General features: G+C 40.0%; 2 protein-coding genes across 3 annotated transcripts in view; one reads left to right on the top strand and one right to left on the bottom strand.

Moving 5' to 3' along the window:
* Nucleotides 1-14,810, top strand: part of nek10 (NIMA-related kinase 10) — a 15,456-nt gene extending 646 nt beyond the window's left edge. Inside the window, exons 2-36 of one of the 2 annotated variants that reach the window (XM_084027102.1) lie at nucleotides 787-900; nucleotides 1,006-1,066; nucleotides 1,194-1,318; nucleotides 2,324-2,419; nucleotides 2,494-2,578; nucleotides 2,682-2,723; nucleotides 2,812-2,890; nucleotides 2,980-3,047; nucleotides 3,739-3,818; nucleotides 3,899-3,985; nucleotides 4,506-4,730; nucleotides 4,984-5,099; nucleotides 5,481-5,542; nucleotides 5,630-5,701; nucleotides 5,786-5,850; nucleotides 5,978-6,080; nucleotides 6,214-6,342; nucleotides 6,420-6,557; nucleotides 6,639-6,684; nucleotides 6,769-6,890; nucleotides 7,640-7,742; nucleotides 7,838-7,913; nucleotides 8,598-8,727; nucleotides 8,841-8,911; nucleotides 9,262-9,469; nucleotides 9,870-9,930; nucleotides 10,034-10,096; nucleotides 10,271-10,316; nucleotides 10,663-10,700; nucleotides 10,810-10,910; nucleotides 11,015-11,125; nucleotides 11,653-11,761; nucleotides 11,942-11,985; nucleotides 12,111-12,166; nucleotides 12,712-14,810. In XM_084027102.1, the coding sequence (XP_083883228.1) occupies nucleotides 830-900; nucleotides 1,006-1,066; nucleotides 1,194-1,318; nucleotides 2,324-2,419; nucleotides 2,494-2,578; nucleotides 2,682-2,723; nucleotides 2,812-2,890; nucleotides 2,980-3,047; nucleotides 3,739-3,818; nucleotides 3,899-3,985; nucleotides 4,506-4,730; nucleotides 4,984-5,099; nucleotides 5,481-5,542; nucleotides 5,630-5,701; nucleotides 5,786-5,850; nucleotides 5,978-6,080; nucleotides 6,214-6,342; nucleotides 6,420-6,557; nucleotides 6,639-6,684; nucleotides 6,769-6,890; nucleotides 7,640-7,742; nucleotides 7,838-7,913; nucleotides 8,598-8,727; nucleotides 8,841-8,911; nucleotides 9,262-9,469; nucleotides 9,870-9,930; nucleotides 10,034-10,096; nucleotides 10,271-10,316; nucleotides 10,663-10,700; nucleotides 10,810-10,910; nucleotides 11,015-11,125; nucleotides 11,653-11,761; nucleotides 11,942-11,985; nucleotides 12,111-12,166; nucleotides 12,712-12,751 (3,129 nt within the window). In that variant the 5' untranslated portion in view covers nucleotides 787-829 and the 3' untranslated portion in view covers nucleotides 12,752-14,810. Of the gene's footprint in view, nucleotides 1-786; nucleotides 901-1,005; nucleotides 1,067-1,193; nucleotides 1,319-2,323; nucleotides 2,420-2,493; nucleotides 2,579-2,681; nucleotides 2,724-2,811; nucleotides 2,891-2,979; nucleotides 3,048-3,738; nucleotides 3,819-3,898; nucleotides 3,986-4,505; nucleotides 4,740-4,983; nucleotides 5,100-5,480; nucleotides 5,543-5,629; nucleotides 5,702-5,785; nucleotides 5,851-5,977; nucleotides 6,081-6,213; nucleotides 6,343-6,419; nucleotides 6,558-6,638; nucleotides 6,685-6,768; nucleotides 6,891-7,639; nucleotides 7,743-7,837; nucleotides 7,914-8,597; nucleotides 8,728-8,840; nucleotides 8,912-9,261; nucleotides 9,470-9,869; nucleotides 9,931-10,033; nucleotides 10,097-10,270; nucleotides 10,317-10,662; nucleotides 10,701-10,809; nucleotides 10,911-11,014; nucleotides 11,126-11,652; nucleotides 11,762-11,941; nucleotides 11,986-12,110; nucleotides 12,167-12,711 lie in introns of both variants that reach the window. The other variant, XM_084027101.1, reaches the window with a different exon arrangement.
* A 2,069-nt stretch (nucleotides 14,811-16,879) lies between these two features.
* LOC311023914 (retinoic acid receptor gamma-A-like) lies at nucleotides 16,880-29,760 on the bottom strand. The gene is made up of 8 exons (XM_084026030.1): nucleotides 29,447-29,760; nucleotides 25,232-25,386; nucleotides 24,478-24,619; nucleotides 21,052-21,218; nucleotides 19,277-19,453; nucleotides 18,228-18,432; nucleotides 17,984-18,142; nucleotides 16,880-17,569 (listed from the first exon to the last, which is right to left on the bottom strand). Exons 1-8 carry the CDS (start codon nucleotides 29,616-29,618, stop codon nucleotides 17,361-17,363), a joined length of 1,386 nt encoding a protein of 461 aa, XP_083882156.1. The 5' UTR covers nucleotides 29,619-29,760; the 3' UTR covers nucleotides 16,880-17,360.
* Nucleotides 29,761-72,089: the final 42,329 nt, after the last annotated feature.

Below are 72,089 nucleotides of genomic sequence, written 5' to 3'. Positions count from 1 at the left end.
TAGATTAGCTAGCCTTCTAGTATAGTCAAGTTAGCCTTCTAGTATAGATTAGCTAGCCTTCTAGTATAGATTAGCTAGCCTTCTAGTATAGTCAAGTTAGCCTTCTAGTATAGATTAGCTAGCCTTCTAGTATAGTCAAGTTAGCCTTCTAGTACAGTCAAGTTAGCCTTCTAGTATAGATTAGCTAGCCTTCTAGTATAGTCAAGTTAGCCTTCTAGTATAGATTAGCTAGCCTTCTAGTATAGTCAAGTTAGCCTTCTAGTATAGATTAGCTAGCCTTCTAGTATAGATTAGCTAGCCTTCTAGTATAGTCAAGTTAGCCTTCTAGTATAGATTAGCTAGCCTTCTAGTATAGATTAGCTAGCCTTCTAGTATAGTCAAGTTAGCCTTCTAGTATAGATTAGCTAGCCTTCTAGTATAGATTAGCTAGCCTTCTAGTATAGTCAAGTTAGCCTTCTAGTATAGTCAAGTTAGCCTTCTAGTATAGTCTTGCTAGCTATTGTTATTGTATTATAATTAGTCATTACTGTCTTCATTCACTCATTTGAATTAATGTATATACTGCAGGGTAGCTTTACCTATATTATTATAAGGTAACTGTATTAATTTATTTGTATTTTGTATTAATGATCTAAATCTGTCAAGATGGTGTTGAAGATAAATGACATGCATTTGAAAATATAAGTTCCTCATAATTTTACTTCAGTAGTGGATTTGGGTAAATGTACTTAGTTACTTGCCACCTCTGTCTAAATGTTACTCTGTGCACCTGAAAAATGCCTGAAGTTGAACCGCAGGTGACTCCTGGAAACAGAGGGAATCGTTGAAAATGTCCAATCCAGTTAAAAAAGTGAGACCAGGAGAAAAATTGCCCCTGAAATCCAGAGGATTCCAGAGCAAGTAAGCAGAGCTATCCTCACAGTCATCTGAAGTCAGTTGCATAATTCACAATTAATTCCCCCCCATATGACCAGAACAAATCACATGATAAAGCCTGTTTTCTAGGGCATCTCATGATCTCAGGACGCTTCAGTCCCTGCTTGCCAAAAGCATTCCCAGACAAGAGGTGAGCAACAACAAGCGACGCCACGCTGAGGCTAGTGTGTCTAGACGCTTTTGATAACGTTTACACACCGGCTCATATTTCTTCATGTCTGTGTGTATATTGTAGTATGAGACTGTCTGTGTTGCAGGTGGCAGCGTTGAGTCACAGCAAAGCGTGCAGCAGATCTCAAGGCCCGCATCCTCCAAAAGACATCAACAGACAGACCAGTGAGAGTGACATCACCAGTGAAGCCTCTCAACTGGAAAAATTCAGGTTTTAATTCAATTTCCTTTCATTTTTTTTTACCCACATAATCCTAAACCACAAAACATGCAGCAAATAAGCCATCGTTCCCTTTCGTAAGGGGGGATTTTGGGGGAATTTTCATACACTGGTCTATTTTGCTTCCATAATAACGACGAGTGGGAAGAAAACATATTTAAACATAACATTTCAGAAAACATGTTACACAAAAAATAATTATCTTAATGAAGTAATAAATGGGAAGTTTCATGCTGATATCTATGACTTTTTTCTTTTATTACCATATTCACCTTTCTGTAATTTTACACTTCACTATTTTCTCTAAATGAGACAGAAATTTAGTAGCACTTACATCCACCAGACTTTCCAGTTTCATTTCTATCTATATTCTGAAGATGTATACAACATTTAATTAATACAACATGAAAATAATTCTGGAAATGTATGTAACAATTGTTAAAACTATCAATAGAAGACAAAAGTTAAATGTTGTATAAACACAAGCAGAACTTTACCTGAGTAAAAGGAAATTTGGCAACATTTAAATTCAAATAAGTGAACTCAATGAATAAGATTATGAATCTGGATGAACATATAATTCCAGCTTTCTGTTCTTGATTCAGACACATTCTGACAGAATCCAGTCACAAACTTTACCCACAATGCAACCTGAATTATACTTAATACTTTTTGAAGATGTTTAGAGGAGCCTGTCACACTCAATAGTCTTGATCAACAGAAGTAGGGAAATTTGTTATTGTTAAATGAGATTCCTTTCAAGAAGCAAATATAATCTGTAATTATATATAATCTCTTTTAAATCACTTCTTTAAACCTATTTTTACTTTTTTTTAAACTTTTTTTTTTACCATAGTGTCTTGCTTTATTTTGGCCTTCTGTTATAATATTACTTTTCTTTTTTTGCTTTGTATTCTTTTGTCTGTCAAAGCACGTTGCAGCTCTGTTTTTAAAGGTGCTATATAAATAAAATTATTATAATGTACATTTTTTCAGCATCACATACAAAGACCAAAGATGTTTCAGCGGCCACCCGCTACACAAACTCTTCTCGGACATTCTTGCATCGTTGGTTAAGAACAGACTCTGCAGGTAAAATATAATATAAATAAAATACTGCAGCGTTTCTTCTCTTTCTTTACTGACCATGTTTCCTCCCTCGACAGTGAATGGATTGATCACGCACTGCCCGAGTCTGTCCTCAGAGTTCTGATCTGCATACGATTATTGATCAGAGATCCTCATCATCAGGTACAACCTGAAAAACAAATCATTTTAAGCATTCATTTTGATTTGTATGAATATCTTCATTGTATAAAAACATTAATGCCCCTTTGTCACTGTTTTCTGTTAGAAAATCCTCCATCAGCTCCGAGGCATCCATTCACTTTCCAGGGTAAACGCTCCCCAAGATGTTTCTCACACGCCTAAAAAACAGGCTGCGTTTTCTGATCCATCCTCCATATTTCCATTTTCTCTTTCAGTACATGGAGCATGTCACTTCCACGTACATAACTTGTGGAGAACAGGCGTTTTCTGTGCAGAAGCTGGTCACGATGACCTGTGAGTATATCTGGAGGCAACTTGAGTCACTGATGATATGAGTCTTGTGTTTGTCCTCATCAAAGCCACCGCTGCCGATTCTTCTGCAGACATGTTTCAGAAGCTGTCTGCCCTCGAGGATCAAAGGTTCTGGGTCATCGAGAGCGGCGCTCACAGGGTGAGTGATAAGATAACATGACGTTTGTGATATATTCATGACCGAGATAAACTTCTGCCGGAGCAGAACGTTATTTTCTGTAGGTGCACTGGAACTCACTACATGTTTTATGTTAAATGAGTTGGCTCTACAGGGCCTTCATTTATATTTTTATTCTAATTTAATTGGGATTGAAGAAGGCTTTTGCTTTTCACTGTCTAGTTATGACATTTTTGTTATTATTTTCTTCGGCACTGCGACTTAAAGTTGAGTAGAATCTATCCTCCATATGGTGACATATTTCCCAGTGAAACAGGAGGCGGGAGGAATTTGATTTGATGGTTGAAAAGATTACTTCACCACCTTCTTTCTCTAGCTCTGATCCATGGATGGATGTCATGACATTATTGGTTGATGTTGATGTATTGTATTGTATTATTAATACCGGATAGTGAGTGTGATAGATAGACATTGCAGCTTCCAGGGTGCAAATATTTACACTCGGATGTCAAATGGAGCATCGAAAACCCTCATGAAGAGTGACTGCACATATTTTACACTCTCTATGTGAAACATTTGACCATATTAAGTCATGCTTTTCTTTGGTGGTCAGCGAGTGTCTCTGCTCTCAGTTTATCATCTCAAATTCTTCCACGTTGAAATGTGCTGCGTTGGAAAAAGTTAAGTCTTTCATGAAGTTAACCCTCTCTAGACCCTGGTGAGGCTCCTCTCCTCAACAGACAGCAGTGTGTTGCTGGGAGCCCTGCTGGCACTCACCACCTTGGCTGAGAGGTAAGGAAATAATACATTAAAAGCACTAAATACATTTATGATTTCATTTGTTTTGAGACCCCCCCCCCCCCCTCCTGCAGCCCAGAATGCAAGCAGGAGATTGGCGAGCTACCCATAGTGGAGAAACTGCTGGTGATATTGCAGGAATATGACCTACTGTCAAAGAGGTTAGGAATCACTTCTTTGTTGGATGTTTCTGTAACCATCAGATGAAACAGTGTCTACATTGTTAGTCCTGATAAATGCCAAAAGGAAGTTGATGTGTATCTCTTCAGACGGCAGCGGGGTGAACAGGCTGTTTCTGGGTGGGTTTGTCTTACTTTAATATCCTTTAGGCTCTGCGCAGGCACCTCCTGTCACCAATATCACTGACGCTTGGTAGATTGGTTCCAATGGTGATCTTGGGGGTTGGGTTGTTGAGTCCTCCTGTCCTGGACTGTACACATCCCATGCCAGTTTATAAATGTTTCCAGTCTTGATGCCTTCTGTTACTCTGTAAAAGTTAACAAGAACTTCTCGAGTTTCCTTAAGTAATACAGCGATTTATAAGCTTCTTTCACCAGGATGGACGTGTGTTAATGTGTTATTATGACCATGTAAGGTGTGTTGGTGATGCTGATTCCCAGGAACTTCAAACTGTTCACTAAAACATGCAAAGCTAGACTACACCGTGCTTGTTTCATCCAGGATGAGTGCGGAGCTGCTGAGGCTCCTGTCCCCCGTGTCCCAGGTCAGGGACCAGGTGAGGGATCTGGAGGGTCTGCCGGTGCTGCTGAGCCTGCTGCACGGCCAGCACCCGAAGCTGCTGTGGAGCCTCGCCTGGGTCCTAGTCCAGCTCTGCGAGGATCCCGACACCAGGATGGAGATCCGGAGCTGGGGCGGTGTGCAGCAGCTTCTCCGGCTGCTCAACAGGTTTGTTGAGTGACTGAGCGATTAAAGCATGTTTGATATTACATCATATGTGTTTTTAGAAACAGTTAAAACAGCTTTTCTGTTTACCGACTTTAAATATGTTTCAACCAAAACATTTTGCTTTTGTTAACGTTTACCCATCTGAACGTTTCTTTCCCTGAAAAGAGTAACCAACGTCACACGGTTATAAAGCTGTTTTTAGGCAAAAACGAAATCACAATCGCTGTTATTTATACTCTGTTAACTGTCACAGCGACAGGCAGTACGTCTCTGAGCGCTCGTCCATGGAGACGATCTCCAGCGCCGGACGCATTCAGACGGAGCACCTCAGGGAGGAGGAGGTGGACGCCGCTGTGGCCCTGCAGTCAGGTCAGGGAGGAGACAAACTACAAGTGTTTTCTCGAGAGTTAGAAGTGAGATTCTGTTGCTGTAAATAAAGTAGAAAAGCCTGTGTGGAGTCTTTTCCGTTGCTCAGAATGTAAACAGCTTCCAGAATCCAGACCTAGTGAGACTCGACCTTACAATGTTTATGATTTTGGAAGAAATGGTTGGAACAATTTTTCTCATTTGGTAAAAACGGCCCATAAGAATCTGCAGAGAAACATTGAATTTTACAGTCTAAAGGGATTCGGTCTTTGTTCTTGCTGGGGTTTGGGGGGCGAGTTACGTTCACAGCAGTTCATTGGATTTCTGTATGTATGAGCATTTAATCTTAAATTAAGTGATTTCCTCCTTTAATCCCTTTTCCAGCCTGCTGCACCGTTCTGACTGAACTTAGTCTGGATGACACGTCTGCTCACCACATTGTGCAGGTAAGGAAGAGGAAGGAATAAGTCCACATTTATACCAATATGTGAACTCTTCTATAACACTCTGTCAATTCATTCTGACACTCTTAGGAAAATGGGATCTATATAATCGCAAAGTTGATTTTACCACAAAACTCTGGGGCAAAGGTCACATCGTTACAGGTACACGGCTTCATATATATCTATTAAACCACACTGTGATGTAAACACTGGAATTAAAAGTGTATTTGTACATCTCTCCGGCAGCGCTATGTGTTTCGGACCCTCCGGTTTCTCTTCAGCGTGGAAAGAAACAGACCTCTGTTTAAGAGGTGATGCTGCGACAGATTTATTTCAGAGGGAAAATAACCAAAGTTTATTTCATGTGTAAATAGTTTTGGCTACTGTTGGAATAAAAATGTTCTCTCCATCTCAAATGTGATCTCTTATCCTTTTCAGACTCTTTCCCACAGACCTCTTTGAGTTGTTTATTGACGTTGGACATTATGTGCGGGACCTGGCGGCCTACGAGGGACTGCAAACCAAAGTTTCACTCTACGCCGTAAGGGATCGGCTTGGAGATGGATTCATGCCGTTTGTTCAGCTGGTTTTTGGTTTTTGTGAAGTAAAAAAAAAAAAAGGAGAATTCTTCATCTTGCAAATGCAATGGGAGTCGTGTGTGTTTTGTAACGCAGGAGGAGGAACTGGACAGTCTGAGGGAGAGCATCGAGGACGCGGACCAGAACCGGCCTCCCCTTAAAGTCATCAACGGTTACGCCATACTGAGCCACCTGGGCACCGGCGCCTTTGGAAGCGTCTTTAAGGTATGACAAACACTGCTGGTTTGGATTTTGCTTCTATGTGACAAAGTGTGTTTTGCTTAAAATCATTTTACTCACAGGTCCGAAAGCAGAGCGGCCAGAACCTCCTGGCTCTGAAGGAGGTGAACCTCCACAACCCGGCGTTCGGCAAAGACAAGAAGTCCAGAGACAGCAACGTGGAGAAAATCATCTCGGAGCTCACCATCATCAAAGAACAGGCAAAAAAAAGGTTTTACATTTACATCATTAAGAATCAATCTAACAACACGCCGTCTGAACCCCAAAGTGTTCTCTTCTAGATGACTCACCCCAACATTGTTAAATACATCAAGACGTTTTTGGAAGGTGAGGGTTCATTTGATTGTTTTCAATGTAAGGAAATAAAATAAAAAGGAATAATACGAAGCGTCATCGTGGTGTTGACGTTAGGAGACAAGCTGTACGTGGTGATGGAGCTGATCGAGGGAATGCCGCTGGCCGAACATTTCAACTCTCTGAGCGAGAAGCAGCAGAAATTCACCGAAGACAAACTGTGGAATATTTTCATACAGGTACAACTCTTAAACTTCATCTTCTACCAACTACTTGGTAAAGTATCGATCCAATGAATATGTGTATATATATATATACATATATTACACTAAATACCCATCAATAACCCCAGTGTTGTGGGAATGACTGGAAGTCCAACCGAATTTTGACTCGCACCTCATTTACACTTGATTTTCATTGAAATAAATGTCTGTTAAGTCAATGAGGCAACCCGACTGAGTGATGTATTACTCTCTTGTATACAGTCAAAACACAGTACTGCAGTACTTTTCCAACTGGTAGTATGAAAGCAAACCTCTGGGAAAGAGATCAAGATCAAGTCTAAGTAAACAGTTCTAGGATTTCTGTCTTTTGTGTGATAAATATTGTATCAACATCCACTTTTATACGACTGAAAGTGTTTTTGAACACGACTCGGGTGTTGATGAAGGGCTTCAGCTCATCAGAGGGGAATGTGGCAGCACATCAGACAAAAGGAAAAAGCCAGGACCCACTGCAGCACTACAGCGTTTCCCGTAGACGTATTCCCTGCAGAGCTGAAGATCAATCAGAAGAGAATGTTTTCATTCTCCCAGTCGAGGAATTCCTGGCCCGGCCCGTTCCTGCGCTCATGGCCAAAACACTTTTGGATAAAAGCCTGAAATGTAAATAATTTCCACTGGCGAAGAAGAGACGTTTTGAATGGAAACGTGAAGTCTCTTTTAACGACTTAATAAGCGGCTGATGTGTCTCCTCCGTGTAACCTCAGATGTGTCTGGCACTGAGGTACCTGCACAAGGAGAAGAGAATAGTTCACCGCGACCTCTCGCCAAACAACATCATGCTGGGGGAAAACGACAGAGTCACCATCAGTGAGTGCCCACAGTTTCACTCTCCCCGTCTTCATCTTCTTACAACTTTACAACTTTACAACTAACATCAACCCGTGTCTTTCTTCTGGTTGAAGCGGACTTCGGCCTCGCCAAGCAGAAACAGGAGAACAGCAAGCTGACGTCGGTGGTCGGCACCATCCTGTACTCCTGGTGAGGAAACTACCGTTTCTCTTCTTCTCAATGACCGATTCTAGAAAAAGATCTGTTGAAAAGGGTTTTAGGCTGTTTTTCAGGAATGCGGCCATATATGAAATGTAAATGTCATCGATTGTGGTCAAACGATCTATATCAAAACCTGTGCAAATAAAAATTAATTTAGGTTCACCTCAATCTAGACGGATCTAGAGTCAGTGCTGTTACTTTGGTCTGAATCAGAGATAAACATGCCCCATTCACTCGGATGATGGAAATAAAAAGAGCTATAAAAAAAATAAATGTGGCATTATTAAATCAAATTCCCCCAAATTAAAATGTGGAATTATTAAATAAAAGTCCCATGAAAAATAAACTGATCATGAAATAAAAGTCCCATTGAAATCAATGAATGGAGCATGATTAAAGAAAAAATAGAAAGTGCAGTTGTGTGTGTGTGTGTGTGTGTGTTTGTGTGTGTGTGTGTGTGTGTGTGTGTTGTAATATGTTTATGAGCATCAATTTGAGTGGTAAACCCTGACAGTTAGGACATATTTGGGAGTTAAGGACACGTTTTCCTGTTCTCCATTTGTCAACTAACTGTTGTTTTAGTGTTGGTTCATGCTGAGTTCAGGTACAGATGCTCTATGAGGTAACACGTACAAACATGTGTGTGTGTGTGTGTGTGTGTGTGTGTGTTAGTCCAGAGGTGGTGAAGAACGAGCCGTATGGAGAGAAAGCTGACGTCTGGGCTTTGGGCTGCATCCTCTACCAGATGGCCACTTTACAGCCTCCGTTCTACAGCGGTAACATGTTGTCACTGGCCAGCAAGGTTACATGAACGCACACACACACACACACACACACACACACACACACACACCTTAAAAGGTTTTCCTCTCGGCCAGCCGTCATTGTTCTCTGCTTCTCTTGGTGTGCCGGCAGATCGTCAATGGCGCCTACGAGCCGGTTGAAGAAGGAGCTTTCTCAGAGAGAGTCACGGACATGATCAGATGGTGAGACTTTTATTTTGAAATTATGCATATTTCATGTGTCAAAGTTCATGAGTTGTACAGAAGCTAAGTCCCGCCCCTTCCTGTGTTCCCCATGGGACCTTATTTCGGGAAAAGAATGTGTACAGAAGTCAACGGGGAGGGACGAATCATGTGATCCTGTTTGAACTGTAGCATGAATTACACATCTAAGATATACTACTATAGAAGTATAACTACTACTACTCCTGTACTACTACACAAGCCAAGCTAACGGCCTTGTAAGTGATGTACATATAGTATTGTACGCGTATTTATTGTTATAGTGACTCAACACTAAAGTCAGTGTTTCATACCGTCCTCTGTCCCGTCAGGTGTTTGAGTCCAGACGCAGACCGGCGGCCGGACATCGTGGCCGTCAGCGCCAGGATCTCCGACCTCGTGATGAGGCTGATGGACGGCCTCTACACTTCCCAGAATGCACTGGAGAGAAGAGCAGACAGAGACAGGAAACGGGCGCAGAAGTACTTCCTGGAGAGGCACAAAGGCCGGACGGACCGCAGTCACACAAACCCGTCTCAGGTGAACCGGATTCTTAAAAATCATAGGACTTTTGCATTGTCGGCAGGTAAATTGATTAAAAGATCTATGAACTAAGATCTTCTCTAAATGAGTGGAACATTTGTGATTACTACCACTAGTGTTAATTCTACTACTATACTTCTACCAACACCATACGCAGCTGGAACCCAAGGGCCTGCTCTACATGAGATTTCTGCCTAAAAGCCTGTAGGCAGCTGTAACGCTCCTGAGTGATGCTGGAACTAAAAATGTATTAACTCTGAAAATCATGAGGGTATTCTAGTCCTGCTCAAAGTGTCCTGAGATAACCTCTGTTGTGATATAACACTATAAATATAATTGAATTGAATTAAAGATGTAATAACTTGATATTTTTAGTTTTTCGCTCTACTTTTTGCAGGAAGAATCCTCAATGAAAACTGAATCTGTGAAATCAGCCGGCAGTTCAAACATCAGTGAAGGTGACTCTGTTTCAGGCTGCTCACAATTTAACTGAACCCGACTGGGAAACATTTGGAATAAAAAAAAAAGATGAAATGTTATTTATTATGTGTGTGCTTTCAGATGGCGAAGCTGAACCCTGCAATACCGACGTCGACTCCACGGGCTTCACAGGAAAACACCAAAGTTAGTTGTTGGTTCATGCAACAAAAGAATGCAGTTTTTCCACAATATATACGTCAACTTGTAAACGAAGGGGAGGCAAGCTGATCTTTTAAAGTTAGAAGTTGTTTGAAGTTTTCCAGATCGGTTGATTCACTGTATTTTATTTGGTGTTGGCTTGTTTTGGTTTGATGAAAGGATTAAAGTCGGCTGCCTGTGTTACACCAGACAAAATTCAATCCTGGTGAGTAAAAAATCTCACATTACCTCCTTCATCGACTAGAAAGACACTTTTTCTGCAATGATTTAAATTCACTCTGGTGCGTTCATCAATGCTTAAGTTTCTGCAGTCCAGATACCATCTACGCCGGCTCTCCTGACCTCTGATAGGCTGAATACTATAAGAGGAAACAACCGTCGTTATCTCCAGATAACGAGATAATAACCTTGTTATCTCAAGATAATGACATTTGTTCTTAACAATTATCTGTAGGTCAACGGAGGCCGACACCTAGATTTTTAAAAAAAAGTTTCTTAATATCTGAAACAATTTATTGATCTTTGCGGTTTCTGTTTTCTCCTGGTCTCAGTGAGGATTCTGCTGCTGCAAAGATTCAACCGAGACCAGGTACATTTCCACCAAACAAAGAGCAGAAAGCCTCTGATGAAACGTGTCCATCCTGTTTCCTTAGTGTGTGTGTGTGTGTGTGTGTGTGTGTGTGTGTTGCTCACCCCAGTCTCAGCAGGGATCTGTGTGTCCCAGATGAAGGTTCGGCAGATCGATGATCCCATTCAGAGGCTCCTCGTTCAGCTGCACAAAGTTATATACATCACTCAGGTACAGTCGTGCAACTATTCACTATTATATCTCATCAAACATGATGCTGCAGGCCCGTCTGATATTAATATTTTATATTTAACCCCCCTCCCCTCCTTCTCCAGCTTCCACCAGCTCCTCATCACAACGTCAAACGACGGCTCATTGAAAGATTTAAACGGTCTCTGTTCCACGTTGGGAGCGATCCATTCAAGCTGAAGGTGGAGCTCAGCAAGGTTGGTACGGTCCACTTCCTGACAGTCCTAAACCGATCGATTGATCTCTCTCTATTTATCTTTCACTAGATCGATATGTATCCATCACTCCAAAGATATGTATTGATATATATGATATATGATGATATATATTTATATATGTATGTCACATAAGACAGACATAAGACATTTCAAACAACTAAAATTAAGATTGTTTGTTATTGTTTTAAATTAAAAAATGTAAATGTTCTACGATATAAAATACCTCGCTCATGCATTTTGAAGCTTTTGAGTCTTCCAAAAAACAAGGTTGTTAATAATTAATGAAATTACTGAACGACTCAGAGGTGCCAACGTGGCGTCATGTGACCGCGCTCCATTCCGTTTAACGTTAGATTTTTATTTCGGACGATTGCATTTACATCTAAAAACTAACAAACTTGAAAGTGGTGTTCGTTTGTGAAGATTGTCCTGATAATCTAGAAAAAAAGGCCTTTTGGCTTTTTTTTTTTATGCAAAGTGAGCATCTCCTTCCCGTTTCCCTGCAGCTCCTCCAAGCCTCTCCAGAGCTGCTGGAGCCGGACTCAGCCGGTTCAGACTGGTGGCCTCCGGTCCACCACTTCACCGGAGACTCCCACGCCGCCGCCGACCACACAGGTGAGAGTTCGCTTCTCACAGCTTCACCCGACATCAGACACACAACGCTGCAGGCTCTCGGGCACATCGTCCGCTTTCACAGCCTCAAAAAAAAAACAGCCTCACTGATGTAATCTGGTGACCTCTGACCTCAAAACGTTGCACGTTCACAGCTGATTCTCTCTCTCTGCCTCCCGACAGACGACGTGAATCTCAGAGACGGAGTCACCTACCGACAGATGCAGGTCGGTTTCTCTCAAAAAACAATTCAACTGTATTAATTGTTATTAACTAAAACTTTTCCCTAATTTAATCAAACACTAATGAACATTTTCTGCAACATAAACAGAATTTCAATGTTTGTTTTCAGGGGATCGTCGAGGATCTGCTGGAGGAGATCGGCTACTACGACGCGACGCGCAGCAGGTGACCTTTGACCTTTCTAACAAACACACTCGTCATTAAGAGCCAAAAAAAAAAAACCGGTGATTCATGTTCGTCATGAAGCGTTTTTATTTTAATGGCAGCGATCGGTTCCTTTGAGAACTTTCTCACTGTAGTTTATCGTGAATTTTCTGTTATGTAATGTAACTGAAATTATTTCAATTTTCTTCAGTTAAAGAGTTCTCTAACTCTTTATAATAATGTACATTACATCATAGGACTGCCTTACAACGAAAGTGGGTTTATAGTAAAACTCTATAAACTACAAATATAGGAAGAAAAATACAAAATCACTGAAATAATTCACTAAATACAGAAAGTGATCGGCTGTGGTTGAAAATGTGTTTCTTCAAAATATGAGGTTGAGTGATTTCAGGAGTTTTTGCTGCCAGTTTTAGTTTTCAGCACATTTTGATGATTATCAAAAGAATATCGTGAATTGGAATTATTTTTGGCCGAGATAATCGTGACATGAAATTCTCATATCGTCTCGTGTCTATTCTTATAATCCTTTATGTTCGTTTTAGGATCTCCAAGAAGAGAAATGAAGGAAGAAAACAACTTTAATCCAGCGTCGGAACGTCAGTAGAAATGTAATTAACCTCAATTTAAAATCCTCTATACGTCATTTATAATAATTTAAACTGTGAAAATGCTGAGTATTTGTCCGTCCTTATATTTAAAACACGATTCGTCATTATTTTCTAAATTAATTTATAACTCGTTTGATGCCAGAAAACTGTTCATCAAACAATCCAGAGATGCTTGAATGCTGCAGATTATTTATTTTTCCGTCCATCGTTATTCGACTCATCTCAGGTGTTAATTATTTGATGCATCTATAATTCATAGTCTGCATGTGCTTTTAATGAAAGAAGCTTTTTCTGTATTTATTGTCCGAGTTCAGCTCGTCGTATCACAGTGAACTAGTCTGTAGCCTCGGACGCTGCCCGGAGCCTTTTATCTGCTGTTTATTCAGGTTTATGTGGGTCGAGCACTTTAAATTCTCCGGACCGGTTCGCTGCAGGACTCGACATCGCAGCTTGTGTTTCAAATGGCCGCGAGCCAAACTTCCTCAAGAGCTGATAAGAAACCCAAAAGCACACATTTTAAAACGTATCACAGAGTAGCAGCTTTACAAGCAGCTTATTAAATTAAAATGCGCTCAGAGATAGTTATCATTTCAAATATGATTAACATCTTTTTTTTATATTCACTGCATGTTTTTATTGAAGCGTAGCAGCTCGTTGAAGCTGAAGGAACTTTCTAATGCACTTTGAACCAAAAGGGGATTTCTCAGTAAAAATGAACAAAATAATATATTTAATAAAGATTTATCCTGTTTTTATCATTTATTAATTCAATATAAAAGTGTTTTCCTTATTTAGCTGAAAGATGAAATGTCAGCAGGTTTGATGTTGAGTTTATTTCAACGTACTTATACAACCAGAAAGTCAGAATATACTCAAACTATCAAAAGTACATGAAAAATGTCCCTTATTTAAAGTATTTTCCAACATAAATATGTACAGAAATGAAGAATAATTTGTGTGAAATGTTGCACCTTAGACAGAATTTAAATCTGAGAAGTTTAAAGGAGGAATGTCTCTTCAGAACCACGATATTAATCTTTAACAACGCAGCACATCACAGGTAACTTCAGCTGTCAGATACATTCAGAGTGAACATTTACTGTATTTACATCTGGAGTGTAGAAGTACAAAGAAGTATAAAGTGGAAGTACAAGTACATTCTGCAGGTAGTGAGGGAGGGTCAACAACAAGGGGAACAACTACTTCCAGTTAAAATATAAAAGCTTACTGGCATCGGTGGCAAGTCCAGACAAGAGCAATGAGACTGAGAATCCATGGCAGGCAGAGTTCAGAGGGTCCAGGGTTCAGGGTTCAGGGTCCAGGGTTCAGGGTCCAGGGTTCAGGGTCCAGGTCACAGATTTACAGGTTCAGGTGGCTGGAAAGCAGCTGGCATTTGTTCTGACAGGACGATTGGGAAACGAGACGATTAGCAGGAGGAAGTTGGGGGGTCATGTGACCAGGATGAGGACTGAAGTCCGAGGACAGTGTCCCCCCCCCCCCCCCAAAGACCTTAAACCCTGAACCCTCAGGGACCTACCTGGCGTTACCGATATGAAAGTTTCCCAGGCTCTTGTTGAAATTGTCAAACAATTTTTTGTCAAAACGGCTTCAATAAAACAAATTTAAAATAAATGTCTGATGAATAAACCAGATGTGTGAAATATACTTCTTTAATCTTTATCGTTAAGATTTCTGTGTTCATTTAACGAGCCAGTTTCCCCTCCTGGTAACCTCCTCATTTAACACTATGATTTGTGGGTAAGACTTTGCCTGAGGGAATTACCCACAAATCATGGCGTTGTGACGTTAATTACCAGGAGAAGCCTGGAGGCATAAAGAAAAAAAAAACATAAACAAAGAGGACGGCTTATTACATTTAGGCAGAAACATCTGAAGTAATCCGCTGACGCAGCAGCATCGAAACGAGCTTCTTATTCTATAAATCTGGAATTTAATCACAGAAACTGCAGTTTCCTTAAGGGACCACTAGGGGGCAGTATGAACCCTGAGATCTCCACAACATCAGACATGGAACTGCTGTGTCACCTCAGAAATGGAAACATGAATCAGCTAAATTTAATCCAATTTCACAACAACTCTCTCTCTCTCTCTCTCACACACTCTCTCACACACTCTCTCACACACTCTCACACTCTCTCACACTCTCTCTCTCTCACACACACACACACTCTCTCTCTCTCACACACACTCTCTCACACACACTCTCTCTCTCTCTCACTCACTCACTCACTCACTCACTCACTCACTCACACACTCTCTCACACACACACACACACACACACACACACACACACACACACACACACACACACACACACACACACACACACACACACACACACACACACACACACACACACACACACACACACACACACACACACACACACACACACACACACACACACACACACACACACACACACACAGTCAAATTGGTAAAAACATGGAAAAACTCAAACTATGGCACATTTGGAGTAGGCACGCGAGTTCTTACAGTAAACAGGCTGCTTGCTTTTTTTTTTATTTACACCAGATATTTTATACATTTTGACGACTTCCTTCTCTTTAACGGAATCTACGACGTTTCAGGCACAAATGTCAATCAAGTTTCTGATTTTATATATTTAATTAATTAGCATTTGACACTTTTCCCATAATAATGCTTGCTTTTAGTTTGAATTAGTCTTATTTCTACTGTAACGCGCGGCTCATCTGTAATAAGACGATATATAAAAACAGACACATTTCTCATTTTGTTAAAAGGAAAAACAAAAGTTTGTAGAAAACAAAACACTGAATCCTTTTCATTATTAACACTGAAACTTGAACATGTCGAACCTTCCAAATATGCCATTAGCGTTAGCTTACTCAGTGTACGTATATCTCATACTGCAAAACAATCTCCCGCAAAATAAAGATCTCTAAACGCAGCGGTTTCATTTCAGGATCCACTCTCGTGTTTCTGCGCGGTAAAAATATAAAGCTGGAGCCAGCGACCGGTTAGCTTTAGCTTAGCACAAAGACTGGAGACGGGGGGAACTGTTAGCGTGGCTCTCTAAAGATCACAAATAAACATCGTCTTGTTTGGTCTGTTTATTTTAACCATACAAAACTTAGTATAAAAACAACGATTTGTGGATTTACGCGGTGGGCGGGTCGACGAGGGCGTTTACGTGAAGGAGCTATTTCCTGATCGGACGCCGTGACTTCCTGGAGTCACTGTGGGGTTCAAACCAGCAGGTTTTTTTTAGGCTGCATCCTTTGCTGCTCCTGTCTCCTAGCAACCAGCTGTGGTTGAGAAAGAGCGTAGAAAGAGGTAACTTAACGTTATATGATCACAGAGATCACAGAGAGTCTTTGAGATGAGCCTCCGGAGCCTTCTGAACCGGCTCGCCGTTTACCCGCCGCGTTTTAATTTCAGTGTCCGAACCGTGAAACGAGCATTGTTCACAAATGAAAACATGCCACAGTGGAACACTACTTTCTGAAAAACAATCCCCACAATGCAATGTGTCGTATTTGAGGGTTAAAAAAAAAAAAAAAAAAAGATAATTTTGAGTGATATTGCCATAGCGATACTAGATAATTTCTACATCTCATTTTCATAGAAAAACATACGATATAAAACAGGCCGAGAAATCTCGGCGGCAGAACACGTAACTTTAAGTCAAGCTGAATCGATATCTTTACGTTTGATGATGCAACGTTGGGAGGAAGTTGATTTGATGTAAAAGCTGCTTATTGATGGATGGATCCAACCAAAGAGCCTCCGATGACGTAACATGACGATATTCGGAGGCACTTTTTCAGAATAGAAACACGGAGATCTCCGTCTCTGGGAAATGATGACGACACTGAAACATACCAGGTTTCTAACACACAGCTTAATCCAAATGGGTGAAATATTCCTTTAACAAACATGGCACCTCCTGCGATTTTTTTGTATATTTGCTAAAATTTTGAGTTTTTTTTTTTTTTTTTTAAATCACATTTTTCCAGAAAACGACCACCGTGCAACGAATCACGTCGCTGATTTGAAGGATTTCGTTCAGTTCATTCTGTGTGAACTCGTACGTTTGTTACCAACATTCACCTTATAAAACTTTCCCTTTTTGTGCAGAAAAATCTTTTTTTCTTGTTTTCTCCAAATATGATCAGTTAGTCCAGTAGTTTTTTTTTTTACAGTGTAGAACCAGTAAAAGTAACTTTGCTACTCTGAAAGCTAAAAGTGTTGATATTTAATGAGGTAACGAATGAATCCATGCAGACATAAATACAGTAGAAACCTGTGTGACTCCCAGCGGTGACGAGGGGTTAAAAAATGAAACCTGTGATACAAATTAAATTACTGCATCGTTCTTTTTTCCCCACTGAGAAGCAGAAAGCTTCGTTCATCGGCGTGGTCGTCGGTGTAATCTCTTCTTCGAGCGCGGCGACGTCTTCGCCGAGCGGTCGGTGGAACTGAGGTAAGACGCTAGCGACCGTCTGCACTGCAGCTTTAGTTGACGTTGAGTGAGCGTTGATCTCTGGGAGGGAAGACACGTGTTCTCGGAGCGACTTCAGAGGAGGAAGTCGGAGGAGGAGTTCATGTGCTGAGGAGACGCCGCGTTCGAGCGCTGGCCGGCGGCGTTCGCCTCCACGCCGCTCTCCTCCACGCTGCTCTCCTCAGACTGTTTCTCCAGGTCCTGCAGGTCCTCCAGCATCTCCTCGATCAGGGGGGGCATGGAGCCTGGGATCTCCAGCTTCAGGGTCACCACCCGCTCGGCCCCTGTGGACATGGACACGCTTGTAAACCCGCGGGAACCCAAAATAAAGTATTTATCTGTGATTTAATATCAATAACCAGATGAAAAGGATGCTGAAATAACTCCATAATGATGGTGATCAGTAAAAAGTGCTGAGTCATGCTTTGTTAGATCTGTCTTAAACCACAAGATAACTACTGTTAAAACGCTGGTTTTCTGAATGGAGTCTGGTTGATGGGTGCTAGGCTATGCTAACATTGTAGCTGCTCCATCAACACTCCAAATAAGGTAATCTAGACATAAATACAGCAGAGACCTTGTTGTTTGGACCACAGACAGTCTCTGGTTCCTCCACATAGTCTGGTCTGGTCTCTGGACTAATGTGAGCTACTATCTTAGACCCCTGAGGGTACCACAGACCGTCTCTGGTTTCTGACCTTTGGCGCTGATGCTGCGCAGGTCCGTGATTTTCATCAGGGCTTTGGGGAACATGAGGGGCATGCTGGGCCGCCGTTTGCGGGAGTAAATCTTCAGCGCCTCCAGCAGCGGCTCCTGCAGGACCTCCACCTTCGACGGCTCCTCCAGGTCCTGCCGGTCTGTTCGGTTGAACATTCAGCACGTTAAAAACGGGAACAGCTGATATAAACTACAACTATAAACACGAGGTTTGAGCTGCAGTACCTCCGGAGACCAGACAGATGGCGCTGAGGAGGCCGCTCTCCGTGTCGTCCATCTGCAGCGGGAGCAGCTGGCCGGCGAACGTGAAGACCTGGTCCGTCAGCGGACCGAAGCCGGCGTTGTGGATTTGAGTGCGGGTCAGGGTCAGGCCGTCGGAGAAGGTCATGGTGTCCTGGTCCGGAGTGTAGCGGGTGCAAATCCTCAGGATCTGATTGGAGGAAGAAGAGCGCGAGGAAGGACGATTGTCAGGTCGGGAGGCATCATGAGGAAAGCTCTGAAGTTTGTTTAAATAACCGTCACAGGTTTGATTCCAGCTTTGGGACTTTTCTTGCACATCATACATCTCTCTCATTTCTACACTCATCTGTCCAATAAAAGATAAAAAACAAACCTAAGACAAGCTGGACGTCGTGTTTGTACCCGAGTGTTCTTCTGCATCTCATTATCTTGGACATTTTATTTTTGCCAGAATTCTAAGCAAATTAAATCAGGAACAGAACAGCAGGTGGTGCTAGGCTCCGCCCACCAGATGCTGTTTTTCTGAAGCCAATAATGAGAATAAATTATTCTTTAAAATCAGTATTGTGTTATATAAGAATATATAAGAACAAAGCTTATTAATTCAAGGTCAACTTAACAGCTAAGTGTTAAAGTCAACTGCATTGGTAGCATGGTGGGACCTGTCAATCAGCAGGTAAGCCCCGCCCCCTAAAGCATCCCCTGCTTTCTGGTCTGGTGGACTCTAAATGGACCATAATGTACTAAATGAACATCATGCTGGATTGAAGAAGACTTGAAACTAGAGATTGAGACCATAAACTCATGTTTACAATGTTTACTGAGATAATACATCAAGAGAGAAGTAGGACCATTTTCTCATAGACTTCTATACAACCAGAGAGGAGTCGCCCCCTGGTGGCCAGCAGAGAGAAGTAGGACCATTTTCTCATAGACTTCTATACAACCAGAGAGGAGTCGCCCCCTGGTGGCCAGCAGAGAGAATGACAGGAGGATGCTAGTTGAACTTGCTGAAGTAGAGAGTAGAGACGTACCAGGATGTCCAGGCAGGCGGTTTTGAGCAGGGTGATCTGGTCGGCGATGGTCAGGCCGGTGAAACCCGGCACTCGCTTGGCGAACTCCACCACCTTGATGATGCACTTGGTGGCGAGCTCGCTGAACTTGTCCCACAGCCCGAGGTCCAGCTGGATCCTGTGGTCCGAGCTGGAGTTCTGGACGGCAGAGAGAGAAAAAAAAAGACCCAAGATCATGTTTAGGGAGAGATGCAGGGTTCAGAGAGCCGCGTTAAAAAGACACCATGCGATTAGAAATAAATAAGATAATGATATGCAGACATTTCAAATCCATCTGCACTAAATCACCACAAAATCATAACTTTGAATATAAAACCAGCCACAATGATTTCTGACCTCTTTGTGTCATTTGTCAAGTTAAATATTCATCGTCTCTCATTAAGTTTGTCTCATCTGTGACACAATAAAAATATTTGTTTCATAAAAAATGTGATTCCAGTATGTTTTAGTGTCGTTTTAAGAGTTTTATGGAGATAATATTTTGGCTTGTAATATTTGTAAAAATGAAAGTTTCATACCACAAAAGACAGCTCTCTTAAAACAACAAAATCACCTCCAAACATTATAAGAAATCTTTCAATTAACATTTTTTCCAAGCTCAGTGAAACAAATAATAATAATAACTTGAATTTATATTTCATGAAACACAAGGACGCTTCCTCTGCGACTTCTCAAGTATTTTGGACAGAAAACATGATGACCTCAACACTAATAGTACTTCATCTTTTTTTTTAAAGGTTATAAATTAAAATGCATTAATATTTCCACAGTCGTTAAAAGTCTCCTGATTGATCTCAAACCAGGAAATTCTCCAGGAATCTCTTTCCCTCCGCTGACTCATCAAATAACGAGCCTGTGATGTAATAATGACGGTCGTGTACAAACAGAGAGAGGCGACACACCCAGCCTCACCGCAGCAGCCGGGTTATTACCGCCGGGCAACACCGGGAGGTTTAATTGTGTTCTCAGCCGGTCGACCGTGTTTGTTGATGCACGTTTGTCCTCGTTGGCTGGAACATTGTGTTCTCTCCGTGTGTTCTTTCTATTGTTGTCGCAAAAACAAATCCAACTCCTGCCCTAGTTTCCCGTTCTGATCTGGACCAAGTCACGGTTTCACCGGCAATTATGGAATCTTTTTGTCCCGGACCGATGGATCAGGTGCAGCTGCTATTTATGTAGATTTGCTTCTAAACAGAAATAATGGAGCCGTTTACCCAACTTTGGTGAGAAAGCAGGTCGACAGTAGACGCCACATAGAAGTGACATCATCTTAAAGCCGAGGACCTGGTTGACATGAATAAACTGTTACAGTATATGATGAATGTATGCAACGCCTCATAAGCAATACTTGGGTCGATACTGTTTACAGGTTTCCACTGAGTCACATGTCAGATTCAGACTTTGTCCTAAAAACGCTGAATTTCCACGAGAAGAAACAACAAGATCGAGATCAAAACAGCTGCAAAAAAAGAAAAAAAAAGCAATTTGGAGAAAATGGCCGATTGTCATTTGGTCTGAAAAGAGACGTAGTGATGTTTAAAGAATGAGATGTTTTTGGATAATTTAGCAAATGTCTTGTATATTTCACGTTCAGTTTAAAACCCACCATGAAAACAACGGTTTTAATTTAATCCTTCATCTACTCTCCATAAAACGTCTGGACCGAGAGGACAGATTTGATCTGTGGATTATCCGTATACTATTAATCTGCCAGTCGGCGCCGTGCTGTGACTCACTGTGGTGTATTTTCCCAGCTGGCAGAGCGATGGGAAGGTTTCCCGGTGAGCTCTGCAGATCTTCTCCACGATGAGACCGAGCTCGGCCGTCAGCTCGTACGTCTCCATGATGGTCATCTTCACCGCCTGCTTCTTCCCCTTCCTGCTGTTCCGGTCGTTTCTCACTGCTGAGGGAGAGGACGGCCAGCGTTACCACACGCTTCCAGGATAAACGACTAAAAGAGGACGCTTTTTGACTTAATTCTGTCTGAAGTGTGTTTTCACACCGACATGAATGAGCTTCACAACTCTTTTCAATACCAGATACGTGTCTATTGTTTGGAGTGAAAGCAACAAGAATCAATACGTTTTGTAGAAGCAACGACGTTCAGTGCATTTTGCAAAACACATGTTTATAAATATATACATAATGTAGATACTGTAAATAGTGTACACTGTACATCCTACATCGATGGATTACTGACAGAGGCTTCTTTACCTTTCCTGACAAAATGCCACTCAAAGAGACAAAACGACCACAAAGAAACATAACCACAAAAAGAAACAACGACAAAGACACTTATACAGCTACATTGAGACACCAAACGACCACCAGGAGACACAAAATGACCACAAAGAGACACAAAATGACCACAAAGAGACACAAACGACCACAAAGAGAACAGCCAACCGGAGAACATTGAGATAAAACACATCCTCGTTGTTCTCCGTGAAACAGAAGCGATGTAACGAGGCCTCGGTGTGTTTCCCTCCTTTCATAAAGTGTTCAATTAATTTCCTTTGATGTCGGTCAACAATGAACTCAAACGTCTCGTCATTCCCAATCAGACGGTTTACATGACGAACAAGGAAGGAAACCCAATAAAGTCATTTATAGAAACATAGTTATTATAGAACTAATAGTGGAAGAAACATCGTCTTTGAACGATGATCGACGTATAGTCGTGACTTTAGCGACATTTTAAGAAACATCTGGCCAAAACGCCGACCTGTCAGTGTCATCTTCGATGACTCACTAAGTGGAAACAATACAGGCGTTGCTGCCGTCTTTGGCCCCGGGGCCCAACATGTCCTAAACCACCCATGCGTGGGATGTACTGTATATATATATATACGGTTTATGTCCTCAGTCCATGATGAGGTCTCTCTTAAAAGGGGAACGTCTTGTACCGACTCATCCTCAAACACAAACCCATTCAGAGGCCTGAAGCTCAGATACAGTTTCCACACATAAAAAAAAAAGAAAAAAGCTTTTATCCTCACAATGAGTCACAGTCATTATGGTTTATATTCTCTTCCATTAAAAGTGACGACAATTCAATTAACTTTGACTCTCTTTTACAACAAGAGTGACAACAAGTTTACACAAGTTGTATTTAATTGCTTTTCCTAACGGAGCCTGCAGACTACAGGAAGTACACACTAAAGTACACACTGAAGTACACACTGAAGTACACACACCTCAGCAGCCAGGGAGCCTGTAATTACCATCAGCAATACAACGGATGTGAATGGAAATTCAACGGTATTTCATAAAGAAAAAGCCTCAAAATAAAATGATGAATAGCAGCGAGACTCTTCCCTTCTTCTCGGGAGAAAATAGTTTGCGCTGTAATCTGATGGCGTTAAGCTGCGTGGATTAACCTCCGCTCCACGAGAAGCAGCCGAACCAGGTTAGTCTTTTATAATCGGTAAAAAAAAACGGTGTCACCACGTTTCACTGAGGCCCACTGACTCTCTCACACACACACACACACACACACACACACACACGATTATGCAACACTGCCAGCTCTTCCCCATCTCTGGGTGCCCTACATCCACGCGTCATTGTGTAAACACTCCCAAAGTGAGCTCGTGTTACACGCCGGCTGCCTCCGGAGGGCCGGCGGGCGGTTACATACCATCCACCTGTCTGCGCCATGTGATGCATTTACGTAACGTGCATGTTTCTGAGCGCCGAACGGCAACAATGAGAACATGTGGAGGGGCGGATCGGCCACCGCGGCCCTCCTGTACATAACGCACGCCACTATCTAGGTCGAGTTCACCAGGATTTACACATTGCAAGGTTATTCATGAAAAAAGGGATCAGAACAACATCGACCACCTTGTTTACATTAACCTCCACCATGTTTAACACAAGTTGCTTTATCTGTTTACGTTTTGTCCAGATTCAATTAACGTTACAGAATTTATCTGAAAATGTTTGTCCAGGTTCATTAAAACTCATCTTGTCATTAAAATCCTCCTTCTAGCTCAAATTCCAGTTAGTAAGGAACTATTTCTTTACCGTTTGGGCTGGTTCACCACAGCTGGAAGAACCCAGAATGAACCGTTTATCTGTGATTTAATATCAATAAAGATGGTGATCAGTAAAAAGTGTGAAGTCATGCTTTGTTTGGTCTGTCTGTAAGACCACAAGATAACTACTTTTAAAACGCTTGTTTTCTGAATGGAGTCTGGTTGATGGGTGCTAGGCTATGCTAACATTGTAGCTGCTCCATCAACACTCCATATAAGGTCATCTAGACACAAATACAACAGACCTTGTTGTTTGGACCACAGACAGTCTCTGGTTTCTCCACATAGTCTGGTCTGGTCTCTGGACTAATGTGAGCTACTATCTAGATCTCTGGGGGACCACAGACAGTATCTGGTTTCTCTACATAGTCTGGTCTGGTCTCTGGACTAATGTGAGCTACTATCTAGACCTCTGGGGGACCACAGACAGTCTCTGGTTTCTCTACATAGTCTGGTCTGGTCTCTGGACTAATGGGAGCTACTATCTAGACCTCTGGGGGACCACAGACTCGTCTGGTCCAGTTTTTCTCACCATACCTTTTAGTTTTACAAGATTAAATTTAAACATGTCACAATGTTAGAACTTCCATTTTTACTGAACAGAGCCTGAACCGAACATCAATGGCATCTTCTGCTATCTGTTAGCATGAACTAGCTCTCCTCACTGAGTTGGAGCTCACAGTTCAGCTTCATCAGGGATATAATATCTGTGTCCCCTAGCTTATTTTATTTGTTTAGACAGATTTTAGAAAGTAAATCAAACAGAAACTATGAAACTTGGCGGTGAGCGGTTGGCGGGGGGAGTACGCACTTGGATGGTATCTCAAAATTTAGGTGAGCGGACACTTAAAGCTGAAACAAAAAAAAATGTGCCTTTATAAAGTTAAAGGTGCTAAATTCCACACAGTGTATCTGTGTTGGAGAGATTGACTCTACAGGCTCTCAACATGACGACAGCTAGCGGCCAATGGTGCACGATCAACGCAACGGTTACAACGCACACAGAGGGAGCCTGACTCGATATTCTGAGCTCAGCTTTCTCCGTGATTTCCACTTTATCGTGATGTAACAGGAAGTCATTTGTGGCGAATTCTGCCGAGTCAGCGAGGATCGGACACTTACACTCCTTGGACATTCCCGCGGCGAAGCACCTCTGCAGGCGGCAGTACTGACAACGGTTCCTGGTGATCTTGTTGATGATGCAGTTCCTGTCGCGGTGGCAGGTGTACACCATGTTCTTCTGCACGCTGCGGCGGAAGAAGCCCTGCAGCGGCAACATGGGGGGGTAGAGAGACCACATTCAGGGTTCAAGTCAAAGTTCAAGACCCAAACAGGAACCACGTTGACAAAGTAAACGGGTAAATTCACTTTTATTGTGAGGTAAGGTCTTTATGGTAAGGTTGGTGCTACGTTTCTCTAAATATCCATAGTTTATTGAAAGTGTATTTAAATCATGGAGCTGGAGGAACCCAAAATAAAGTATTGATCTGTGATTAAATATCAATAACCAGATGAAAAGGATGCTGAAATAACTCCATAACGATGGTGATCAGTGAAAAGTGTGAAGTCATGCTTTGTTAGGTCTGTCTGCAAGACCACAAGATAACTACTTTTAAAACGCTGAATGGAGTCTGGTTGATGGGTGCTAGGCTATGCTAACATTGTAGCTGCTCCTTCAACACTCCAAATAAGGTAATCTAGACATAAATACAGCAGAGACCTTGTTGTTTGGAACACAGACAGTCTCTGGTTTCTCCACATAGTCTGGTCTGGTCTCTGGGCTAATGTGAGCTACTATCTAGACCACTAGGGGACCAGACAGTCTCTGGTTTCACTGGACTCTGGACTAATGTGGGGCGTTGGGAGTGGACGGTACCTTGCAGCCCTCGCAGGCGCTGACGCCGTAGTGGTAGCCCGAGGACTTGTCCTGACACACGAAGCAGGGCTTGTAGGTGCGAGGAGGCGGCGGCGGGGAGGCGGGGCTGGCAAACAGGTCGTCTGAGCTGGAGCTGGAGCTCTGGCTTTCAACGGCTGCAAAAACACACAACGGTTAGAAACAAACAGAAACATACAGAATGTCAAAGATTATGCATTATTGATTTCACAACAGCAGCATGAAAGTATGAAAATATAATGAATATCTTTGGGTTTTGGTAAATAAAACAAGCAATTTTAATTAGTATTCTTGCGCTGTGTGAGATTATTATTATGATTATTATTATATTTAAAAAAATTTTTTTAACTGTTTTGTATTTTATCTTGTAGGCTGTCACCTTTGATTCAAAATTAAAATTTTCATTCATGTGGGAAAAACAATTCTAAATCAAAATGTACCGCCTATATATATATATATATATATATATATAAAATTCACTAAACAGATAATAAACACACATTTTGAAATGTTATTGAAGGCTCTTTTTTTGAAGGCCGTTGATGGCACACTGTGAAAGCGTTAAAGTTCTGAGAAGAAAACAAAAAAACGCTGTGGTGACGACCTGTCAATCAGCAGGTAAGCCCCGCCCCCTAAAGCATCCCCTGCTTTCTGGTCTGTTGGACTCTAAATGGACCATAATGTACTAAATGAACATCATGCTGGATTGAAGAAGACTTGAAACTAGAGATTGAGACCATAAACTCATGTTTACAATGTTTACTGAGATAATACATCAAGAGAGAAGTAGGACCATTTTCTCATAGACTTCTATACAACCAGAGAGGAGTCGCCCCCTGGTGGCCAGCAGAGAGAAGTAGGACCATTTTCTCATAGACTTCTATACAACCAGAGAGGAGTCGCCCCCTGGTGGCCAGCAGAGAGAAGTAGGACCATTTTCTCATAGACTTCTATAAAACCAGAGAGGAGTCGCCCCCTGGTGGCCAGCAGAGAGAAGTAGGACCATTTTCTCATAGACTTCTATACAACCAGAGAGGAGTCGCCCCCTGGTGGCCAGCAGAGAGAAGTAGGACCATTTTCTCATAGACTTCTATAAAACCAGAGAGGAGTCGCCCCCTGGTGGCCAGCAGAGAGAATGACAGTTTAAGGCACTTCGGCTTTGACTCAGAACTGGAAGATGCCGTCTGGCCTTTATCAGACTCTAAAAACTGCAACATTTATTCACATATATTAAAAATGTGGGGATAAATATCTGCACATGAACTTCAGGAACTAAGAAACCAAAAAACTCCAGAGTGAAACTCAAACTGACTGATGAATAGGAGAATGTTGACATGGGACGATATGATATCTTGGCAAAAATGAATACAATTCCCGATATGATCCTGATAATCTCTCAAATGTGCTTAAAATGGCACCGAAGCACAATGGAATAACTTTACCTTTTGATAAGAAACAAATATGTGTATTGCGTCACATATAAGACACACCTTTTTTTGGTGAAAAACAATCTAATAATCTTAAATATGATGGTCAAAAGGTGTTTCTGCATCAATAACGGATGAATATATATATTTGTACCCTGTATTTTTTAAATGAGCCCCCCCGGTCCACAGAAAGCTGAACTCATCAGTCAAATACTGGTGAGTTCTTTGAAACGTATTGTATGTAGAACTCTATAATATACACACAGCTGCACCTTTTGTAGGAAAAGCTTTTAACCCCATTTTTCTCTCCAGCTGAATGTATGACTCCTCCACGGCCCGCCCTCCCACGTGAACAACCGCCCGCTCAGCCTCGCCGCCGGCTTTCTAACCGCCGCCGCCATCGCTGACAGGAAACCAAGAAAATCCTTATTTTTTTAATTCAAAAGGAGGGGAGAAAAAAAAAGAGAAAAATTGCTCATCTGCATCCCCTCGAACCCGTGGCCTCCGAGTGAACCTGGGTCAGCCGGGGACAAGCAGCACTCCGCCAACACCAAACAATGCAGGAGCATGCCACAAGCCCAGCTGACTGATGAGAGGGAGGGAGACGAGCAGAGAGACCCCCCCCCCCCACCTTGTTCCAATTAGGGGGAAGTCAAGAAAATACATTTGAAATCTTTTGGAGCCTGAACCTGCAAACGTAGAAGCTCGTTATTTTTGAGGGTACCTTTTTTGATCAACGGTTGATCGTTGAAAAGCCCTTTTTATGTACATTTTTACTGGTTTGTTTTTATTATTATTATTTTTTTTTCTTCTTGAATCAATCAGTTTTTCAGTCCTCACGGAGTATTTGCAAATGAACACTTTTGAAATCGGGTTCCAGAGTGAAATCTTTTGAATACGCAACTCCGGCGTCCCCGTGTTAACTAGCTAAAAACCGGTCCCCATGTTGACACGGTGATGTCACGGCACGCTAGTTCCGTTTTGCAGTCAGATAGCTATGCGTATGCGTGAGTAAGACGATGACTTTAACGACAAGCTGAGTTTGTGTCGTTATCTCCGAGACATTAATTAACAATCCTCCGACATCGTGTAGATTTTCAGCGGAGACGTAGTTATTGATTAGACCATCTATCGGAGAGCTTCGCCGCCACCTACTGGCCTGGCATGCTCACTGCAGCATTTAAGGTTCGTCTAAACGCGGAACTTTTTAAGCGAGACATTCCGACATAGTGTTAACATTAAAAACATATAATTGTAATATAATATAATTGAAAAAAACAGCTTCTATCTCTTTCTGGTTCTTCAATAAATCAAACAATGTTCATTTTAGATATAAAAACATAAAATAATTGTGTTCTTCCGCTTGTAAAGATCCTTCTCACGTCGTCGTACTTCTACTCAGAGTTAAAAGGAAGCGAGAACTTTCTTCCACCGCTGGCGGCGTTGACCGTCCAGTGAACCCGCCGTGACCCCACCGTGACCCCGAACTGCCCCCCCCCCCCCCAGTCCCAAAATCCCAGACCACCACTCCGCCGGTTCAAAACAAAGCTCCTGTGGGAGGAAACTGGGAAACGAAACGCATCACGAGGTTCACGTTTACTTCACGAACGGCGAAGAAAACAATAAACAAACAGTTTTAAGTGTTTGTCGACGGACAGCGTGTCAACAGTTACTCCTCTGACGACACGTTTCATATTATTACTGCTGTGATTTACTCTATTGTCACTTGTTCCATGTCTGGGCCCAAGTCAGTTAAGGTTAATAAAACACTACATTAAAGCCATTTATTTTATATGAAGCTTCAAGTAAATTAGAGGAAAAATATTTAAAATCAAAGCAGCTGAATTATGATTATCAACTGTTGTATAGATATAGGATATGGACAGATATAATTATGAGGCCTTGAAATGATAAAGCGCCACTTTAAACTCCTCACACGGTTTTTGCGTGGATTTAATATAATTTTCTTGTTTTTATTATGCTCTCTTAAAGTTTTCCAGACTTTTTTTATTATAAGTTTTCCTTTAATCCGTTTCATGTCCGTCTTTATTTATCAATCATCCCACACTTTATGTCTGGTTGTTTATATTGTATATATTATAGTCGCTGTTTGTTTATTGACTTTAATGTATGCATCTGATTCACCAAGACAATTTCCTCTTTGGTGTAAAATCCTTCTTGGTAATAAATCTGTTTCTGATTCAGGGTCATTTGTTTATTCTATTTTATTTTGTTTTGTTAATTCATTTCCATCACTTTTATTTGTTGGTCTCAACTTGTTGTAGCTTGTACATCATCTACAAAACATTACACAAAATCACTTTGATTCACTGATTGATCCATAGAAAACCCCATTTGGAGTATTTGGAATACTCCAAATGGATCTGTTCATATTTTAGGATTTTTGTATTGCATGATTTGGATTTACACCTTATTGTTAATATATATTTGCATTGGTTCCTGCTTTGCACTGCAGCTGCTTGCACAACAGTTATACTGGAGCTGAATGACACCTGTACAGGTAAACACCAAAACTACAGTCACTCACATCACATGGAAATCACTTCATGAATGCATGGTCACACACTGTTGACCTGCAGGTTAAAGCCTTTTTATTTCGACTTTAATTTGATATTATAAGTATGTTGAGTGTCTAAACATGGAGGATGTCGAGCACAGATTTCTAGTTTTGCTGTTTTTTCTCCAGAAAACTACATTTGTACGTAATTTGACATTTTTGATTTTTATAAAAATCACTTTTTGCACCTACATTGAGAGCACCGGTGCTGCTGCCAGTCCGCCTCGATCAGCTCGGGGAAGAAGGCTGCCAAGTCCCGGTCCTGGTCCTGGTCCTGCAGCGTGCACGCGGGGCTGGACGTGGAGGCGTACAAGTCCATGATCTCTCCGGGACCGAAGGCTTGAAATTCCAGGTAGTCGAACATGATGATGTGGATCCGGTCTCGGCGTCGTCCGTGTGGAGAATGTTTGTTGTTGTCCGCATGTGCGATCCCTTCACCAGCACGGCTGTTTTGTTGCTTTTTTTACGCAAATAAAAAAACCGGGGTGTTTTAACGGGGGAACATGCCCCCGTGTTGCGTTCAGGGGACCGTGTGAGACTCTACGCTTCCCACCGACGCTCACAAAGCGTTTGCATGTTGCAACCGGCTGCTTTGCATAACAAAGTTAGTCTTCTTCTTCTTCTTCTTCTCCTCTTATCGCGGCCGCTTTATTGACTAATGTCTCAACTCAACCTGCTCCATGCGCGTTATGTCAGAGAGCGCGCGCGAGCGATGGCGTTACCTAATGTATGCGCGTGAACTCCCCGTGAACCTCCTCCTCCTCCTCCGCTGCTGACCTCCATATGACCCAGCCCGCCGCGTGACGTCACCGGCACTCGTTCAGAGAAGAAGTACCCTTAAAGTTAAAGTTCCCTCAAAGTACAAAAAAAAAAAAAAAAAACTCTCATGTACAAAGACGTTTTTGTTTTTACTTTTTCTAAAAAACATTTCATTTAATGTTTCTCTCTAAAAAAAAAAACAATTCCACGTAAATACTGCCCGAAATGTGCTGACTACATTACCCATAATGCAGTTCGGGAGTGGACGCGGGATTGTTGGAAGTGTGTGTGTGCGTGTGTGTGTGTGCGTGTGTGTAATCAGTGGTGGAATGTAGCTAAGTACTTGACTAAAAGTACTGCACTTCAGTACATTTTGTAGGATCTGGTACTCTTGAGTATTTCCTTGTGTATAAATACACAACACTGACAGTCTCAGATCAATACAAAATACAAAAAGATACATTTAATGTTGTATTATTGATTACGCTAGTTAAAATTAGCCCCAACTTTAACAAATTATCTAGTTATAGTATATTTATATGTATTGATCTAAAAAATGGCCCATTCCACGTAATGAGTACCCTGTAGGCCTACTTTTAATTTACCGTTAGTCTCGTATTGTGAAGTCATGGTTTAATCCGTTACGTATCTTGTGTGTGGTTTGATAATTAGAATAATTAAGGTTAATTATAGAGCACTTATGAACAATTACAACGTGGTTTACGAAGCAGACAACAAGATCAAATTATTGAATACAAAGGCGTACATTTCCATGTATTTACAAAGAAATATAAATAAATCTGGACGCGGTCGACAAACATCAGGTCGCCTCCAGATCACAAAAAATCCCAATAACGATATTTAAATTACGTCATTTATGAAAGTACTCCTCCCAAAAATCACACAAGTGCAGTTTTAGCATCATGAAGCTGGAGAGCATTCAGCCTTTAAGCTGCAGATTGATGGTTTGGCCATAAAGGGACATTTTTCCTGTTTTAAATGAAGGACATCAAAGCAAAGCAGGTTAAAACGGTAATGCATTGGCATTTCGTGATCGAAACGCCTTTACACAAAAATCAATACTTTTTAGGCTTCGTTTCTCTTCATTCACGTCCACTTAAGTTCTCCATCCTTGACTTTAAGTGAGAAATATCTGCAGCTCAGAGGAGCCATAATTAAATCTACTCAGAGATAAAGTAGGTCAGCTTCGACATGGGTGGTGGGACGGGGAGGGATCTGTTCCACATTTAAAAACGGCATTCATCGGCTGGAAATGAGCGAAAACCTACAAAAACGGAAGAGAAATCCAGATTTTTGTGTTAAGTCTAAATAGAGGTGATCTCCTTCAATGCCACTGCTAACCCGCCGGGTGTGGAGGCAGCACAGATCCAATGTTAAAGGAGGCTAATTACTCCCAGTATCTCCCACACTCCGGGGAGGCGAGGTCATCCAGAGGACAGGCATGTGAAACATTCCTGCAGAGTGCTGCTGCTGCTGCTGCTGGACCTCCCTCCTCCCTCCTCCCTCCCTCCTCCTCCATCCGTCCTCCCCCGGCTCCTCGTCCTCTTCCCTCTGTCCCATTTAGCATCGGTCACAGTTTCTTTTTTCATCCCCCCCCCCACCTCCATCTTGATCGCTCTTTTCAACATTCAAATCTTTTTCATTCTGTGGTAGGAGTGCATCCATTCAGCCATTCATCAGTCATTTTTTTGGGGGTCTCAGGAAGGTTCGGATATGCTGATTCGTTCTGATTAAACGACGACTCTCTGAGGTCGTACTGAGGCTAATGCTCTACTGATGTCAGCGTGCTAATGCCTTTTATCCCGCTTAGATCACATCCCCGTTTATATATATATTATAATGTTCACGATATATATCCCGAAAACATGCCCAAAAGAGAAATCTATTACTTTGTATTGTAAACTTGTAAAACTTTAGTGCTTCAGATCCCGGGACAATCCATCAAACAAGGAAAAAAAAAACCTTTAATAGGAGGGGGAAAAGCAAGAAACCGATGATACCATGACATCCATCCATCTGCAGCTTTCAGTGGCACAGAGCAGGAAGTGGTGAGTTAATATTTTATAAAATCCCTCCCAACGTTAACATCACGCCTGTTTGTCCTGTTTCTCTCAGAAATACGTCACCAGACATAGAAACTCTGGAAAGCAGCTACAATTAAACTATTAGTAAACTCCGTTTGGATTAAAAGCACGAGTTGCAGATGTTCGAGGTATCGTTGCATTCGGTCTGGCTGTTCAAAATTCAAAATTCAGATGAAAATAACCCAGATCTTCAGGCAATCTTCTGCATCCATGGGGGCCCTAAAGCAAAGCGTTAGCGTTTCCTTTAGCTCCGCCTCCCAGATGAAAATAACTGTGTAGCTATGAGGGCATTTTACAACTTTTAGGACCTAATGATGTAAATAAGCTCTATGTAAATGTTTGTAATGGGAAGTTGATTTACCTAAAGAATCATATACAGTCTATTTCCCAATGTGGAAAAGTCTTTTGTGGTTTTATCAGTTGTGATTGAAGGGTCAGAGTGCAAACTTTGATCTGCTGGTGGCGCTCGATGGGTATTCAGACGCGATTCATCCAACGAGGACCACGAATGGTAACAAATTCTGGTTTAAAATGTTATTAAACATTTTTTTTAAATATAAAAATACTCAATATAAATCACTTAATATATAACATTAAATGTAAAATAAAAAGTATAATTCACTATTAGAGTTTCTCTGTTATAATTTAGGTTTTTGTTCAGTCCTCCAAATGTACAAAAACCAATAAAACACTAAACCACATCTTGGGTTCGTTAAAGCTGTAAAATCCGTCTCATCTGCTCCTCGTTTTTGTTGCATTTTGTCCAAATATGGCGTCGCACCAAATGGTTAGCAGCAGCAACAGAATGACCGACTTACCTAACAGACCCTTTTTTCTCCTTTTGATTCTTTACAACCAGTTGTAAACCTTCACTTGGAGCCGGGCACCATTGAGGGTTATTTATTAGTGCAATATATCTCTTTATGTCCACTGTGACACAAACAGCAGTGAGACGACGCGGACCGGACAGGTTTTAAAGAGGAGTCAAATTCCTCTTTGAAGTTTTCTAAAAGAAAAGGATTGGATCTGGCTTATAAAACAACTGAAAATCAAGACCAACGCTTGTTGATTGATGAAGAGTTGCCAATATTAATTTTTATTTGAAAGTTTTTATTTATTACTTTTGTTCGTCCCATCCACCTCGTTTTGGTCTTGATAGCAACGTCGTCGCTCTCCTGGCGTACTTCCTCCGATCTTTTTCTCGATAAAGTAAATCTGAGATTTATATATTTTCTCACCTCTGTGGCACCAGGAGGAAAAGTCAGTGTTGCAGCTATAATCACTCCACTGGTGGTGTGAATTCTCAGCCACACGGTACTCGTTGCCATGGTGATTTGGCCGTCCGCTTTACCAGTTCAATCCTGACGGAGCTGTTCCTCCTGTCGGACCTCCTCCGTGGTGGCTCGGTACAAACCAGTCCACCCACCATTATAACCACAACGTTGTGTCATCTTTTTCCATCATCTGAGTTCTAAAGAAAATCCCTGAGAGGTCTCGTGGTAAAAGTATATTAGGCTATATACATATAAACATCAAACAGTTATAGATGTTGCTATTGTTATTTGTACACAAATGCAAATAGTTATTACTATGACGACATATTAGGGCCACTGTAGGGAAAAAAATGCAAATTTGTAACTTTATTAGAGGTCACAGAGGAAGTAAACACGTTGCTTGACCGGATGTTTGCCGTTGCTATGACAACAAGCAAAAGCTACCACTAACATCTTAGCTCAACCGCTCCCCGATCAATAAAAGTCCCCAAAGATGTCAATTTGGCCTCATAAATAAAAGCAACAATAAGCATAATTAGAAACATAGATGCGTACACTCATGGAAAGTTAGCTAGCATAGATGTCGGCTGTTAGCATCGTAATAAAGTAGCACATCTGCAACCCCCGGCTCCGTTTATTTATGAGAAAAAAATAACTAGTTTGAGAAGAACTTTCAATATCTTCTTTCGAGGGATCGCCACCACATGGCTCTACTCATGAAGACGGCTAAGCCAATGGCTAGCAGCTAACAGTGCTAACAGCACAAACAGTGCTAAATGGTAACTGGTCCTCATTTATATAGTGCTTTTATCCAAAGCGCTTTACAGTAATGACTGACATTCATCCTTTCATAGACACATTCACACACCGATGGCAGTGTCAACCACGCAGGGCGACAGCCAGCTCGTCAGGAGCAATTAGAGTGAGGTGTCTTGCTCAGGGACACCAGGCACCCAGCTAGGAGGAGCCAGGGATCGAACCGGCAATCAGCCAACCCGCTCTACCTCCTGAGCCAATGCCCCCCCACGGAGGAGCTTGGATCACAACGCACACGAATGGATTTTATTTAATTTGTCAAAATCCCTCAATTATATAATTGCATAATATAAAGATTAACAATAGCAGATCATAATGAAGTACATCGACTTTAATAAGTAATAACAAATCCCATATCATTATGCCACTACTACGACTTTGTTTAGTTAAAATGCACAGATGTAAACAAAAAACAGACAGTTTTCACCGTTGGCGTTACCAACCGTATGTTAGCTGTAATTAACCAACTCGCACTCAATAGACGCTACATAATTCTAACACGCTTTGGCCACGCTAGCAGTGTGGTGCTACGATTGGTCGGTCACTTTGGACAAGGCAGAAATACAAAATATTGGACGTATTGCCGTAAAATTTGGTGAAGACATTTATTTTCCCTAAGGATTCATCCATCCATCCATCCATTTTCTACCGCTTATCCTGTATTTAGGGTCACGGGGGGGCTGGAGCCGATCCCAGCTGTCATTGGGCGAAGGCAGGGTACACCCTGGACAGGACGCCAGTCTATCACAGGGCCAACATGTAGAGACAAACAACCATTCACACTCACATTCACACCTACGGGCAATTTAGAGTCACCAATTAACCTATCCCCATCCTGCATGTCTTTGGACTGTGGGAGGAAGCCGGAGAACCCGGAGAGAACCCACGCTTACACGGGGAGAACATGCAAACTCCACACAGAAGGAACCCGGGCCGACCCGGGAATCGAACCCAGGACCCTCTTGCTGTGAGGCGAGAGTGCTACCCACTACACCACCGTGCAGCCCCCTAAGGATTCATATTTTTTCTAAATAAGTACAAATTTAATTTATATTATATTTGATTTATATGTTAAACTAACAAATCCCCAACTAGTTTTAAATTTGCTTGATGTTTTGTATTTATTTATACGCGCGGTGGAAGAAGTACTCATTTAGTAAAAGTAGTCATTATTACAACGTACAACCTTACATGTGCATGGAGCGTATCTAAGTTAGCTAGCTAGCAACAAAAGGGCTACTTCAATGAGTGGTTTAGTGGAAAACTAAATGAAACCTATGACATTCTTGACTAGCAAAAATTATGTTTAAAAAATGTGTTTTTCATGGTACAACTCAAACAGGATGAAGTATTTGTTTTCTCCATTGACTATACATATTTTAATTTGAATGTCCCATAGGGAACACAGGAAGGGGCGGGACTTAGCCTCTAAACATGTGGAAGGCAGTCAGGTTTTGTGACTTTCTGTTTGTCCTGTTTTCTGGGCTGAATCCTCCAACGCAGATTGAAGTCAGTAAATCCCCGACTGGTCAGCGCTGCCGTCAGCTGAAGAGAAAAAAAACAGTCCTTTTCCTCTATTTTCTTTTCCATTTTAGACTCTGTAGATCAGAGGACTTCAACGTTTTCAGGCCAAGGCCTACAGAGACCCAGTGGTGGGACCCCTGATTACATATCAAATAAAACTGTGTTCCTTATAAAACAATAATAATGTGTGGTGCAGCCTATAGTACCATGTATAACAGTACTTTGTAATGGTGTGTGTTTACAATGCTAAGCCATTAAAATAATAATTGTTGACAGATTCATATTATAATTCTATTTTTCGCATTTCTACATCACAATTTCTCAACATAATAATAAACAAACAGGAAGATTTATATTTGATTAATATTAAAAAAGCAAGAGTTGTACCTGCTTGAGCAGCTGGGTGTTAGTTGCCGGATCTGTCATGTCAGAGTCGGCCTCAATCTTCATCCTCACCACAGTCATCTTCACTTTTGGATCTGGACGACCCAATGAACATATAAATCACTTTTATTTGTAAGTATGTATGTGCATAAATTTAACACTTGTTATTGTATTTTACTCTATTTTATCATATGATAATTTATTTTTTATATCTAATCTTTTTTTTTTTATAAATGTGTTTTTTTTTGTAAATTTTTGTAAATCTTTTCAATTTTATTTATTTATTTATTTTCTCAGGTCCAATGTCAGGGAATTCTCTGTTTTGTTTAAAACAATCAAAAGTTAAAAAAATAAAAGGACACTGTGAATGAGAATATATTAGAAAATTAAAAATCACCATAATGGCAGATGAACGGCCGCTCCAACCAACAGGCGTCGTCGATCCATTCGTGTAGCGCATTCTCGGCCGTACAGTCTTTGTGGGCGAAGCCAAGATAGTTGGGCTCGCCGTGTCTCCAGTTTCTGAATGAGCTGCTACTATTATCGGACCAAGTCCACGGCAGTCGGTACAGACCGATCCAGACGGTGTATCCTGGACTCGCCTCGTGGACATTTGCGTTGTCTTCCTCGGTCTCGATCATGGGTAAGTCCATGTGGTGTTCTCTGCAGTGGTCGCGGGCGTCGGCCCACGTTTTTAAAGTTGAGATGAACACGTAGGTTTTCTCAGTTTCAGTTTCTGCAATAGACAGACATGAAGCCAGTGTAACAAATTCATTACATTATTTGAAAAAAGCATTTTTTAGGTCACCCGGGGAAACAAAGGAAAAGATTTAAGTAGCTCTCTTGCTGTTGCTATGCTACAACGTTGTATTAGGGCCACTGTAGGTAAAAAAAAATGGAGCCGAAAAAAGGTGGGCAATATTCAGTGAGAAAAAGTCTAAAATTTACGAGTTTATAGAGGGGCAAATTTGTGAGTTTATTACATTGCTAACAACCGGCATTTATGCTAGCTAACTTTTCCATGAATGTTAAGCTAGCAGTAGCTTTCACTTGTTGTCATAGCAACGGCAAACATCCGGTGTCAGCGGAATCAAGAAACTTGTTTATATTGGCTATTACAAACTTTTTTGCAATTTTTCTCAGAATATTTCCCACCTCTTTGGGCTCTGTTTTTTTTCTTTTCTACAGTGGCCCTAATACACTGTCGTACTATGCTATTGGATTAGGAGGAGGGAGAAAATGTACAAAGTGGAGTTTTTTTGGTTAGCTTAGCATAAAGACTGGAAACTGAAGAGCAGCTTCATCCCTCAGTGTGGAGCATAAAGAGCCTATAACTTGCATTTCATTGTGCAAAACCTTTATCATGTCGTCAAATGTTTAAGTACTGAAACACATATAAACACATATAATTATTTTTCATTAAAATTGTCTCATATTGACATTATGCCCCTTCCTTTAATTACATATTTTCTTACCAGTATAACAAACAAAATATTTCAAAGTATCACAGGACATGTCGTTCCATTTTCCATTGGTCGTCACCGTGCAGTACTCTGAAGGCATATTATTTGGTTCGCCGCTATTCCAGGCTTCATAACCGGTTGCGCTCACTTCACCAGTTGCCGACCATCTCCAGGAGTTTTCGCCAAGCAGGGTTCCCTTCCAGAAGTCTGGGTTATCCCTGAGCCCGATCCATGCCAACTCCAAAGGTTCCAACGTAGTTCTGTTCAACCTGCTTATGTCTTTCACGCTTCGAATGGTCGCCAGGTCCGTGTATTGCACTCTGCAGTGGCGACGAGCCTCGCCCCATGTCATTCGCTGGTTAACATAGTGGAACTGACGATGGACATGGAACAGAGAGGACGGGACGCAAAGCCCTGGGAATAGATGATAAGAGGTGAAATATATATATATATATATATATTATAGTGTATATGCGTAGACTGGTATACATAAATATACAGTCGCCAAAAGAAAGCACTTATCTGTAAAATTATGTAAATAAGACTGTGAGGTTACCAAAGAAGAGGAGAATCAGAACCATATTACGATCCATTTATGATTTAACTGCAAACAAAGAGAACATAGGTATACAAATAGATATGGTTATTGAAAAAAATGTTTAGCTTTTTATATTATAGGCTGCTCGAGTCAGTTTAAAAAAAAAAAGATTTCTAAAATAAAATCTTTAACAATCTTTCCGTACAAAGATATTGGTGGTGTACTTGCATCAATTTAAGCTGATGGCCCCATCATCGTTGTTTTTTTTGTTTTTTGTGATTTGAAAGTCAAAAGACAATCTGGAAGTGTCGGCTCAACCGTGACTACATTTGTTTAGTGTCATATTTACCCTAAAAATGGACACTTTCTAAACTGAATTTAGTCTATTTTTTTTTACCAAACCATTTTCTGTAAATGTTCATCAAATCAGTCCAGTGGAGATACGAGGTGATACGACTGACAGAAGCATCAATAGGTCATATCACATAACCAAGTGACGTTGAAGATAAATATGATTTGATCACAAACAGGCTTTAAAAAAAAAATTATATTAATTATATTACATTACATGTCATAGATTAAAAAACATTCAGGTTCAACATATACATTCATTATTTACAGATGAAATAATACTAAAAAGTTATGAATAAGAGCAGTTGTTAATAAAGAGGGAATTTCTGGTGGAAAACATGTCAAAGATTCAAATTGAAACTTTTTGTTACTAACTTGTAACTAACTTTTTGGATAAGCATTACAAGTAATCACTTTTTCCAACCTCCTAACAGAAGAAAGAACACGCTAATCTCGGATCAGGATATAATTTCCTGCCTTGCGGACCTTATTGTAAACTTGGAATGGTGCTGTATTTCCCTGGAAGTATAAAGGCATACTCACAATGATTGTTGAGAGCAGAAGTCTTTGCAATAAATCCTCCAAACATACAGAAGAATCCCAAATTGTCAAATGCCCGTTGATACATACTGTAAGGTATGTCTTGCTAATATTTTCATATGCAAAGCATGACCTTGGCAAAGGTGACCTTTTGTGTGCAGACCATGATGTGACCATGAGGTAATACCTTATCATAGTTTGCTTAAAAAAGTGTCTTTTAATGCAATAGATTTGCTTAATCATCAGTTAATCTGCTGATTATTTTCTTTCTTCAACGTTTTGTAAATAAAATAAACAGAAAATAGACTCTCTATAATTCCCCAGAGTCTGACCAACAGTCCGTAACCCAAAGATATTCAAGTCTCGTGGTTGTCACGTAGTTTGTGTCTCGCTTAACATTTTTTAAATAATATAATCAAGTATGAGTTGCACAAAGAGTTCCTCAAAGAAGTTGGTTTTATTTTCCCTATGCTTCATCTGGATACCGTTATCAACCACTATAATGTCAAATATACCACCAATATGCAGATGACACACAGTTTTATATCTCCATTTCACCAGATTACCTCTGATCTTTGTATACTCTTGATATTTGGATGAAATATTTACATTATCAAAAACATATTTAAAATATCAAAAACAGATTCTACACTTCATTTTTGTATTACTTCTGTTTATCAGCCTCTCACATAAAATATAGATGCATTGAACGTATTATTTTCTACCAGGATAACTTGACATGAATAACAGCTATTCAGTTAAATCTTTGCAGCCTTAATAGGAGAAACCAAACACCAAAAAGGTTTTATTGGCCTTTGGTCAGAAAATAATTGATGTGCTTAAAGGGAAATGGAAACGCCAAAGTTGCTGGATTAGTTCTGATGTAGCAAACAATTAACTCACATGACTTTTTCTGCTGTTGGTGTCTTCCGTATGTATTTATTGTCTTGGAGTAGCAACACTAGCTGACATGAAAGAATATTTTAAGCAAATTCCTGGATACCTCTCTCCATATTTACTAGTGGATCAAGACTACTACTACAATCTATCTTCCGGGTAGCCTAGTTTATTCTTTTTTTCCTGAAATTTCAAATGTTTGCTTAATATTAGCTCGACAATTGAATGTAAAGACGATTTATAACAACACACAGGTAAGGTCACTTTGTTTCGTGGAAAACACATATCAGACACAAATTATTATTTGAAGCAGAGTATCTTTATATAGTTTAAAACACACAATAATTAATAAAAAATAATTAACAAAGCTGGGGATAATTGAAATAAAGTAAGAAACTTTATTCACTAGATATATAAGTACAGGAGTCATTACGATAAAAGAGACAGAAAACGTTTTAAAAAGGCAGTTGCTAACTGAAAAATGGCTAAATGAGACTATTAAAACGTCATTGTGCCGACTAGTCTGCCTTTTCAGCCTTGTTGTGTATACGTGTGACTAACATTAGCTTTTTACTTTCACCGAATGTGTTCGTGCATTGAAAATGATGAGTTTTAATTTAGGATTACTCTTAAGATTACTCTTCTGAACAATGTAGGTATCATAAATTTGTGTTTGCAGCAGAGCAATAATCCAAAATCTAATTACAAAAAACCCATTGGCTTTTTAATCCAGGGAACCGGTGCCACGCTAACCTCCTACGTCATTGCTGCAGCACTGTATCGCTCACATGGTCATACCACCGAGTACGAGTCAAAAATCATCATATTTAAAATTTTTTTTTTTTTTTTTATCAGTTTGCAGATCTAAATATATTATGGAGGTAAACTGCAGTGAGGTTCTGCGTGGTTCTCTTCCTCCTGTTTTCTGGGCTGAATCTTCCATCGCAGCTTGAAGTCGGTCCATCCGCGACTCGTTAGCGCTGCATCCAGCTGAAGAGGAATACAAAACAAAGAGTAAATTCTAGTTTGCAGTAACTTTCTTCATCCACTGTCATATTGGCGTATTAAAATAACAAAAAACAAAAAAACAGAGCCGAGAGAGGGAAGTAATATTCAGAGAAAAAAAAGTGGCACATTTGCGAGTTCATTATGATGCTAACAACCTGCATCTATGCTAGCTAACGTCCCATGAATGTACATGTTTGTTTCTAATGAATCATCCCAACGTGTTACAATGCCTCGTTAAGGTCCTTAACGAATTAAGGGTGATGATGTTGATGCTTATTGTTGGTTTTATTTATATGAGGCCAAATTATCATCTTATGGGTGTTTATTGATCGGGGCGGGTTTGGCTAAGATGCTAGTGGTAACTTTCACTTGTTGTCATAGCAACTTGTTTATATCGTATATATATCTATAAAGTGGCACCTTAATGAGGCGTTGTCACACGTTGTGATGTATTAATTTGAAAAATGCGTACATTCATGGAAAGTTAGCTAGCATAGATGCTAGTTGTTAGCATCATAATAAATTCACAAATATTGTGCCCCTATCTCAGCTCCATTTTTTTTCTACAGTGGCTCTGATACGCCATCATATGTTACATCTTCAAGAGAAAAAAAAGAGCCCTACCTGCTTGAGGATCTGGGTGTTCGTTGCCGGCGCTGTTAGGTCAGCCTCGGTCTCGATTGTCATCCTCAGCATGGTCTTCAATTTTGAAACTGAACAGTACAATAAACATGCGGTCACAAAATAAAGAGTTCCGATTGATTAAATCATCATCATTTAATCATTATATTGATTTTTTTTGTTGTTGTTGAACGAACACCTTGATGGCAGATGAAAGGGTAGAGGACGTCACAGTTACTGTCATCCCATTCGTGATGAACGTTCTCGGCGATGCAGAACTGGTTACCCCTGTAGTGATTCGGGCTGCCGCTCCGCCAGTATACGAAGGAGCTTTGCGACTTGTCGGACCAAGTCCACCGCACTCGGTACAGACCGATCCAAACTGTATAGCTGCCCGGATATACAGCATGGATTACAAGATGGACCTTGTTGTTATCGTCACTGTTGTCGATCATAGCTAAGTCCGTGTGGTGTTCTCTGCAATAGTTACGGGCGTCTGGCCACGTTTTCCCAATTCTGATCAGCACAAATGTTTTCTCATTCAGGTCCGTAACTGCAATAGACAAAAACGAAGCTGGTGATTCATTAAATTAATCATGTTGCTGTATCACAAATTATCATAGTTAGGGCTTTAGGTTCTAAGAAATTATATTTCTTTACATATATATATATATATAAAAGGGTAGAGTTTTTTTTTAATTAAAAAAACTGTAAAATCTTTTCTTACCAGTGTAACAAACAAAATGGAACATGTTTGATTCACATGTCCATTCACCCCATTTCCCACCAGTCATCATCATCACACAGTTTTCATTTCCTGGATCGCCGTTTGGTTGCCCTGGAACCCAGTTGTGGTAACCAGTTTTGCTCGTTTCACCGGTCGCCGACCATCGCCAGGAGTTGGCTTCTTTGCCCATGCTTTCCTTCCAAGACTTTGGGTCATCATGCAAACCGATCCATGCCCAGGAATATGAGAAGGAAGGTTGCAGCCGAATTATATCATCCATGCTTTCGAAGGTCGCCAAGTCGGTGTAATTCACTCTGCAGTATTGCTGAGCATCGGCCCAGGTCAGTTTCCGGTTGACGTAGTGATACGTACGCAGTGGGAGGAGAGAGCTGGAGCTGAGGCTGAAACCTGTGGGTCGTGAGAGAGGTCATGTTTAGTTTTTAGTCATATAGGCAGCGCTTTCACACCTTCCCCGAACCACGGTTCTGTTCATTTGCAGAATGAAAACACGTTTTTTTAATGGTCCGGACTTTCTGTTTACTCATGTTTACAATGTTTACTGAGATAAAACATCAAGAGAAGTAGGACCATTTTTTCATAGACTTCTATACAATCAGAGAGGAGTCACCCCCTGGTGGCAAGCAGAGAGAATGACAGTTCAAGGCACTTCAGATTGGCTTCACTTCTCAGCTGCCTAGTGGGTGTTTGTGTGAACTGAAAACCACAACATGTGATTTCATCCATGAAATGATGTAAGTGACTTGACTTTACCAAAGCAGAGGAGAATCAGAGTCAAACTCCCCATTTTCACTGCAAACGAGAAGAAAGTAGGTTAATATTGGACAAAACAACAAACTTTCAAATATCCGTGTGAACACTGCAACGTTAACGGGAGAAAGAGGGAAAACAGGTAAAATGAAAAATCGCAAGTACACTTGTAAAAAGTTGTATGTAGAGGCGTCCGATATATATGAGATATATTAATGATATACTTTGTATTCCTTGGATCATTTTCCTATATTTTGTGCTAATCATGATTTTGGTGATTTAGAATTTTCATATTTAGTTGGGACCTGTTGAAATGAAGTCATTGAAATGTTGCTAAAATGACATCCATGTTTCAATAAGTTGTCTAAATAAAGCAAAGTCACATCCTCCCAACAACTTTTTGAACTGAAAATTTGGATTTGGATTCTTTCTAATAAAATACAACTTGAGATCCCAATTATTTTATCAAAATAAACAATGTAAAAGCAACTCTGAGAGCAACTTTGATTTTTAAAACTCACCCTCTCCCTGCTCTTAAACAAACAGATAATTATCCCCCGGCAGTCTTTTGTCAAAGTGCAGCAGGAGAAATAAAAGTAAACTCACACGTTTAAAATCCGGCTGTCAGATGTTATTATGTTGAGATATGAGGTCTTTATGGTTCATCCAAAAATACAGGGGAAGACAACATCTCCCCTCCCCTTCACTAATATAGTGCTGGACTACATTTTCCTATGCAAAGCATGACTTTGGTGAAGGTCATCCTTTCATAAGTTGATACGTTGCCGTTTTGGCACACGAGAGCTTTCTAACAGAAATCTCCTTCCGTTCAGGCAACAAAGCTTATTTAATACGTCACACTACCTCCGACGCCGATGTTTCCCGTCACGCTCACGGAGACACCGTTGTGGTGTTACGACACAGAAGTTCAGCATAAATGCTGTGATCTCGGCAAATTGAGTGGTCTTCTTTCTGTGATTATGGCGAGATAATCTGTGTAAAAAAGGACCAGTTCTTCCACACCAAAATCAGTCCTTTATGGTCACATTAAAGGGACTTAGGGCAGGATTTGTGAAAAAATAAACATTCACTTTAAGTCTTTTAATGCTAATGGGTGATGAAGCGTTCAAAACCAAAAAGAATGAGACCACACACATATCTCCCCATTGCCTTGAACAGGCTGTGTGCTGCATGATGTACTGCAATTCGTGGTCCGAATTTCCCGCGCAGTCCGGCGGACGTGACGTCAAATGACGCTGAATGCGTCATTTGACGTCACGCTGAACGCGTACTCGACGGCTTGGAGACCAGAAGAAGACAAGCGCGGTGGACTCAAGTACTGTATGTGTAGTAATGGACTCTGCTTCGGCCGGAAAACGACCCACCACCACACAAAGTCCACTAAAAAGTAATACCAAGAAGAAAACGAAGGTTTTATCAGCGGCAATTCGTCATCCTAAAGTTACACTAAAATAAACACTTGTTTACTTACTTCGTCGCTTGACATGATGCTGTTCGCAGATGTATGCTACCAACGTAGTTCCGCGGAGGCATGTGCGGAGGGCTTGTAGTAAAGAGTCACGTGAACAGCGAGTAAATAAATAACCGTGTCATAGCATCAGCTGCACTGAAGAGTTTGTGCGCGCTACCGCGCCGGCTTGGCAGATGGCTGCAGTTACCCTAACGGCCGTCGTGTCACTGTTGAGTCTTATTTCTTGATCCTGCCCTAAGTCCCTTTAAAACAGGAAAAAGGTCTTCGCCAAATTCTTCCTTCCACAAAGTTGATAAAAACAAACAAAACTTGGATACACTTTCATATTATAATAATTAAGCATTCTGTGAGAAAAACGGAAATTGTGTATTAAGTTTATTAGTCTTTATCGTAGTGTTTATTTTCAGAAGTCAGATTTGACCTCTGGGGTCCAAGGGTGGTCATTCAAGATGACTGCCAATCTACTCAAGTAGAAGTACACTTCTTAAAAAGACTCTGGTAAAAGTAGAAGTACTGCCTCAACTTTTTTACTCAAGTAAAAGTACTGGTTCTGAAATGGCATTATAATAATGAGAAATAAAATACTTAATAATTACTCTTGAATGTTGTTTACAGACGGAGAATGAGGAGAAGGAGATTAACAACCAAATCTCTTCGAAGGGACTTCTTATTCAAACCAGTCAAATTCTATGTAAATAGATCTGTAGTGTCTCTGCTGCTGCATTTGCCTTCGTTTGACCCTCCGATGTCGAGGTGTGGTGGTGTGACATCTGAGAAGGTCAAGTAAGTAGTGTGAGTCTGACAGTGTGTGTGAGAGTGAGTGAGTGTGTGTGTGTGAGTGTGTGTGTGTGTGTGTGTGTGTGTGTGTGTGTGTGTGTGTGTGTGTGTGTGTGTGTGTGTGTGTGTGTGTGTAATTTTACATCTGATTTTCAACAGATTTTATTGTGTCCAACTTCAATTTAATCTCAAGGTTTCAGTCTCAGACAACAAACTCAAATTCACATGAACATGTATTTCACAGGTAATCTCATAGGTTTTACAGGTAGTCTCATAGGTTTCATGTATAATCTCATATTTTTCACAGGTAATCAGATTTCACAGGTAATCTCATAGGTTTCATGTGTAATCTCATATTTTTCACAGGTAATCAGATTTCACATGTAATCTCGTAGGTTTCAAGTGTAATCTCGTAGGTTTCAAGTGTAATCTCATAGGTTTCAAGTGTAATCTCATAGGGTTTAAATGTAATCTCATAGGTTTCAAGTATAATCTCATAGGGTTTAAATGTAATCTCATAGGTTTCAAGTGTAGTCTCATATTTTTCACAGGTAATCAGATTTCACAGGTAATCTCATAGGTTTCATGTGTAATCTCATAGGTTTCACAGGTAATCAGATTTCACAGGTAATCTCGTAGGTTTCAAGTGTAATCTCATAGGGTTTAAATGTAATCTCATAGGTTTCAAGTATAATCTCATAGGGTTTAAATGTAATCTCATAGGTTTCAAGTATAATCTCATAGGGTTTAAATGTAATCTCATAGGTTTCAAGTATAATCTCATGGGGTTTAAATGTAATCTCATAGGTTTCAAGTATAATCTCATAGGGTTTAAATGTAATCTCATAGGTTTAAAGTGTAATCTCATAGGGTTTAAATGTAATCACATAGGCAAGGCAAGGCAAGGCAACTTTATTTGTATAGCACATTTCATACACAAGGCAGACTCAAAGTGATTCACATCATAAAACAAAGTGAGAAGAAAAAAGAAAAGAAAAATAGAAGAATTAAAAGAAAATAATAAAAATTTTAAAAATGCATTACAGAAAGAAAATAGAATAAAAACATATTTGCAATAATTAAAAACAGTGCAGACATTAAAAGATTTAGCAGAAAGCTATGGTGAACATAAAAGTTTTCAGTCTAGTTTTAAAAGTGGTCAGAGTTGGGGCAAGTCTTACATCTTCAGGAAGTTTATTCCAGTCATTTGTTGCATAGTGACTAAATGATGCTCTCCCGTGATTGTTGTTTACTCTGGGAATCACTAACAGATTGGTCTCAGAAGATCTTAGTGGTCTAGAAGGCTTATGTAGTGGGAGCATATCAGTGATATACTTCGGTCCTAGACCATGTAGTGATTTATATGTGAGCAGGAGGATTTTGAAATCAATCCTCTGACATACAGGGAGCCAATGTAAGGATTTAAGAATTGGTGTAATGTGCTCACATTTTTTGGTCTTTGTAAGAACTCTAGCAGCAGCGTTCTGAACAAGCTGTAGCTGCCTGACAGTTTTTTTCGGAAGACCTGCAAGGAGACCATTACAGTAGTCTAGCCTACTAGTAATAAAGGCATGTACACGTTTTTCTAAGTCTTGAGCTGACATGAGCCCTCTAAGTCTTGCTACATTTTTTAGGTGATAGTAGGCTGATTTTGTTACTGATTTAACGTGACTGTCGAAATGTAAATCAGAATCCATAATAACCCCAAGATTTCTGGCTTTGTTTGAGGTTTTCAGGGACAGAGAGTGAAGGTGTTGAATTACTTTAAACCTTTCTTTTTTAGCACCAAAAACAATTATCTCAGTTTTGTCCTCATTTAGTTGTAGGAAGTTTTGGCACATCCAGTCTTTGACTTGCTCAATGCACTGGCACAGAAGATCTATGGGGCGATAGTCGTTTGGTGATAGTGCTACATAGATTTGGGTGTCATCGGCATAGCAATGGTGGTCAATGTTATTATTTTGCATGATTTGTCCTAGTGGGAGCATGTAGATGTTGAATAAAGTTGGCCCCAAGATTGAACCTTGGGGGACTCCACACGTTACATTGGTAGGTTCTGATACTAAGTCGCCAATGGAAACAAAATAGTTCCTATCTTGTAGATATGACTTGAACCAGTTTAAGACTGTGCCTGAGAGCCCCACCCAGTTTTCCAACCTGTCCAAGAGTATGTAGTGGTCGACAGTGTCAAATGCAGCACTGAGGTCTAATAGCATTAATATTGAAACATAGGTTTCAAATGTAATCTCATAGGGTTTAAATGTAATCACATAGGTTTCAAGTGTAATCTCATAGGGTTTAAATGTAATCTCATAGGTTTCAAGTGTAATCTCATTGGGTTTAAATGTAATCTCATAGGTTTCAAGTGTAATCTCATAGGTTTCATTTGTAATCTCATAGGTTTCAAGTGTAATCTCATTGGGTTTAAATGTAATCTCATAGGTTTCAAGTGTAATCTCATAGGGTTCACAGGTTACCCTAGGGGTTTCCCATGGGTATTTAGAAGGGCTTTGCATGTTCATCGTCATAAGAATATTCTAAAACCACATATTTCACATGTGCAAAACACATTATGGGACACATAAACACACAAATGGAAAATAATGAATATTTATGAGGTACATACATCGGTTCTAAATCACCATTTCACAGTAAATCACACGCGATGCGTCAAACACGAAGCCGTCAAACTGAACTTCATCCAAAAAGGGAAATCAGCAGATCTATTCAGTCTGAAAGCTGGTAAACTACGTGAAGTAAAACATTAACATGATTTCAGTCTTTAACTGAAAAGGACACAAACATGAACGTATTTAATATTTAATATATTTTAGAGTGAGTTACTGAGCTACAGTAAACCTTATCTGTGGTGGATCTTCCTGCAGTCACAGCATCAACAAGCATCTGAGTGGAAAGACGGAAGCATTGTTTTGGTATTGGTACTTATTAGGTGTGGGTGTGTGGGTGTGTGGGTGTGTGGGTGTGTGTGTTTGTGAACCTCTTAATTGTCCCTCCTTTTCCTTCTTGTCCGCTTCTGTCTGCTTCTCTGGTGGTTTCTTCCAGGTCAGTTTGAAGTCAGTCAGACCCTGGTTAGCGAAGACTGAATCCAACTACAGAAGGAGAGAGAGATAAGCATAAGTACACACACACACACACACACACACACACACACACACACACACACACACACACACACACACACACACACACACACACACACACAACCTGTCGCAGCAGGTCCGCACTCAAGGCCGGATCTTCCATGTTCGCGTCGGTTTGGATCTTCATCCTCACCACAATTTTCCTTGATTTTTGAACTGCAAGGGGTCACAAACAGGCAGACAAGTTTCAGACAACAACACTAGAGAACACACCCAGGGCAGGAAGTAACCATATTTGCGACTGTGGTGGAGCGACGTGTGGATCTGGATCCATGTGGATTCTGGTGTGAAGCTGCTAACAAAGTTAGCTTCTATAATTCAAAGTCAACTTTACAGCTAAGTGTTAAAGTCATCTTAGTAGCTAACTAGCATTGGTAGCGACCTATCAATCATGAGGTAAGCCCCGCCCCCTAAAGCATCCCCTGCTTTCTGGTCTGGTGGACTCTAAATGGACCATAATGTACTAAATGAACATCATGCTGGATTGAAGAAGACTTGAAACTAGAGATTGAGACCATAAACTCGTGTTTACTGAGATAATACATCAAGAGAGAAGTAGGACCATTTTCTCATAGACTTCTATACAACCAGAGAGGAGTCGCCCCCTGGTGGCCAGCAGAGAGAATGCAGGTTTAAGGCCCCTCAGCCTTTTTGTCCATCTGAAAAAATGCAGTGTCGGAGTGCTTGAAGGATACGTGGGTTGTGAAAAATTGGTGCCATTTACTTTGGTGACAGACAATCAGGACACAGCTCGTTAGTGGGTCGTCTCTGGTGTGATGGTGTAATAATACTGAGGAGGAATGTTTGAGTGGTTCATACTTTTTTTGCAGAAGAAAGGGTACGTGGCGTTGCAGGACTCTTGGGTCCAGGTCCCGTTCATCAGCACCACAGCTGCACACCTAGCCCCACCGGTCTGGTTGTCAGGTTGTCCTTCTTGCCACTTCTCGAACGTAGCCCTTTCTCCGGATTCCGACCAAAACCAGTGTTCATACCTGCGGAGGCCGATCCACACTGTTCTATCGTCAATTTTTTTGGCGACGGCATAAGTATCTTGTTCACTCTTGATCGTGGCCAGAACCATTCTCTGTTCAATGCAGCGATTTTTGGCTGATTCCAAAGTCATCTCAACCGTACCACCAGAGTACGACCGGTCTGTTGAGATCAAGACAATGAAGAAGTGGAAAAAAATGTGTTAAACGCAGGTTTAACTATTTACAAATACTTTGTTACTGTATACTTAAAGTAGGATTTTCTTTTCAGGTCCCTGTACTTTGATTTATTTTTTTCCTTACATGTTAAAACACATCTGTACCTTCTACTCATATTTAATGCATTTGAGGCGAATTATGGATTATTATTTTTTACTCCGCTCCATTTATCCAATTAGTTATACTATAAATCGGATTATTAAAATATTTTGATTGATGAAATTTCCATTATGTTAACTAGTTGAAATGATCTGCAATTTAAAAAGTCACACTATCGGGAAATTAGGCCCATCATTATTTATTTATTCATATATATATATATATATATATATATATATATATATATACAGTGGTGTGAAAAAGTATTTGCCCCCTTCCTGCTTTCTTCTTTTTTTGCATGTTTGTCACACTTAAATGTTTCAGATCATCAAACAAATTTTAATATAAGGCAAGGATAACTCAAGTAAACACAAAGTGCAGTTTTTAAATGAAGTTTTCTTTTATTAATGGGAAAAGAAAATCCAAATGTACATTGCCCTATGTGAAAAAGTATTTGCCCCCTAAACCTAATGAGTTGCACAAAGAGTTCCTCAAAGAAGTTGGTTTTATTTTCCCTATGCTTCATCTGGATACCGTTATCAACCACTATAATGTCAAATATACCACCAATATGCAGATGACACACAGTTGTATATCTCCATTTCACCAGATTACCTCTGATCTTTGTATACTCTTGATATTTGGATGAAATATTTACATTATCAAAAACATATTTACAATATCAAAAACAGATTCTACACTTCATTTTTGTATTACTTCTGTTTATCAGCCTCTCACATAAAATATAGATGCATTGAACGTATTATTTTCTACCAGGATAACTTGACATGAATAACAGCTATTCAGTTAAATCTTTGCAGCCTTAATAGGAGAAACCAAACTATTCACCAAAAAGGTTTTATTGGCCTTTGGTCAGAAAATAATTGATGTGCTTAAAGGGAAATGGAAACGCCAAAGTTGCTGGATTAGTTCTGATGTAGCAAACAATTAACTCACATGACTTTTTCTGCTGTTGGTGTCTTCCCAATGTATTTATTGTCTTGGAGTAGCAACACTAGCTGACATGAAAGAATATTTTAAGCAAATTCCTGGATACCTCTCTCCATATTTACTAGTGGATCAAGACTACTACTACAATCTACGCTTCGGGTAGCCTAGTTTATTCTTTTTTTCCTGAAATTTCAAATGTTTGCTTAATATTAGCTCGACAATTGAATGTAAAGACGACTTATAACAACACACAGGTAAGGTCACTTTTTTTCGTGGAAAACACATATCAGACACAAATTATTATTTGAGGCAGAGTATCTTTACATAGTTTAAAACACAATAATTAATAAAAAATAATTAACAAAGCTGGGGATAATTGAAATAAAGTAAGAAACTTTATTCACTAGATATATAAGTACAGGAGTCATTACGATAAAAGAGACAGAAAACGTTTTAAAAAGGCAGTTGCTAACTGAAAAATGGCTAAATGAGACTATTAAAACGTCATTGTGCCGACTAGTCTGCCTTTTCAGCCTTGTTGTGTATACGTGTGACTAACATTAGCTTTTTACTTTCACCGATTGTGTTCGTGCATTGAAAATGATGAGTTTTAATTTAGGATTACTCTTAAGATTACTCTTCTGAACAATGTAGATATCATAAATTTGTGTTTGCAGCAGAGCAATAATCCAAAATCTAATTACAAAAAACCCATTGGCTTTTTAATCCAGGGAACCGGTGCCACGCTAACCTCCTACGTCATTGCTGCAGCACTGTATCGCTCACATGGTCATACCACCGAGTACGAGTCAAAAATCATCATATTTAAATATATATATTTTTCTATCAGTTTGCAGATCTAAATATATTATGGAGGTAAACTGCAGTGAGGTTCTGCGTGGTTCTCTTCCTCCTGTTTTCTGGGCTGAATCTTCCATCGCAGCTTGAAGTCGGTCCATCCGCGACTCGTTAGCGCTGCATCCAGCTGAAGAGGAATACAAAACAAAGAGTAAATTCTAGTTTGCAGTAACTTTCTTCATCCACTGTCATATTGGCGTATTAAAATAACAAACAAACAAAAAACAGAGCCGAGAGAGGGAAGCAATATTCAGAGGAAAAAAAGTGGCACATTTGCGAGTTTATTACGATGCTAACAACCGGCATCTATGCTAGCTAACGTCCCATGAATGTACATGTTTGTTTCTAATGAATCATCCCAACGTGTTACAACGCCTTGTTAAGGTCCTTAGGGTGATGATGTTGATGCTTATTGTTGGTTTTATTTATATGAGGCCAAATTATCATCTTATGGGTGTTTATTGATCGGGGCGGGTTTGGCTAAGATGCTAGTGGTAACTTTCACTTGTTGTCATAGCGACTTGTTTATATTGGCTATATATATATCTATCTATAAAGTGGTACCTTAATGAGGCGTTGTCACACGTTGTGATGTATTAATTTGAAAAATGCGTACATTCATGGAAAGTTAGCTAGCATAGATGCTAGTTGTTAGCATCATAATAAATTCACAAATATTGTGCCCCTATCTCAGCTCCATTTTTTTTCCTACAGTGGCTCTGATACGCCATCATATGTTACATCTTCAAGAGAAAAAAAAGAGCCCTACCTGCTTGAGGATCTGGGTGTTCATTGCCGGCGCTGTTAGGTCAGCCTCGGTCTCGATTGTCATCCTCAGCATGGTCTTCAATTTTGAAACTGAACAGTACAATAAACATGCGGTCACAAAATAAAGAGTTCCGATTGATTAAATCATCATCATTTAATCATTATATTGATTTTGTTGTTGTTGTTGAACAAACACCTTGATGGCAGATGAAAGGGTAGAGGACGTCACAGTTATCGTCATCCCATTCGTGATGAACGTTCTCGGAGATGCAGAACTGCATACCCCCGTAGTGATTCGGGCTGCCGCTCCGCCAGTATACGAAGGAGCTGTGCGACTTGTCGGACCAAGTCCACCGCACTCGGTACAGACCGATCCAAACTGTATAGCCGCCCGGATGTACAGCATGGATTACAAGATGGACCTTGTTGTTATCGTCACTGTTGTCGATCATAGCTAAGTCCATGTGGTGTTCTCTGCAATAGTTACGGGCGTCCGGCCACGTTTTCCCAATTCTGATCAGCACAAATGTTTTCTCATTCAGGTCCGTAACTGCAATAGACAAAAACGAAGCTGGTGATTCATTAAATTAATCATGTTGCTGTATCACAAATTATCATAGTTAGGGCTTTAGGTTCTAAGAAATTATATTTCTTTACATATAGATATATATAAAAGGGTAGAGTTTTTTTTTAATTAAAAAAACTGTAAAATCTTTTCTTACCAGTGTAACAAACAAAATGGAACATGTTTGATTCACATGTCCATTCACCCCATTTCCCACCAGTCATCATCGTCACACAGTTTTCATTTCCTGGATCGCCGTTTGGTTGCCCTGGAACCCAGTTGTGGTAACCAGTTTTGCTCGTTTCACCGGTCGCCGACCATCGCCAGGAGTTGGCTTCGTTGCCCATGCTTTCCTTCCAAGACTTTGGGTCATCATGCAAACCGATCCATGCCCAGGAATATGAGAAGGAAGGTTGCAGCCGAATTATATCATCCATGCTTTCGAAGGTCGCCAAGTCGGTGTAATTCACTCTGCAGTATTGCTGAGCGTCGGCCCAGGTCAGTTTCCGGTTGACGTAGTGATACGTACGCAGTGGGAGGAGAGAGCTGGAGCTGAGGCTGAAACCTGTGGGTCGTGAGAGAGGTCATGTATAGTTTTTAGTCATTTAGGCAGCGCTTTCACACCTTCCTCGAACCACGGTTCTGTTCATTTGCAGAATGAAAACACGTTTTTTTAATGGTCCGGACTTTCTGTTTACTCATGTTTACAATGTTAACTGAGATAAAACATCAAGAGAAGTAGGACCATTTTTTCATAGACTTCTATACAATCAGAGAGGAGTCACCCCCTGGTGGCAAGCAGAGAGAATGACAGTTCAAGGCACTTCAGATTGGCTTCACTTCTCAGCTGCCTAGTGGGTGTTTGTGTGAACTGAAAACCACAACATGTGATTTCATCCATGAAATGATGTAAGTGACTTGACTTTACCAAAGCAGAGAATCAGAGTCAAACTCCCCATTTTCACTGCAAACAAGAAGAAAGTAGGTTAATATTGGACGAAACAACAAACTTTCAAATATCCGTATGAACACTGCAACGTTAACGGGAGAAAGACGGAAAACAGGTAAAATGAAAAATCGCAAGTACACTTGTAAAAAGTTGTATGTAGAGGCGTCCGATATATATGAGAAATATTAACGATATACTTTGTATTCCTTGGATCGTTTTCCTATATTTTGTGCTGCCTGCTAATCATGATTTTGGTGATTTAGAATTTTCATATTTAGTTGGGACCTGAAATGAAGTCATTGAAATGTTGCTAAAATGACGTCCGTGTTTCAATAAGTTGTCTAAATAAAGCAAAGTCACATCCTCCCAACAACTTTTTGAACTGAAAATTTGGATTTGGATTCTTTCTAATAAAATACAACTTGAGATCCCAATTATTTTATCAAAATAAACAATGTAAAAGCAACTCTGAGAGCAACTTTGATTTTTAAAACTCACCCTCTACCTGCTCTTAAACAAACAGATAATTATCCCCCGGCAGTCTTTTGTCAAAGTGCAGCAGGAGAAATAAAAGTAAACTCACACGTTTAAAATCCGGCTGTCAGATGTTATTATGTTGAGATATGAGGTCTTTATGGTTCATCCAAAAATACAGGGGAAGACAACATCTCCCCTCCCCTTCACTAATATAGTGCTGGACTACATTTTCCTATGCAAAGCATGACTTTGGTAAAGGTCATCCTTTCATAAGTTGATACGTTGCCGTTTTGGCACACGAGAGCTTTCTAACAGAAATCTCCTTCCGTTCAGGCAACAAAGCTTATTTAATACGTCACACTACCTCCGACGCCGATGTTTCCCGTCACGCTCACGGAGACACCGTTGTGGTGTTACGACACAGAAGTTCAGCATAAATGCTGTGATCTCGGCAAATTGAGTGGTCTTCCTTCTGTGATTATGGCGAGATAATCTGTGTAAAAAAGGACCAGTTCTTCCACACCAAAATCAGTCCTTTATGGTCACATTAAAACAGGAAAAAGGTCTTCGCCAAATTCTTCCTTCCACAAAGTTGATAAAAACAAACAAAACTTGGATACACTTTCATATTATAATAATTAAGCATTCTGTGAGAAAAATGAGAAATTGTGTATTAAGTTTATTAGTCTTTATCGTAGTGTTTATTTTCAGAAGTCAGATTTGACCTCTGGGGTCCAAGGGTGGTCATTCAAGATGACTGCCAATGTACTCAAGTAGAAGTACACATACTTGTGTTTAAAAAGACTCTGGTAAAAGTAAAAGTACTGCCTCAACTTTTTTACTCAAGTAAAAATTACTGGTTCTGAAATGACGTTATAATAATGAGAAATAAAATACTTAATAATTACTCTTGAATGTTGTTTACAGACGGAGAATGAGGAGAAGGAAATTAACAACCAAATCTCTTCGAAGGGACTTCTTATTCAAACCAGTCAAATTCTATGTAAATAGATCTGTAGTGTCTCTGCTGCTGCATTTGCCTTCGTTTGACCCTCCGATGTCGAGGTGTGGTGGTGTGACATCTGAGAAGGTCAAGTAAGTAGTGTGAGAGTATTTGTGTGTGTGTGTGTGTGTGTGTGTGTGTGTGTGTGTGTGTGTGTGTGTGTGTGTGTGTGTGTGTGTGTGTGTGTGTGTTTATGAGTGTGTGTGTGTGTGTAATTTTACATCTGATTTTCAACAGATTTTATTGTGTCCAAGTTAATCTCAAGGTTTCAGTCTCAGACAACAAACTCAAATTCACATGAACATGTATTTCACAGGTAATCTCATAGGTTTCATGTTTAATCTCATAGGTTTCACAGGTAATCAGATTTCACAGGTAATCTCATAGGTTTCATGTTTAATCTCATAGGTTTCACAGGTAATCTCATAGGTTTCACAGGAAATCTCATAGGTTTCATGTTTAATCTCATAGGTTTCACAGGTAATCTCGTAGGTTTCACGTGTAATTTCATATTTTTCACAGGTAATCAGATTTCACAGGTAATCTCATAGGTTTCAAGTGTAATCTCATAGGGTTTAAATGTAATCTCATAGATTTCATGTGTAATCTTAGGTTTCACGTGTAATATCGTAGGTTTCAAGCGTAATCTCATAGGGTTCACATGTAATCTCATAGGGTTTAAATGTAATCTCATAGGTTTCAAGTATAATCTCATAGGGTTCACATGTAATCTCATAGGTTTCAAGTGTAATCTCATTGGGTTTAAATGTAATCTCATAGGTTTCATGTGTAATCTCATAGGTTTCAAGTGTAATCTCATAGGGTTCACAGGTTACCCTAGGGGTTTCCCATGGGTATTTAGAAGGGCTTCGCATGTTCATCGTCATAAGAATATTCTAAAACCACATATTTCACATGTGCAAAACACATTATGGGACACATAAACACACAAATGGAAAATAATGAATATTTATGAGGTACATACATCGATTCTAAATCACCATTTCACAGTAAATCACACGCGATGCGTCAAACACGAAGCCGTCAAACTGAACTTCATCCAAAAAGGGAAATCAGCAGATCTATTCAGTCTGAAAGCTAGTAAACTACGTGAAGTAAAACATTAACATGATTTCAGTCTTTAACTGAAAAGGACACAAACATGAACGTATTTAATATTTAATATATTTTAGAGTGAGTTACTGAGCTACAGTAAACCTTCTCTGTGGTGGATCTTCCTGCAGTCACAGCGTCAACAAGCATCTGAGTGGAAAGACGGAAGCATTGTTTTGGTATTGGTACTTATTAGGTGTGGGTGTGTGTGTGTGTGGGTGTGTGTGTTTGTGAACCTCTTAAATGTCCCTCCTTTTCCTTTTTGTCCGCTTCTGTCTGCTTCTCTGGTGGTTTCTTCCAGGTCAGTTTGAAGTCAGTCAGACCCTGATTAGCGAAGACTGAATGCAACTACAGAAGGAGAGAGAGATACGCATAAGTACACACACACACACACACACACACACACACACACACACACACACACACACACACACACACACACACACACACACACACACACACACACAACCTGTCGCAGCAGGTCCGCACTCAAGGCCGGATCTTCCATGTTCGCGTCGGTTTGGATCTTCATCCTCACCACAATTTTCCTTGATTTTTGAACTGCAAGGGGTCACAAACAGGCAGACAAGTTTCAGACAACAACACTAGAGAACACACCCAGGGCAGGAAGTAACCATATTTGCGACTGTGGTGGAGCGACGTGTGGATCTGGATCCATGTGGATTCTGGTGTGAAGCTGCTAACAAAGTTAGCTTCTATAATTCAAAGTCAACTTTACAGCTAAGTGTTAAAGTCATCTTAGTAGCTAACTAGCATTGGTAGCGACCTATCAATCATGGGGTAAGCCCCGCCCCCTAAAGCATCCCCTGCTTTCTGGTCTGGTGGACTCTAAATGGACCATAATGTACTAAATGAACATCATGCTGGATTGAAGAAGACTTGAAACTAGAGATTGAGACCATAAACTCATGTTTACTGAGATAATACATCAAGAGAGAAGTAGGACCATTTTCTCATAGACTTCTATACAACCAGAGAGGAGTCGCCCCCTGGTGGCCAGCAGAGAGAATGCAGGTTTAAGGCACCTCAGGCTTTTTGTCCGTCTGAAAAAATGCAGTGTCGGAGTGCTTGAAGGATACGTGGGTTGTGAAAAATTGGTGGCATTTACTTTGGTGACAGACAATCAGGACACAGCTCGTTAGTGGGTCGTCTCTGGTGTGATGGTGTAATAATACTGAGGAGGAATGTTTGAGTGGTTCATACTTTTTTTGCAGAAGAAAGGGTACGTGGCGTTGCAGGACTCTTGGGTCCAGGTCCCGTTCATCAGCACCACAGCTGCACACCTAGCCCCACCGGTCTGGTTGTCAGGTTGTCCTTCTTGCCAGTTCTCGAACGTGGCCCTTTCTCTGGATTCCGACCAAAACCAGTGTTCATACCTGCGGAGGCCGATCCACACTTTCCTACCGTCAATTTTTTTGGCGACGGCATAACTATCTTGTTTACTCGTGATCATGGCCAGAACCATTCCCTGTTCAATGCAGCGATTTTTGGCTGATTCCCAAGTCATCTTAACCGTACCACCAGAGTACGACCGGGCTGTTGAGATCAAGACAATGAAGAAGTGGAAAAAAATGTGTTAAACGCAGGTTTAACTATTTACAAATACTTTGTTACTGTATACTTAAAGTAGGATTTTCTTTTCAGGTCCCTGTACTTTGATTTATTTTTTTCCTTAAAACACATCTGTACCTTCTACTCACATTTAATGCATTTGAGGCGAATTATGGATTATTATGTTTTACTCCGCTCCATTTATCCAATTAGTTATACTATAAATCGGATTATTAAAATATTTTGATTGATGAAATTTCCATTATGTTAACTAGTTGAAATGATCTGCAATTTAAAAAGTCACACTATCGGGAAATTAGGCCCATCATTATTTATTTATTCATATATATATATATATATATATATATATATATATATATATATACAGTGGTGTGAAAAAGTATTTGCCCCCTTCCTGCTTTCTTCTTTTTTTGCATGTTTGTCACACTTAAATGTTTCAGATCATCAAACAAATTTTAATATAAGGCAAGGATAACTCAAGTAAACACAAAATGCAGTTTTTAAATGAAGTTTTCTTTTATTAATGGGAAAAGAAAATCCAAATGTACATTGCCCTATGTGAAAAAGTATTTGCCCCCTAAACCTAATGAGTTGCACAAAGAGTTCCTCAAAGAAGTTGGTTTTATTTTCCCTATACTTCATCTGGATACCGTTATCAACCACTATAATGTCAAATATACCACCAATATGCAGATGACACACCGTTGTATATCTCCATTTCACCAGATTACCTCTGATCTTTGTATACTCTTGATATTTGGATGAAATATTTACATTATCAAAAACATATTTACAATATCAAAAACAGATTCTACACTTCATTTTTGTATTACTTCTGTTTATCAGCCTCTCACATAAAATATAGATGCATTGAACGTATTATTTTCTACCAGGATAACTTGACATGAATAACAGCTATTCAGTTCAATCTTTGCAGCCTTAATAGGAGAAAACCAAACTATTCACCAAAAAGGTTTTATTGGCCTTTGGTCAGAAAATAATTCATGTGCTTAAAGGGAAATGGAAACGCCTTGCTGGATTAGTTCTGATGTAGCAAACAATTAACTCACATGACTTTTTCTGCTGTTGGTGTCTTCCCAATGTATTTATTGTCGTGGAGTAGCAACACTAGCTGACATGAAAGAATATTTTTAGCAAATTCATGGATACCTCTCTCCATATTTACTAGTGGATCAAGACTACTACTACAATCTACACTTCGGGTAGCCTAGTTTATTCTTTTTTTCCTGAAATTTCAAATGTTTGCTTAATATTAGCTCGACAATTGAATGTAAAGACGACTTATAACAACACACAGGTAAGGTCACTTTTTTTTCGTGGAAAACACATATCAGACACAAATTATTATTTGAGGCAGAGTATCTTTATATAGTTTAAAACACACAATAATTAATAAAAAATAATTAACAAAGCTGGGGATAATTGAAATAAAGTAAGAAACTTTATTCACTAGATATATAAGTACAGGAGTCATTACGATAAAAGAGACAGAAAACGTTTTAAAAAGGCAGTTGCTAACAAATGGCTAAATGAGACTATTAAAATGTCATTGTGCCAACTAGTCTGCCTTTTCAGCCTTGTTGTGTATACGTGTGACTAACATTAGCTTTTTACTTTCACCGATTGTATTCGTGCATTGAAAATGATGAGTTTTAATTTAGGATTACTCTTAAGATTACTCTTCTGAACAATGTAGGTATCATAAATTTGTGTTTGCAGCAGAGCAATAATCCAAAATCTAATTACAAAAAACCCATTGGCTTTTTAATCCAGGGAACCGGTGCCACGCTAACCTCCTACGTCATTGCTGCAGCACTGTATCGCTCACATGGTCATACCACCGAGTACGAGTCAAAAATCATCATATTTAAATATATATATATTTTTTTATCAGTTTGCAGATCTAAATATATTATGGAGGTAAACTGCAGTGAGGTTCTGCGTGGTTCTCTTCCTCCTGTTTTCTGGGCTGAATCTTCCATCGCAGCTTGAAGTCGGTCCATCCGCGACTCGTTAGCACTGCATCCAGCTGAAGAGGAATACAAAACAAAGAGTAAATTCTAGTTTGCAGTAACTTTCTTCATCCACTGTCATATTGGCGTATTAAAATAACAAACAAAAAAAAAACAGAGCCGAGAGAGGGAAGCAATATTCAGAGAAAAAAAAGTGGCACATTTGCGAGTTTATTACGATGCTAACAACCGGCATCTATGCTAGCTAACATCCCATGAATGTACATGTTTGTTTCTAATGAATCATCCCAACGTGTTACAACGCCTTGTTAAGGTCCTTAGGGTGATGATGTTGATGCTTATTGTTGGTTTTATTTATATGAGGCCAAATTATCATCTTATGGGTGTTTATTGATCGGGGCGGGTTTGGCTAAGATGCTAGTGGTAACTTTCACTTGTTGTCATAGCAACTTGTTTTATCGGCTATATGTATCTATAAAGTGGCACCTTAATGAGGCGTTGTCACACGTTGTGATGTATTAATTTGAAAAATGCGTACATTCATGGAAAGTTAGCTAGCATAGATGCTAGTTGTTAGCATCATAATAAATTCACAAATATTGTGCCCCACTCTCAGCTCCATTTTTTTTCTACAGTGGCTCTGATACGCCATCATATGTTACTTCTTCAAGAGAAAAAAAAGAGCCCTACCTGCTTGAGGATCTGGGTGTTCATTGCCGGCGCTGTTAGGTCAGCCTCGGTCTCGATTGTCATCCTCAGCATGTTCTTCAATTTTGAAACTGAACAGTAAACATGCGGTCACAAAATAAAGAGTTCCGATTGATTAAATCATCATCATTTAATCATTATATTGATTTTTTTGTTGTTGTTGAACAAACACCTTGATGGCAGATGAAAGGGTAGAGGACGTCACAGTTATCGTCATCCCATTCGTGATGAACGTTCTCGGAGATGCAGAACTGGTTACCCCCGTAGTGATTCGGGCTGCCGCTCCGCCAGTATACAAAGGAGCTGTGCGACTTGTCGGACCAAGTCCACCGCACTCGGTACAGACCGATCCAAACTGTATAGCCGCCCGGATGTACAGCATGGATTACAAGATGGACCTTGTTGTTATCGTCACTGTTGTCGATCATAGCTAAGTCCGTGTGGTGTTCTCTGCAATAGTTACGGGCGTCCGGCCACGTTTTCCCAATTCTGATCAGCACAAATGTTTTCTCATTCAGGTCCGTAACTGCAATAGACAAAAACGAAGCTGGTGATTCATTAAATTAATCATGTTGCTGTATCACAAATTATCATAGTTAGGGCTTTAGGTTCTAAGAAATTATATTTCTTTACACATATATATATATATATATAAAAGGGTATTTACTGTTTTTTATTAAAAAAACAGTAAAATCTTTTCTTACCAGTGTAACAAACAAAATGGAACATGTTTGGTTCACATGTCCATTCACCCCATTTCCCACCGGTCATCATCGTCACACAGTTTTCATTTCCTGGATCGCCGTTTGGTTGCCCTGGAACCCAGTTGTGGTAACCAGTTTTGCTCGTTTCACCGGTCGCCGACCATCGCCAGGAGTTGGCGTCGTTGCCCATGCTTTCCTTCCAAGACTTTGGGTCATCATGCAAACCGATCCATGCCCAGGAATATGAGAAGGAAGGTTGCAGCCGAATTATATCATCCATGCTTTCGAAGGTCGCCAAGTCGGTGTAATTCACTCTGCAGTATTGCTGAGCGTCGGCCCAGGTCAGTTTCCGGTTGACGTAGTGATACGTACGCAGTGGGAGGAGAGAGCTGGAGCTGAGGCTGAAACCTGTGGGTCGTGAGAGAGGTCATGTTTCGTTTTTAGTCATATAGGCAGCGCTTTCACACCTTCCTCGAACCACGGTTCTGTTCATTTGCAGAATGAAAACACGTTTTTTTAATGGTCCGGACTTTCTGTTTACTCATGTTTACAATGTTTACTGAGATAAAACATCAAGAGAAGTAGGACCATTTTTTCATAGACTTCTATACAATCAGAGAGGAGTCACCCCCTGGTGGCAAGCAGAGAGAATGACAGTTCAAGGCACTTCAGATTGGCTTCACTTCTCAGCTGCCTAGTGGGTGTTTGTGTGAACTGAAAACCACAACATGTGATTTCATCCATGAAATGATGTAAGTGACTTGACTTTACCAAAGCAGAGGAGAATCAGAGTCAAACTCCCCATTTTCACTGCAAACAAGAAGAAAGTAGGTTAATATTGGACAAAACAACAAACTTTCAAATATCCGTGTGAACACTGCAACGTTAACGGGAGAAAGACGGAAAACAGGTAAAATGAAAAATCGCAAGTACACTTGTAAAAAGTTGTATGTAAAGGCGTCCGATATATATGAGATATATTAATGATATACTTTGTATTCCTTGGATCGTTTTCCTATATTTTGTGCTGCCTGCTAATCATGATTTTGGTGATTTAGGATTTTCATATTTAGTTGGGACCTGAAATTAAGTCATTGAAATGTTGCTAAAATGACGTCCATGTTTCAATAAGTTGTCTAAATAAAGCAAAGTTACCTCCTCCCAACAATTTTTTGAACTGAAAATGTCTAATAAAATACAACTTGAGATCCCAATTATTTTATCAAAATAAACAATGTAAAAGCAACCCTGAGAGCAACTTTGATTTTTAAAACTCACCCTCTACCTGCTCTTAAACAAACAGATAATTATCCCCCGGCAGTCTTTTGTCAAAGTGCAGCAGGAGAAATAAAAGTAAACTCACACGTTTAAAATCCGGCTGTCAGATGTTATTATGTTGAGATATGAGGTCTTTATGGTTCATCCAAAAATACAGGGGAAGACAACATCTCCCCTCCCCTTCACTAATATAGTGCTGGACTACATTTTCCTATGCAAAGCATGACTTTGGTAAAGGTCATCCTTTCATAAGTTGATACGTTGCCGTTTTGGCACACGAGAGCTTTCTAACAGAAATCTCCTTCCGTTCAGGCAACAAAGCTTATTTAATACGTCACACTACCTCCGACGCCGATGTTTCCCGTCACGCTCACGGAGACACCGTTGTGGTGTTACGACACAGTAGTTCAGCATAAATGCTGTGATCTCGGCAAATTGAGCGGTCTTCCTTCTGTGATTATGGCGAGATAATCTGTGTAAAAAAGGACCAGTTCTTCCACACCAAAATCAGTCCTTTATGGTCACATTAAAACAGGAAAAAGGTCTTCGCCAAATTCTTCCTTCCACAAAGTTGATAAAAACAAACAAAACTTGGATACACTTTCATATTATAATAATTAAGCATTCTGTGAGAAAAACGGAAATTGTGTATTAAGTTTATTAGTCTTTATCGTAGTGTTTATTTTCAGAAGTCAGATTTGACCTCTGGGGTCCAAGGGTGGTCATTCAAGATGACTGCCAATGTACTCAAGTAGAAGTACACATACTTGTGTTTAAAAAGACTCTGGTAAAAGTAAAAGTACTGCCTCAACTTTTTTACTCAAGTAAAAATTACTGGTTCTGAAATGACGTTATAATAATGAGAAATAAAATACTTAATAATTACTCTTGAATGTTGTTTACAGACGGAGAATGAGGAGAAGGAGATTAACAACCAAATCTCTTCAAAGGGATTTCTTATTCAAACCAGTCAAATTCAATGTAAATAGATCTGTAGTGTCTCTGCTGCTGCATTTGCCTTCGTTTGACCCTCCGATGTCGAGGTGTGGTGGTGTGACATCTGAGAAGGTCAAGTAAGTAGTGTGAGAGTATTGTGTGTGTGTGTGTGTGTGTGTGTGTGTGTGTGTGTGTGTGTGTGTGTGTGTGTGTGTGTGTTTGTGAGTGTGTGTGTGTGTGTAATTTTACATCTGATTTTCAACAGATTTTATTGTGTCCAAGTTAATCTCAAGGTTTCAGTCTCAGACAACAAACTCAAATTCACATGAACATGTATTTCACAGGTAATCTCATAGGTTTCATGTTTAATCTCATAGGTTTCACAGGTAATCAGATTTCACAGGTAATCTCATAGGTTTCATGTTTAATCTCATAGGTTTCACAGGTAATCTCATAGGTTTCACAGGAAATCTCATAGGTTTCATGTTTAATCTCATAGGTTTCACAGGTAATCTCGTAGGTTTCACGTGTAATTTCATATTTTTCACAGGTAATCAGATTTCACAGGTAATCTCATAGGTTTCAAGTGTAATCTCATAGGGTTTAAATGTAATCTCATAGATTTCATGTGTAATCTTAGGTTTCACGTGTAATATCGTAGGTTTCAAGCGTAATCTCATAGGGTTCACATGTAATCTCATAGGGTTTAAATGTAATCTCATAGGTTTCAAGTATAATCTCATAGGGTTCACATGTAATCTCATAGGTTTCAAGTGTAATCTCATTGGGTTTAAATGTAATCTCATAGGTTTCATGTGTAATCTCATAGGTTTCAAGTGTAATCTCATAGGGTTCACAGGTTACCCTAGGGGTTTCCCATGGGTATTTAGAAGGGCTTCGCATGTTCATCGTCATAAGAATATTCTAAAACCACATATTTCACATGTGCAAAACACATTATGGGACACATAAACACACAAATGGAAAATAATGAATATTTATGAGGTACATACATCGATTCTAAATCACCATTTCACAGTAAATCACACGCGATGCGTCAAACACGAAGCCGTCAAACTGAACTTCATCCAAAAAGGGAAATCAGCAGATCTATTCAGTCTGAAAGCTAGTAAACTACGTGAAGTAAAACATTAACATGATTTCAGTCTTTAACTGAAAAGGACACAAACATGAACGTATTTAATATTTAATATATTTTAGAGTGAGTTACTGAGCTACAGTAAACCTTCTCTGTGGTGGATCTTCCTGCAGTCACAGCGTCAACAAGCATCTGAGTGGAAAGACGGAAGCATTGTTTTGGTATTGGTACTTATTAGGTGTGGGTGTGTGTGTGTGTGGGTGTGTGTGTGTGTGTGTGTGAACCTCTTAAATGTCCCTCCTTTTCCTTTTTGTCCGCTTCTGTCTGCTTCTCTGGTGGTTTCTTCCAGGTCAGTTTGAAGTCAGTCAGACCCTGATTAGCGAAGACTGAATGCAACTACAGAAGGAGAGAGAGATACGCATAAGTACACACACACACACACACACACACACACACACACACACACACACACACACACACACACACACACACACACACACACACACACACACACACACACACACACACACACACAACCTGTCGCAGCAGGTCCGCACTCAAGGCCGGATCTTCCATGTTCGCGTCGGTTTGGATCTTCATCCTCACCACAATTTTCCTTGATTTTTGAACTGCAAGGGGTCACAAACAGGCAGACAAGTTTCAGACAACAACACTAGAGAACACACCCAGGGCAGGAAGTAACCATATTTGAGACTGTGGTGGAGCGACGTGTGGATCTGGATCCATGTGGATTCTGGTGTGAAGCTGCTAACAAAGTTAGCTTCTATAATTCAAAGTCAACTTTACAGCTAAGTGTTAAAGTCATCTTAGTAGCTAACTAGCATTGGTAGCGACCTATCAATCATGGGGTAAGCCCCGCCCCCTAAAGCATCCCCTGCTTTCTGGTCTGGTGGACTCTAAATGGACCATAATGTACTAAATGAACATCATGCTGGATTGAAGAAGACTTGAAACTAGAGATTGAGACCATAAACTCATGTTTACTGAGATAATACATCAAGAGAGAAGTAGGACCGTTTTCTCATAGACTTCTATACAACCAGAGAGGAGTCGCCCCCTGGTGGCCAGCAGAGAGAATGCAGGTTTAAGGCACCTCAGCCTTTTGTCCGTCTGAAAAAATGCAGTGTCGGAGTGCTTGAAGGATACGTGGGTTGTGAAAAATTGGTGCCATTTACTTTGGTGACAGACAATCAGGACACAGCTCGTTAGTGGGTCGTCTCTGGTGTGATGGTGTAATAATACTGAGGAGGAATGTTTGAGTGGTTCATACTTTTTTTGCAGAAGAAAGGGTACGTGGCGTTGCAGGACTCTTGGGTCCAGGTCCCGTTCATCAGCACCACAGCTGCACACCTAGCCCCACCGGTCTGGTTGTCAGGTTGTCCTTCTTGCCACTTCTCGAACGTGGCCCTTTCTCCGGATTCCGACCAAAACCAGTGTTCATCCCTGCGGAGGCCGATCCACACTGTTCTATCGTCAATTTTTTTGGCGACGGCATAAGTATCTTGTTCACTCTTGATCATGGCCAGAACCATTCTCTGTTCAAAGCAGCGTCTTTTGGCTGATTCCCAAGTCATCTTACTCAGACCAGCAGAGTATGACCGGGCTGTTGAGATCAAGACAATGAAGAAGTGGAAAAAAATGTGTTAAACGCAGGTTTAACTATTTACAAATACTTTGTTACTGTATACTTAAAGTAGGATTTTCTTTTCAGGTCCCTGTACTTTGATTTATTTTTTTCCTTAAAACACATCTGTACCTTCTACTCACATTTAATGCATTTGAGGCGAATAATGGATTATTATTTTTTACTCCGCTCCATTTATCCAATTAGTTATACTATAAATCGGATTATTAAAATATTTTGATTGATGAAATTTCCATTATGTTAACTAGTTGAAATGATCTGCAATTTAAAAAGTCACACTATCGGGAAATTAGGCCCATCATTATTTATTTATTCATATATATATATATATATATATATACAGTGGTGTGAAAAAGTATTTGCCCCCTTCCTGCTTTCTTCTTTTTTTGCATGTTTGTCACACTTAAATGTTTCAGATCATCAAACAAATTTTAATATAAGGCAAGGATAACTCAAGTAAACACAAAATGCAGTTTTTAAATGAAGTTTTCTTTTATTAATGGGAAAAGAAAATCCAAATGTACATTGCCCTATGTGAAAAAGTATTTGCCCCCTAAACCTAATGAGTTGCACAAAGAGTTCCTCAAAGAAGTTGGTTTTATTTTCCCTATACTTCATCTGGATACCGTTATCAACCACTATAATGTCAAATATACCACCAATATGCAGATGACACACAGTTGTATATCTCCATTTCACCAGATTACCTCTGATCTTTGTATACTCTTGATATTTGGATGAAATATTTACATTATCAAAAACATATTTACAATATCAAAAACAGATTCTACACTTCATTTTTGTATTACTTCCGTTTATCAGCCTCTCACATAAAATATAGATGCATTGAACGTATTATTTTCTACCAGGATATCTTGACATGAATAACAGCTATTCAGTTAAATCTTTGCAGCCTTAATAGGAGACAACCAAACTATTCACCAAAAAGGTTTTATTGGCCTTTGGTCAGAAAATAATTGATGTGCTTAAAGGGAAATGGAAACGCCAAAGTTGCTGGATTAGTTCTGATGTAGCAAACAATTAACTCACATGACTTTTTCTGCTGTTGGTGTCTTCCCAATGTATTTATTGTCTTGGAGTAGCAACACTAGCTGACATGAAAGAATATTTTAAGCAAATTCCTGGATACCTCTCTCCATATTTACTAATGGATCACGACTACTACTACAATCTACACTTCGGGTAGCCTAGTTTATTCTTTTTTTCCTGAAATTTAAAACGTTTGCTTAATATTAGCTCGACAATTGGATGTAAAGACGATTTATAACAACACACAGGTAAGGTCACTTTGTTTCGTGGAAAACACATATCAGACACAAATTATTATTTGAAGCAGAGTATCTTTATATAGTTTAAAACACACAATAATTAATAAAAAATAATTAACAAAGCTGGGGATAATTGAAATAAAGTAAGAAACTTTATTCACTAGATATATAAGTACAGGAGTCATTACGATAAAAGAGACAGAAAACGTTTTAAAAAGGCAGTTGCTAACTGAAAAATGGCTAAATGAGACTATTAAAACGTCATTGTGCCGACTAGTCTGCCTTTTCAGCCTTGTTGTGTATACGTGTGACTAACATTAGCTTTTTACTTTCACCGATTGTATTCGTGCATTGAAAATGATGAGTTTTAATTTAGGATTACTCTTAAGATTACTCTTCTGAACAATGTAGGTATCATAAATTTGTGTTTGCAGCAGAACTTTTTTTCTGCAATAATCCAAAATCTAATTACAAAAAACCCATTGGCTTTTTAATCCAGGGAACCAGTGCCACGCTAACCTCCTACGTCATTGCTGCAGCATTGTATCGCTCACATGGTCATACCACCGAGTACGAGTCAAAAATCATCATATTTAAATATATATATTTTTTTTTATCAGTTTGCAGATCTAAATATATTATGGAGGTAAACTGCAGTGAGGTTCTGCGTGGTTCTCTTCCTCCTGTTTTCTGGGCTGAATCTTCCATCGCAGCTTGAAGTCGGTCCATCCGCGACTCGTTAGCGCTGCATCCAGCTGAAGAGGAATACAAAACAAAGAGTAAATTCTAGTTTGCAGTAACTTTCTTCATCCACTGTCATATTGGCGTATTAAAATAACAAACAAACAAAAAACAGAGCCGAGAGAGGGAAGCAATATTCAGAGGAAAAAAAGTGGCACATTTGCGAGTTTATTACGATGCTAACAACCGGCATCTATGCTAGCTAACATCCCATGAATGTACATGTTTGTTTCTAATGAATCATCCCAACGTGTTACAACGCCTTGTTAAGGTCCTTAGGGTGATGATGTTGATGCTTATTGTTGGTTTTATTTATATGAGGCCAAATTATCATCTTATGGGTGTTTATTGATCGGGGCGGGTTTGGCTAAGATGCTAGTGGTAACTTTCACTTGTTGTCATAGCGACTTGTTTATATTGGCTATATATATATATATCTATAAAGTGGTACCTTAATGAGGCGTTGTCACACGTTGTGATGTATTAATTTGAAAAATGCGTACATTCATGGAAAGTTAGCTAGCATAGATGCTAGTTGTTAGCATCATAATAAATTCACAAATATTGTGCCCCTATCTCAGCTCCATTTTTTTCTACAGTGGCTCTGATACGCCATCATATGTTACATCTTCAAGAGAAAAAAGAGAGCCCTACCTGCTTGAGGATCTGGGTGTTCATTGCCGGCGCTGTTAGGTCAGCCTCGGTCTCGATTGTCATCCTCAGCATGGTCTTCAATTTTGAAACTGAACAGTACAATAAACATGCGGTCACAAAATAAAGAGTTCCGATTGATTAAATCATCATCATTTAATCATTATATTGATTTTGTTGTTGTTGTTGAACAAACACCTTGATGGCAGATGAAAGGGTAGAGGACGTCACAGTTATCGTCATCCCATTCGTGATGAACGTTCTCGGAGATGCAGAACTGCATACCCCCGTAGTGATTCGGGCTGCCGCTCCGCCAGTATACGAAGGAGCTGTGCGACTTGTCGGACCAAGTCCACCGCACTCGGTACAGACCGATCCAAACTGTATAGCCGCCCGGATGTACAGCATGGATTACAAGATGGACCTTGTTGTTATCGTCACTGTTGTCGATCATAGCTAAGTCCATGTGGTGTTCTCTGCAATAGTTACGGGCGTCCGGCCACGTTTTCCCAATTCTGATCAGCACAAATGTTTTCTCATTCAGGTCCGTAACTGCAATAGACAAAAACGAAGCTGGTGATTCATTAAATTAATCATGTTGCTGTATCACAAATTATCATAGTTAGGGCTTTAGGTTCTAAGAAATTATATTTCTTTATATATATATATATATATATATATATATATATATATATATATATATAGAAGGGTAGAGTTTTTTTTAAATTAAAAAAACAGTAAAATCTTTTCTTACCAGTGTAACAAACAAAATGGAACATGTTTGATTCACATGACCATTCACCCCATTTCCCACCAGTCATCATCGTCACACAGTTTTCATTTCCTGGATCGCCGTTTGGTTGCCCTGGAACCCAGTTGTGGTAACCAGTTTTGCTTGTTTCACCGGTCGCCGACCATCGCCAGGAGTTGGCTTCGTTGCCCATGCTTTCCTTCCAAGACTTTGGGTCATCATGCAAACCGATCCATGCCCAGGAATATGAGAAGGAAGGTTGCAGCCGAATTATATCATCCATGCTTTCGAAGGTCGCCAAGTCGGTGTAATTCACTCTGCAGTATTGCTGAGCGTCGGCCCAGGTCAGTTTCCGGTTGACGTAGTGATACGTACGCAGTGGGAGGAGAGAGCTGGAGCTGAGGCTGAAACCTGTGGGTCGTGAGAGAGGTCATGTATAGTTTTTAGTCATTTAGGCAGCGCTTTCACACCTTCCTCGAACCACGGTTCTGTTCATTTGCAGAATGAAAACACGTTTTTTTAATGGTCCGGACTTTCTGTTTACTCATGTTTACAATGTTTACTGAGATAAAACATCAAGAGAAGTAGGACCATTTTTTCATAGACTTCTATACAATCAGAGAGGAGTCACCCCCTGGTGGCAAGCAGAGAGAATGACAGTTCAAGGCACTTCAGATTGGCTTCACTTCTCAGCTGCCTAGTGGGTGTTTGTGTGAACTGAAAACCACAACATGTGATTTCATCCATGAAATGATGTAAGTGACTTGACTTTACCAAAGCAGAGAATCAGAGTCAAACTCCCCATTTTCACTGCAAACAAGAAGAAAGTAGGTTAATATTGGACAAAACAACAAACTTTCAAATATCCGTGTGAACACTGCAACGTTAACGGGAGAAAGACGGAAAACAGGTAAAATGAAAAATCGCCTGTACACTTTTAAAAGTTATTTGTAAAGGCGTCCGATATATATGAGATATATTAACGATATACTTTGTATTCCTTGGATCGTTTTCCTATATTTTGTGCTGCCTGCTAATCATGATTTTGGTGATTTAGGATTTTCATATTGAGTTGGGACCTGTTGAAATTAAGTAATTGAAATGTTGCTAAAATGACGTCCATGTTTCAATAAGTTGTCTAAATAAAGCAAAGTTACCTCCTCCCAACAATTTTTTGAACTGAAAATTTCTAATAAAATACAACTTGAGATCCCAATTATTTTATCAAAATAAACAATGTAAAAGCAACTCTGAGAGCAACTTTAATTTTTAAAACTCACCCTCTACCTGCTCTTAAACAAACAGATAATTATCCCCCGGCAGTCTTTTGTCAAAGTGCAGCAGGAGAAATAAAAGTAAACTCACACGTTTAAAATCCGGCTGTCAGATGTTATTATGTTGAGATATGAGGTCTTTATGGTTCATCCAAAAATACAGGGGAAGACAACATCTCCCCTCCCCTTCACTAATATAGTGCTGGACTACATTTTCCTATGCAAAGCATGACTTTGGTAAAGGTCATCCTTTCATAAGTTGATACGTTGCCGTTTTGGCACACGAGAGCTTTCTAACAGAAATCTCCTTCCGTTCAGGCAACAAAGCTTATTTAATACGTCACACTACCTCCGACGCCGATGTTTCCCGTCACGCTCACGGAGACACCGCTGTGGTGTTACGACACAGAAGTTCAGCATAAATGCTGTGATCTCGGCAAATTGAGTGGTCTTCCTTCTGTGATTATGGCGAGATAATCTGTGTAAAAAAGGACCAGTTCTTCCACACCAAAATCAGTCCTTTATGGTCACATTAAAACAGGAAAAAGGTCTTCGCCAAATTCTTCCTTCCACAAAGTTGATAAAAACAAACAAAACTTGGATACACTTTCATATTATAATAATTAAGCATTCTGTGAGAAAAACGGAAATTGTGTATTAAGTTTATTTGTCTTTATCGTAGTGTTTATTTTCAGAAGTCAGATTTGACCTCTGGGGTCCAAGGGTGGTCATTCAAGATGACTGCCAATGTACTCAAGTAGAAGTACACATACTTGTGTTTAAAAAGACTCTGGTAAAAGTAGAAGTACTGCCTCAACTTTTTTACTCAAGTAAAAGTACTGGTTCTGAAATGGCATTATAATAATGAGAAATAAAATACTCTATAATTACTCTTGAATGTTGTTTACAGACGGAGAATGAGGAGAATGAGATTAACAACCAAATCTCTTCGAAG

Source organism: Eutrigla gurnardus (assembly GCF_963514095.1).
Source record: "Eutrigla gurnardus genome assembly, chromosome: 14".
Lineage (NCBI taxonomy): Eukaryota > Metazoa > Chordata > Actinopteri > Perciformes > Triglidae > Eutrigla > Eutrigla gurnardus.
This window is presented reverse-complemented; position numbering and strand designations above follow the sequence as displayed.

What these genes read in the sequence shown, in the direction of transcription:
- LOC311023914 (XM_084026030.1), bottom strand. Translation starts at nt 29,618, where the DNA reads ATGTTCGACTACCTGGAATTTCAAGCCTTCGGTCCCGGAGAGATCATG. An exon ending in GCAGCACCGGTGCTCTCAAT is followed by an intron (nt 25,387 to 29,446) that starts GTAGGTGCAAAA and finishes GTGTTTTTGCAG; the next exon opens with CCGTTGAAAGCCAGAGCTCC. An exon ending in GCGCCTGCGAGGGCTGCAAG is followed by an intron (nt 24,620 to 25,231) that starts GTACCGTCCACT and finishes TTGCCGCTGCAG; the next exon opens with GGCTTCTTCCGCCGCAGCGT.